General features: G+C 41.5%; 1 protein-coding gene across 1 annotated transcript; it reads right to left on the bottom strand.

The window, feature by feature from the left end:
* Positions 1-2,769: 2,769 nt before the first annotated feature.
* On the bottom strand, positions 2,770-31,184 carry LOC122557388 (probable G-protein coupled receptor 83). The gene is made up of 4 exons (XM_043705047.1): positions 30,312-31,184; positions 25,951-26,076; positions 12,237-12,370; positions 2,770-4,472 (listed from the first exon to the last, which is right to left on the bottom strand). The coding sequence occupies exons 1-4, from the start codon at positions 30,705-30,707 to the stop codon at positions 3,854-3,856; spliced, it is 1,275 nt and encodes a 424-aa protein (XP_043560982.1). The 5' UTR covers positions 30,708-31,184; the 3' UTR covers positions 2,770-3,853.
* Positions 31,185-61,775: the final 30,591 nt, after the last annotated feature.

The following is a 61,775-nucleotide window of genomic DNA, read 5'->3' as shown; positions in this document are numbered from 1 at the left end:
TGATGAGGGAAGTTAAGAAACATATAAAGTTAAAAGAGAAAAAGTATAACATAGCAAAGAGAAGTGGGAAAACGGAGGACTGGGAAGCTTTTAAAGAACAACAGAGGATTACTAAGAAGGAAATATGCAGAGAAAAAATGAGGTACGAAGGTAAACTGGCCAATAATATAAAGGAGGATAGTAAAAGCTTTTTTAGATATGTGAAAAGCAAAAAAATGGTGAAGACTAAAATTGGGCCCTTGAAGACAGAAACAGGGGAATATATTACGGGGAACAAAGAAATGGCAGAAGAATTGAATTGGTATTTCAGATCTGTGTTCATTGGGGAAGACACAACAATCTCCCTGAGGTAACAGTGGCTGAAGGACCTGAACTTAAGGGAATTTATATTTGCCAGGAATTGGTGTTGGAGAGACTGTTAGGTCTGAAGGTTGATAAGTCCCAGGGGGCCTGATGGTCTACATCCCAGGGTACTGAAGGAGGTGGCTTGAGAAATCGTGGATGCGTTGGTGATTATTTTCCAGAGTTCGATAGATTTGTGATCAGTTCCTGCGGATTGGAGGGTGGCTAATGTTATACCACTTTTTAAGAAAGGTGGGAGAGAGAAAGCAGGAAATTATAGACCAGTTAGTCTGACCTCAGTGGTGGGAAAGATGCTGGAGTCTATTATAAAGGATGAAATTACGACACATCTGGACAGTAGTAACAGGATTGGTCAGAGTCAACATGAATTTATGAAGGGGAAAATCATGCTTGACTAATCTTCTGGAATTTTTTGAGGATGTAACTCTGAAGATGGACGAGGGAGATCCAGTAAATGTGGTGTACCTGGACTTTCAGAAAGCTTTTGATAAAGTCCCACATAGGAGGTTAGTGAGCATGGTATTGGGGGCAAAGTACTAACTTGGATTGAAAGTTGGTTGGCTGATAGGAAACAAAGAATAGTGATAAACGGCTCCATTTCCGTTCAGGGATCAGTACTAGGACCGCAGCTTTTTACAATATATGTTAATGATATAGAAGATGGTATTAGCAATAACATTAGCAAATTTGCTGATGATATGAAGCTGGGTGGCAGGGTGAAATGTGATGAGCATGTTAGAAGATTACAGGGTGACCTGGACAAGTGAGGTGAGTGGTCAGATGCATGGCAGATGCAGTTTAATGTGGATAAATGTATGGTTATTCACTTTGGTGGCAAGAACAGGAAGGCAGATTGCTACCTAAATGGTATCAATTTAGGTAAAGGGGCAGTACAGAGGGATCTGGGTGTTCTTGTACACCAGTCAATGAAGGTAAGCATGCAGGTACAGCAGGTAGTGAAGAAGGCTAATAGCATGCCAGCCTTCATAACAAGAGGGATTGAGTATAGAAGCAAAGAGGTTCTTCTGCAGCTGTACAGGGCCCTGTACATTTCCTCTCTCTGTCTCTGTTTCTTGGTCAATAAATGCTCTATTGTCCTGTTGATTAAGCTGCGGACTCTGTTCTGCAGGATAACACTCAGTAAACAGTTTCTCTGAGCTTTCATAATTTATTTCAAGGTGCAAGTGTCTAAAGGAGATTAAAGATTCAAAATAAGTAATGTCTCACATATTTATTATAATATAGGTTACATTACAGAAAAGTCAAACAACAAAAGTGCAGGTTCAGTGCCATGCTTAACCACACCGGAAAGCTCAAACAACAATGAGTCAAACCTTTCTCAGTGCACTATTTTGAGCACTAATTTGTTATGAAGAATAAAACTAAGATTGGTTTTACCTTTCGGTCTAAAACACTGATTGGTTATTCACATTTGAGATAGATAAAAGTCCTTGCTGGAATCCCAACTCAGATTTACCTCTTAACATTTTATTCTGGCTTGTGAACTTTCACAACTAACTTTCACAGAAGGTACAGGTTCTCTGGGGAAGTCATAAAAACTAGAGGACATGTTGTGCCTGGACTTCCAGTATTCCTTTCCACAAAGACCTACATGAAGAACTATGCGTGGGATCATGGGTACCTTCATTTTTAATGTACTAAACCATGGATTTTTGTTCTGATCTTCACTGATTCAGATTTACATATATGGCACAGTTCAAAATCACAATGTAAGTTTTTAGATTAGATTACTTACAGTGTGGAAACAGACCCTTCGGCCCAACAAGTCCACGCCGACGCATAACCCACCCAGACCCACTCCCCTACACCTAATACTACGGGCAATTTAGCATGGCCAATTCACCTAACCTGCACATTATTGGACTGTGGGAGGAAACCAGAGCACCTGGAGGAAACCCACGCAGACACGGGGAGAATGTGCAAACTGCACACAGTCAGTCGCCTGAGGCAGGAATTGAACCCGGGTCTCTGGCGCTGTGAGGTAGCAGTGCTAACCACTGTGCCACCGTGCCGCCCAAGTTGGTCAAATTTGCAAGCACCACTAGTTTGGAAAGGCAGTCTATAGGTTCCTTATGGGAGGATGAGTTGAATGGTCTTTTATGCTCAAGATAAATAATTGCAATAATCATTTTTGAAATATCAACAATGCTGTTTTTTAAAACATATGTTTTGAAAACATTTCTAAGATAAAGGTGAAAATATCAATGAAAAGTAAAATTTTGATCCTTCCTTCCTCCTCATACTAAACTAAATGATGACCATTTGTAAACAAGACAGAGTTAAAAATCACACAACACCAGGTTATAGCCCAATAGGTTTATTTAGAAGCATGAGCTTTCAGAGGAGCAGTACTCCGAGAGCTAGTGTTTCCAAAACAACCTGTTCGACTATAACCCGATAATGTGTGATTTTTAACTTTGTCCACCCCAGTCCAACACCGGCTCCTCCAAATTACTATAAACTAAACAAGGAATACTTGTCTCCCTTAATGCTATAAATTACAAGATTTAAATCCAAGATCCAGATATTAATGCAAATTATTCTCGGATTAAACCAATACTGGGAAACAAGTTGTTAATAAGCATCTTTGATGCCTGATTTTACATGTGGCCACAGAGGCAGTTAGTAAAAAAAAATTTGATTGATTTGTGCACTTAACCATGCAATCTGATCTGAGTCCATAATACTCACGTATATATATTTGTTTTGACCAAGTAACACGGACACAACAGAACATGATTCAAAGCTTTAAGAATAATTTTGAACCATCTAAATATATGTTGTTCATAAGACTGCTTGGTGAGAACTGCAGTAACTCAATGCAACAATAAATAAACTGACAACATTCAATGTACAGTTTCAGCAAAACGCACCAGTCAGCTAATAAAGCATAGATTTTCACCAGATTACACCAATATTTTCCAAACTACATACAATAATTTAAGAATTCTTTAAAACTTTTCAACCATTTCTCAAAATCTCCTGGGAGACTGGATCATTCTTAAATGCCTATCAATCTTACTTGTACAGATCTCAATAAAAAGGAGTACAATGGTGTACTGATTAAATTGTTGGTTTGATAATCTAGAGACTTGGATAAGTAATGAGTTCCAATTTAGGAATGTGAATTCAGATCCTTGTAAAAACATGGGAATAGTCGAAGATGATGCTGGTATCAGTAAAAAGTGTGTGTGAAGTTGGATTGTTATAAAATCACACTGATTACAGTCATTCAGTGATGGTAGGTACCTGCTTTGTAACGGATCAGATCTCTGATATTACCATGTGGTTGTATCTAACCATTACAGTTCTGGCCATCAACACTTACTCAGGGAAAACAAGTGATGGCTACTAAATGCCAGCTTGGCCAGAGATGCTTATATTGGAAGAATGATGTTTTAAAGGTTGGAAGACCCTCCACATACTCTAATTATTGACATTAGCTTTTAAAATGCCCTGCCTTTCCAGATTAGTTTACAGTCACAATAGGTTCGACAATGGAAATATCGGTCCTTGCTGAGTTGGTGTTAAACCTCAAGTTTTGAGCTTGATTGTTTCTCTTTTGGCTTCTGTCTTCAATCCATGCCTGCCTGTAGGGAGGAGATACACAAGGAAGGGGTTGTGAGTGGGTGACCCTTTGCCTTTTGCACATGTCCAGCAAGGATTTAAGTTCACCTCGAAAATTTGCATTAAGCCAGCAATAGATGAAGGGATTGTAGCAAGTACTGCTCATGGCGAACCAATGGAAAGCAAAATATATGGCATTGTTGGTGTTGATGGCCTTGCTGGAGATGAGTACAACATAACAGTTCAGGGGAAACCAACAGACGGCAAATACTACCACCACGAGCATCAGCATCTTCAGGGTCATTATCTTCTTGCGTCTGTGAGCAAAATACTGCTCTACAGTGATGTCTCCAATAGCATTCCGCAGCCAGAGCTTCTTTGCCACAGTTGTGTAGGCTACAGTTATAATCAGAAGCGGCAAAACATACAGGAGAATGAAAGTCGACAAGTCCATGTACTTCCAGTACAGATCAGCTGGCTGCGGGAAATTGTGGAGACATAAACTTCGCACTTTTTCTTTCCTGGAACATAAAAAAGATGAGTGATTTCCTTCATGATAACGAAGTAGGCAGTAGCACAACGTGGGCGATATCATGTAATCTACAGTGATTGAATCCAATGATCGCAAATAAATTTCTGTCCACAATGAATGCTCACATTAATGTGACTTCAAATCTCTCATCATATGATCACACGAGGATGCTACTGAATGGAAATGAGAGCCTGGGCTGTCAACTATGCTTTTAGCTTTAGTTCTAAGTTTTGATTAATTAGCAACTCACTGATTACTCTACTCAATATTATTCAATTAATGTCAAAATGTGTGTCGTTGGATAAGCACAGCCGATCAGGTAGCGTGTAAGGAGCAGGAGAGGCGACGTTTTGAGCATAAGCTCTTCATCAGGCATTCCTGATGAAGAGCTTATGTTCCAAACGTCGAGTCGCCTGTGCCTCGGATGCTGCCTGACTGCCTGTGCTTTTCCAATGCCACACGCTTTGACTCTGATCTCCAGCATCTGCAGTCCTCACTTTTTCCATTGTTCAATTAGTGCCAACTAGTGCCATGTGTCAGCCTCGGCACAGTGACAACACTCTCACCTCTTGCTCAAAGAGTGTAGGTCCAGCACCCAGTGCAGAGACTTGAGGACATATCCTCAACTGATGGGGCCATACTTTTTTTTGGGTGGAATATTAGGTAGAGGCTGTCATCGTGATACAATTTGAAGAACAGCACTGCAGTTTTCCCAAACTTTTGCCAAACATTTACCCCTCAGCTGACATCTAAAATAGATAATCAGGTAATTAATTTCATCATTGTTTGTGATATTGTGCCAGTGTTTAACTTGCCCGCATGTTTTCTGCAATATTGAAATACCTCAAAAGGGAAAAAAAATGGCTGTGCAGTGCTTTGAGGTGCCTAAAAGTTGTGAAAGGCGCTATATAAAATATTTTCAGTATGGTTCATCAAGAGCTTTAATATGTTTTCAATTCTGTCCTCTCCTCTGTTATCAGAAGGTATGAATTATTTGCTGATGTTCAAGTTCTGGGGAACTAGATGCCATCATCAGTTAGTTTTGTTTATGTGTGAGCCTAGATCGCAATAACAATAAAGAGGTTATTTAGCCAACACCAGCTCTGTTCTCTGTTCTCCAAATCATTTGTCTGCACGTGTTTGCTTTCCAGGAATGTTACCAATATGGCTATTACATTGGCATCCATCTGGCAATGTGGAACATTATCCAGGTTTGTTCTATGCACAAAAAGCAGATCAAAGCCAATCTGGCCATTTACTGACCCATTGGTCGTCTCTCAAATGTCAAAGTTACAGAAGTTTTCACAGACAGTGCTATCAGGCCACACTTACAAAGCAATGCTCACTGATACTCAGTTTACATTCCACTCAGCTTTGGTCCAAACATGGACGCTAGAGTTGGGTTCAAGCATTGAGCTAAGAGTGACTGCCCTTGACAATAACGCAGCAATTGACTTAATTTTGACAAGCAGGGGCCCTAGATATTTTCTAATTAGTCTGTTCAGCAGAGATGTTATTGCACACCTCAGAAGCAAATGGGATTTGGACATGGGCCTCACCAACAAAGGAAAGAACATCAAATTCTCTCTTCTTTAACTGATTTCTGGAACCATTCTTGTAAACCTTTTCTGCACGCTGTCCAATTTGTTCACAAGTGCAGCACCCTGTACTGTACATGATACTCCAGCTGATGTCTGACTAGCAGTTTATACAAATTCAGCAGTACCCCATTGCTCCTGTCCCCTCTTCGGCAATAAAGGATTCTGTATGCTGTTATAACTGATCGCTGTACCTGCTCCAGCACAACTTTTAGCACAGTACCATTTATTGTGTTTTGTTCCTCTATGTTCTTTCTACCAGAAGGTAGCATTTCACACATCTGAAATAAAATCAGAAAATGCTGAAAAAGTATTCAGTAGATCTGGCAGTATCTGGCCTCTGCTTCTCACTTCATAGATATTGCCAAATCTACCCTGTGAATTGCAACATTTTTTTTGCTTTAATTTATTATGATGATAAACTTGGATCATCTGAGAAATATCAACAACCCACTGTGCTGGATGTTGTCCCAAATCTTAACAACTTGTTCTTGACACTCTCTTCCTATTTCCTACAGCTCTCAATTTTCTCCTCTGTGACTCCCAAAGATTGGTAATGCACTGAAGCTTAGCATGCTCTTTCTGCGTATATATGAGCTTATAAAAATTATACTTCAATTGCATCTGGTCTTACTTCTGTGGCAATTTTGTTTGACTGAACAGAAAATACATGGAGAAAGGAATTGGCATACTCTCCATATGCTTTCGGATGGATGCCTGCATCTATAACATAGTGATCAGCTTTCAAGTGCAGGCAAGCATTCTTTCTTTAGGCAACTATGGCTGACCCTTAATTCAGGAAATGTACACAATGATGTGTTTCATAGAATCCCTATAGTGTGGAAACAGGCCATTCGGCCCAACAAGTCCCTGACCCTCCAAAGAGTAACCCACTGAGACCCATTCCCCTACATGTATTCCTGACTAATGTACCTAGCCTACACATCCTGAACACTATGGGCAATTTAGCATGGCCAATACACCTAACCTGCACATTTTTGGATTGTGGGAGGAAACCGGAGTACCCAAAGAAAACCCACACAGACACAGGGAAAATGTGCAAACTCCACACAGTGGAGAATGGAATCGAACCTGGGCCCCTGGTGCTGTGAGGCAGCAGTGCTAACCACTGAGCCACCATATGAGGGGAAAAATATACCCTCATGATTCCAGATATTCCTTATGCATTTAAAGTTGTTACATTCACCCACTTACTTACACTGCAAAGATATGTTAAGTAGTGGTATAAGTTAGCTCTATATCATGCTTTCTAATACCATCAAATTTGTGCCTTCATTTAACATGACCAACATGATAGGTAATTAATGGATGGTGGAGGTAGTGTGACTGTCCTGGTCAACTCCTTCCATTGTGCCTGGACAACTCGACGGATGGGGCATCCTCTTTTGCTGCCTTCTTAACCTTATTTCCATTAATCATTCCTCCACCACCACCATTTGAAGACGTGGGAGCTCTTCCTACTGTTGAAACCTTTCCTCTCGAACAGTGTGCTCATGTCAATTCTTGTGACCTTTCACCTGCTGTGGTATACTTTCTGAATTACAAAATGCCCAGGATCCTCTTAAATCTGGCACTGTGACCTGAAGGATTACTAAAATACATCTTTGTTGGATGAATAAGGGACTTACTGCTGTCTTGGATCTTTACTTAAAATATTAAGAAGATTCTTATGTCTGTTTTTGGTTAACTGTCAATTCTATCGAGTTAACTAGTGTTTCTCTCCATGAGGCCTACTATGTTTTCTCATATTATTATAACAAACTTGTCTTTTTATCTACTTACCATGCCCTCATGGACCCCCTGTTGTTAGATGCCAGCTGAATTGTGTTACTCACTATACCCCAAAGAACAAAGAAAATTTACAGCCCAGGAACAGGACCTTTGGCCCTCCAAGCCTGAGCCGATCCAAATCCACTGTCTAAACCTGTCACCTAATTCCTAAGCATCTGTATCCCTCTGCTCCCCATCTACTCATGCATCTGTCCAGACGCACCTCAAATGAATCTACCGTGCTTGCCTCGACTACCTCTGCTGGCAACGCTTTCCAGGCATCTACCACCCTCTGTGTAAAGTACTTGCCGCATGTATTCCCCTTAAACTTTTCACCTTGAAAGCGTGACCTCTCATTATTGAATCCTTCACCCTAGGAAAAAGCTTATCTCTATCTACCCTGTCTATACCCTTCATGATTTTGTAGACCTCAATCAGGTACCCCTCAATCTCCTTTTTTCTAGTGAAAACAAACCTAACCTAATCAGCCTCTCTTCATAGCTAGCACCTTCCATACCAGGCAACATCCTCGTAAACCTTCTCTGCACCCTCTCCAAAGCATCCACATCCTTTTGGTAATGTGGCGACCAGAATTGCACACCGTATTCTAAATGTGACCAAACCAATGTCTTGTACAAATTTAACATGACCTGCCAGCTCTTATACTCAATACCCCATCCTATGAAGGCAAGCATACTATATGCTTTCTTGACCACTCTGTGGAGCAACCTTCAGGGTACAATGGACCTGCACTCCCAGATCTCTCTGCTCATCAACTTTTCCCAATGCTCTTCCATTTACTGTATAATTCGCTCTAGAATTAGACTTCCCAAAATGCATCACCTCACATTTGCCTGGATTGAACTCCATCTGCCACTTCTCCGCCCAACACTCCAGTCTATCTATATTCTCCTATACTCTTTGACAGTCTCCTATGCTTTCTGCTACACCACCAATCTTCGTGTCATCTGCAAACTTGCTGATCATACCAAAAGTGCCCTCTTCCAGATCATTTATGTATAACACAAACAACAGTGGCCCTGCACTGACCCCTGTGGAACACCACATAATATGTGCCCTCAGTGTGGCAGATATGGGGAAGCCGGTGTGCCACTTTGCAGACAGGGAGCAGAGGACCCTGCTGGATGAGGTGGTGCAGAGAAAGGGATGTCCTCTTGCTCCAGGACTGACAGAAAATGCAAAGCCAGCCCGGTCCGAGGGTACCAGCAGTCTCAGCCATCTGGAGATATGAAGTAAGGTTTCAGTGATCTTCACTGCACGGCCTGGGTTAAGTGCCAACATCTTCTCTTCATACTCACTCTCTCTGCTACTTCACTCACATCCCCCTCAGGCTGGTGATCTATCCTTCTCACGATTACAGAGAGTATCTTATTTCACTCGTTGTCAACCTCTGCAAACCCCATCCCTTCTAATCCTAAATGGCCTCTGCACTGCCTACTCACTCACTCAGCAGATAGCGTTCAGCACCAATAGCTGTTGCAGCTGGGTTCATCCCACTCAATCTTTTCTCTTAACCTTGGAAAAAAGAGCTCACAGTGGGGCAGAGAGAGTCAAGATTAAAGATCAGCAGCCCGTTATAAAAGTTTATAATATCCTGAGGGGCATAGATAACGTGAAGAGCAAGGCTCTTTTCCCTGAGGTGGGGGAGTTCAAAACTAGAATGCATATTTTTATGGTGAGAGGAGAAAAGAAACGAGGGACAACTTTTTCTTATAGACAGCAGTTAGTGTGTGAGATGAACTACCAGAGGAAGAGGTGGATGCAGGTCCAGTTACAACATTTGAAAGACATTTGGATAAGTACATGAATAGGAAAGGTTGAGAGGGATATGGGCCAAACACAGACAGGTGGGATTGCAGAACAACCTCGATTATCAGAACGAGATAGGCGGAGAGCATTTAGATCAGATAACACTCAGGGTTCCCGTAGTGGCGGTAATAGCAGGGACAGTGTTCCCGAGGTGACAGTAAAAGCAGGAACAGGGTTCCCGTGGTGATGGCAATAGCAGGGACAGTGTTCCTGTGGTGGCTGCTGTAGCAGGGATAGTGTTCCTGTGGTGATGGCAATAGCAGGGACAGTGTTCCCGTGGTGATGGCAATAGCAGGGACAGTGTTCCCATGGTGGCTGCAGTGGCAGGGACAGTGTTCCCGTGGTGATGGCAATAGCAGGGACAGTGTTCCCATGGTGGCTGCAGTAGCAGGGACAGTGTTCCCATGGTGGCTGCAGTAGCAGGGACAGTGTTCCCGTGGTGGCTGCAGTGGCAGGGACAGTGTTCCCGTGGTGGCTGCAGTGGCAGGGACAGTGTTCCCGTGGTGGCTGCAGTAGCAGGGACAGTGTTCCCGTGGTGGCTGCAGTGGCAGGGACAGTGTTCCCGAGGTGACAGTAATAGCAGCAACAGGGTTCCCGAGGTGACAGTAATAGCAGGAACAGGGTTCCAGTGGTGATGGCAATAGCAGGAACAATAGCAGCTCTCGCTGTGCTTTTATTTAAATTTAATAAAATTTTTATGAGACTTTGAGATGTTGTTCAGCTAATCCGAAATTTGGATAGTTGATGTTTGGATAACTGCAGTTGTTTTGTACTTAAGTTTGGGAACATGGTCAGCGTTGGACCGAAGGGTCTGATTCCATGCTCTATGACTCAATGTATAATTCCTCAGCTCATAGGTTGAGAGCACCTATCCTTGACCACCACAAGTGATTAACTGTGCCCAAGCTACCTGACTGATATCCAAGTCTGTGCTTGACGTCCTCTACCAGGCCCTCCTGCCTGAAGGCTGTCGCTCTAAACTTGAGTCAATTCTGCTGTATTGGAGAAAGAGTATTAGGAGCCTTGAAGCGCAGTGTCATTCTCACCGTGCTTGTCCAGGTGCACAATGGGCCTTTGAAGATGGTGGAAGGGGGTGCTGATGAATTCTGGGATTTCTGCTGTGTGGTGAGTTGTTTGGGAATTACACGTGACAAGCTGGGGCTGGAAGCGGACATGACAGACACGACAGGGGCGGTGTAGATAACTAATGTGGCGTGTTTGGAAGATGCGAAGAGAGAACTCAATGGGCCTCATGGGTGAAGCCCATGTAAAAAACTCTTGCAACTAAATCTTATTCAAACAAATGTAAGATACAACCCTGGCAATCAAAGCTTTGGCCTCTTGTCTGCATAGTTTCCTATCTCCTCAAGTAGAGCAACAGAAATGGACCTCTCTAACTTCAAACAATGTTGATCTTGCTTTGTGCACCTCCTCTGCAGCCATAACCTTGTATGCCTTGCTCTGTCTAAGCACCCTGTGATCTGTATGTCCTTGTTTACTATGATTTGCCTGTACTGCTCGCAAAACAAAGCTCTACACTGTATTTATGTACATGTGACTACAATAAATCAAATCAAATATTTACAGGTGGCTCAGGAAAATAAGGAGCTAAATTCAGCAGATATTGAAATTTAAATCCCTACACAAAACAAAGCTTATCTAAGTGGTATAGTGCTCATTCATTTATGTCACTTAGACCAACTTCCTTGGTCTGGTTATCACTATTCATTGTTTGAAAATAAACAAAAATGAAAACAAGGTTGATCATGGCCCAGATTTTGTGGACAGTGAATTGACCACAAAATGATCTTTGTGATGTAGCATTCTGGTTTCTCAACACCAGTTTAATTCTGGCACAAAGTCAAGGTGAATACCAGGTGTTGAGGAACAATGATATCTCTAAAGTTGAGTAGTCAAACACAATGAAGAATTCTCACAGACAGCAAATGAGAAAGTGAGATATTCTAATTAGCTTCATAGTTAAATACATTTTACGCAGAGTAAAATAAACAGATTGTATTATACAGATTAGAATTTGACGCATCATTAACAAATTTAGAAAAAATAATTACATTAAAGGGTTATGCAAGGTTTATCATGATGGAAAACTTTGTCATTACATAAATAAAAGATTAATTTTCTAGGTCTAGGAAAATTATTCAGTACCAATTATAATGTCATACATAATTAAAAACTCAGCAGAAATGTATTAGAGATGTGGCTTTTTAAGGCTTGCATTGTAATATTACAACTAAAATGGGATGTTCTTGTCAATTCAGTGATTTCTAAATCTGTAGTCTCCAGTCTCTTTAACAACACACCCAGTGGAGGAGAAGGCAATTGCTGGTAGTAGATTCTACGCATGTTTCAGTGCTGAAAGTTATAATCAGCTTCACAGGCTAATGATTGCAAAGTCCGACAGTTTCACTTCATCATATTAAAAAAAACTTGACCCAGAGTTATGTGTGTCTACGTGAAATGTAATAAACTAAAAGCAGTAAATATTTCCTGGCTGGTTTCACTCTCTGGCTCACCTGTATTCGACTCTGAACAGCTTCTGGTAGATCGCATGTGGAAGGGAGAAGCAGGTTGCCATGATCCAAATGACAATGATACAGATGACTCCTTTAACTGTCGACATCCTGGGTTTCAATGGGTGCATAATAACCTGTGCAAAACAATACAGGGGGGAGTCAGAACATTCCAACATTTATCCCAAATAACCTACGAGGACATATGCAACTTATCACCTGTGTGCACAGCTTCCAGTTTGAGTGAAAGTACTTTCTCTGCCTACAATCTTCTCTCTTATTGTTAAGGATGATGTGGAGGTGCTGGTGTTAGACTGGGGTGGACAAGGTCAGAAGTCATACGACACCAGGTTATAATCCAACAGGTTTATTTGAAATCACAAGCATTTGGACCGCTGCTCCTTCATCAGGTGAAAGAGTAACACTCTGAAAGCTCGTGATTTCAAATAAATCTGATGGACGGCAACCTGGTGTCATGTGACTTCTGGTATTGTTAAAGACATCATTCTGGGTCACAGTTCCAAAGGTGTCAACTACCAGTGGGATCCTTTACCCAACTGATATCCTTCTTTTGTCTGGGAAATGAACAGCATTTATGGGCGGTACAGTGGCACAGTGGCTAGCACTGCTGCCTAACAGTGCCAGAGACCCGGGTTCAATTCCCGCCTCAGCCAATTGTCTGTGTGGAGTTTGCATATTCTCCCTGTGTCTGCGTGGGTTTCCTCCGGCTGATCCGGTTTCCTTCCACAGTCCAAAGATGTGCAGGTTAGGTGAATTGGCCATGCTAAATTGCCGGTTATGTTAGGTGAAGGGGTAAATGGAGGGGAATAGGTCTGGGTGGGTTGCTCTTCGGAGGGTTGGTGTGGACTTGTTGGGCCGAAGGGCCTGTTTATACACTGTAAGTAATCAAAGCATCAGACAACTTGGCCAGATAGAACCTCATAGACAATAGGCATTAGTCAAGATTCACATGCATGAATATAGAAACAATGAGGGATGGCAGGCTCGGGATCCAGTTATAAAAGACTCCCAAATACTTGTGGAGTAGGAAGTAATCATGAAATCACTGCAAGAAAGCAAAATGTAAGAAGTTAATTCGATAGTTTTTACAGAGGAAATAAAACTTTGGAGGAGAAAATAATTGTAATTGTCCATAGCAACAATGAAGAGATCCAGTCAGACTTTTTTTATTGCAGAAGCAGAAGAAATTAAAAATTGTACTTTTCATGATATGTGTTTGTTCTCTTTTCCAATTTGTAGATGCTGCTGGATTTGTTCGGATTTACTGATAGACCACGTCATGGAATGTGGTCAAGCACTTCAATAAAGATCACAATTGTTTCAAACATAAAAGGGTGCTGCTTAGAGCCAATGATCTCGCTAAGCTGTACAAAGCTATTCAGTCCCCACTTAAAATAATATTTATACTGAGCCTGATCAGTGATGGTATGTGCAAAAAAAAAACACAGTAAACCAGCAGGTCTGGTAGCAGTTACAGACAGAAAAAAAAGTGTATTGAGCTGATTTCCTCCTCGTCCCATGCATTTGGAATTGGAGGGAGGGGTACAGTGATGTTGGGAGGGCAGGTGGTCAGAAAAGTAGGAAGAGAAAATCCCATTAAGATAGTTTGCTGGTGCCATCCTAACTCCCTGGGAATTACCCAAGGTGGCAGCAAAGTTAAACCAGAAAGATATGGAGGCTTTGGAGAAACAATTCACCAGGAGTTTGCCTGGTTTAGAGGATATTAACTATGAGGAGACATTGGACAAACTTGGCTTGAAATCACTTGAATGTCAGAAACTGAGGATGACCTGAAAAAAGTTTATAAAATTATGAGAGGGTTGGATAGAATGGTTATTCAGAGTTTTTTTCCTAGGGATAGAAATGTCGATTACAGTCGAACCTGTTCGGATAACTGATCGTTCGGATAATCGATCTGATCGTAAACACATGGTAATTTATAAGTGCCAGTTATCCAAACATTTCTCGGTTATCCGGCAATGCACAATGCAGTTTAACTGGTAACTGAGTGCTGAGTTGCCTATTGCCATTTTTACGGGACCTTGAGACCTTGGTCGAATAATCCGCAATTTGGATAATTGACGTTCAGAGAATTGAGGTTGTACTGTACTACGGGACATAGATTTCAGGTAGAAGAGGCGAAGTTTAAAAGGAGATCTGAGAGGCAGGGTTTTTGACACAGAGGGTGGTAAGTGCCTGGAATGCACTGCTAGCGGAGGTGGTGGAAGCAGATACAATAACAATGATGCATGAAAGTAAGGGAATACAGAGATACAGACCCACACAGAGGCAAAATGTTTTTAGCTGGGAAAGGTGTAATGTGTCAGTGCAGACTTGCTTGGCTGCAGGGCTGGTTCCTGTGTTGTACTGTTCCTTGCTCTTTGTTGAATAGCTTGTTTCAAACAGGCAGACAGACAATTTAGAGTCACCTTTTTCCTGAAGAGATTGACAGACTGTGGAGGTTGGAAGCTCCTCAAAGGTAGTTGTCTTTCAGTGGGTCATTAGATTCAGAGGATCTAAGCTCCAAATGATGGAGCTGCCATAATGAAAAGCCACAGCCAAAGGTCCAAGGCAATCCTGCGGAGAAGGCACCCTTTCCAAACTGATAGCCCCAAACCAGTTCGGGATGCTTCACTTTCAAATTTACATAAGGTGTCTGAGGGAATCTCCATGTTAACCATTTTGAGACTGCCACTGTACTGCAGCAGTGCCTACCTCTCTCGGTCAACATGTGCTGAGTGCCCTTCTGATTGCAATACTATGATAAGGAAAAATTTGCTCATGCAGAGAGTGGGGAGCCTGTGGAATTTTCCGTCACTAAATGCAGTTGAAGCCAAAGCACTAGATATTTCCAAAAAGGAAATAGATACAGTTCTTCAGACTAAAGAGATCAAAGGGTATGGTATAGCAGGAACAGAGTACTGAGCTGGGTGATCAGTTCTGATCACGTTGAATGGTGGAGCAGGCTTGAAGGGTCAACTGGCCACCACCTGCTCCTATTTCCTATGTTTCCCACATCCCGACCCTATCTGCCATTCTTAATAGTGTGGCAAGCATGGAGGTGGCCAATGGGGAGACAATGGTTGAGTTGTACTTTTGTGTTAATCTAGAGACCTAGGTCATGCTCTGGGGACCTGGGTTCAAATCCCATCATTTTGGAATTTGAATTCAATTACAGTCTGGAATTAAGTGTCTCATGCTGACGATGAATCTGTTGTCTGGTTCAGTCATGTCCTCTGGGGAAGAAGACTGCTGTAAACACCTGGTCTGGCCTACATGTGACTCAAAACCTACAGTCCTGTGGGCAATTAAGGATGGACAATAAATACTGGCCTAACTAGCAGCACTCATCCTGTGAATGAATAAAACAAGAAATCAGGAGGCTGTCGATCAGATGGTTGTTCCAGGGCATGAGCTGACGAGCCTGATATATTCACAAAGTCGGAGTTCTGATCTATTCCAGAAAATTCAGCCCTTTGATCAAATCAAAACCTTTCATCAGATCCATGGGTGGAATATCCACTTTTTTTAGATTAGATTACTTACAGTGTGGAAACAGGCCCTTCGGCCCAACAAGTCCACACCGCCCCGCCGAAGCGTAACCCACCCATACCCCTACCTTTACCCCTTACCTAACACTATGGGCAATTTAGCATGGCCAATTCACCTGACCTGCACATCTTTGGACTGTGGGAGGAAACCAGAGCACCCGGAGGAAACCCACGCAGACACGGGGAGAATGTGCAAACTCCACACAGTCAGTCGCCTGAGGCGGGAATTGAACCACTGTGCCACCGTGCCGCCCACTTGCTTGAGTTTAGAGGTCAATTGTGAGTAATGAGGGTAAACACGGTGAAATGATAAGAAAAATGGAACTTCGACATTGAGAAAAGAATTTCTGAATTTCCTCTAATCAAATATTGAAATGAAAAACAACCTTCACTTTTGCACATAACACTCTTGTCATTGATCCTGAAACAATTTAACCCTTGAAATATGGACTTTCATTCCTCAGAATTTTATTGTCCCTGTCTATTCTTTTATTCCGCAATAATATTTGTATCAAACTACCTGACTTTTGTCTGCCTTAATTGTAAATGTTGATATTTTGCTGTGTTAGAGGGGTATAATTTTAAATGCATTGGAGTGATTTGGAATCTTCTTTTTATCTCTGACAAAATGTGTTACAATAAATAGAGCCATCTCCTGTTAATGTTTAAAGCCTGGTGCGAATTGCTTTTATCCTGAGGGCAATCAGTCAGGCAATTTGGTCATCTTTGTAGTCTAAATTGTGTTTTATACCTTTAGTGACAGTTTGTGAAACAGTGGGGCATGATTATTGATGTACTCTTCCCAGTTAAATTGCAACAAATCACCTCTAACTTGCCTGTAACTGTCACATTGCTTTGGACTGCAGGAAGACACCCGAATCTCGGGCATGGGCACATAATGCATCTTATGGATTTTTAGTTCCTCTTCTTAGCATTCATTCACTTTGCACTTACTGCTGGAGGCTGCCGGCCTGTGTGTCTTTCATTGCCTTTTAACCTATAGGTAGAGGTGGCAGCTTGTCACAGTAGGAGGCACTGAATAATCAATGGAGTTGGCATGTTGTGCACAGAAATGTGCTATGTAAATGTCACAGTATGGGGCACGTGCCGGCAGTTTATATGGCAAACACGGTGCATGTGCTTCAGCCATAAGAGAAAGTTAAAGGGGACCAGTCCTTATTGAAGTCATAGAGTTCATAGACGTACATCATCTATGTAGGCTCTTCAGTTCAACTCGTCTATGCTGACCTGATATCCTGAATTAATCTAGTCTCATTTGCCAGCATTTGGCCTATATCCTTCTAAACCCTTCCTGTTCATATGCCCATCCAAAAGCAGTAATTGTTTCAGCCTTCACTACTTCCTCTGGAAGCTCATTCCATACATGCACCACCCTCTGCATGAAAATACGCCCCTTCGGTCCCATTTAAATCTTTCCCCTTTCACCTTCAACCAAACTGGCCAGTTTTGGATTTCCCTATACTGTGGAAAAGACCATGGTTATTCATTCTAATTATGTCTCTCATGATTTTGTAAAACTCTATCAGGTCATCTCTCATCAACCAATGCTCCAGGGAAAATAGCCTCGGTCTATTCAGCCTCTCCCTATTGCTCAAGTCCTCCAACCCTGGCAACATCCTTGTAAATCTTTCAGGTTTATAACAACATCCTTCCTTATAACAGGGAGATCTGAATTGAATGCAGAATTCCAAAAGAGGTCTCATACCTGTACAGCTGCAACATGACCTCCCAATTCCCATACTCAAATGCACTGACCAATAAAGGCAATCATACCAAACGCCTTCTTCACTATCCTATCTACATGTGACTCTATTTTCAAGGACCAATGAACCTGCACTCCAAGGTCTCTTTGTTCAACAACACCACCACCCCCACCCTGGACCTTACCATTGAAATATGGACTTTCAATCCTCACAATTTTATTGTCCCTCTCTATTCTTTTATTCCGCAATAATATTTGTATCAAACTATCTAATTTTTGTCTGCCTTAATTGTAAATGTTGATATTTTGCTGTGTTAGAGGGGTATAATTTAAGCTGCATTGGAGTGATTTGGAATCTTCTTTTTATCTCTGACAAAATGTGTTACAATAAATAGAGCCATCTTCTGATAATGCTTAAAGCCTGGTGCGAATTGCTTTTATCCTGAGTATAAGTGTATAAGTCCTGCCCTGATTTGCCCTATCAAAATGTAGCACCTCACAGTCTCTAAACTAAACTCCAGCTGCCATTCTTGGCCCATTGACCCATCTGGTCATGGTCCCGTCGCACTCTAAGGTAACCTTCTTCGTTGTCCACTACACCACCCTACAGTCAATCCATTTGCACTGTCACACTCAGTCAAGGGGGCTCATCAGATTCCAGGATGGGAGGTCAGGGGGCAATAATTTCCTGCAGTGTGACCAATAGCGAGACTGAATATGAAGATGGTGGATGGAACAGCAGCTGGTAGGGATACATGAGGACAAGAGGTGGTGAGTAGAAACCAGTGAGTGAAGAGAGGGGAAAAAGTGTTACAGTCAGTTCCTCTACAACTATTCTTGTGCAACCCTGCATTATAGAAAAATCGTGCTTTAGAAATAGTGCTTAAAATGTTGGCACTATAATTGCATTACAGCCAACACATGTTTTAAAAGGTCACACTGTAGAAACATCATTCCCAATCCATCAATCGCGTTACAGTGAATCCGCATGGATAAAACACATGTTATAACAGAACAAACTTTATTTTATTACAGATTTCCAGTTTCTGCAGTGTTTTGCTTTTATTTGGACAGAAAGACCAGCCTGCTCTGCCACTCAATAGGATCCTGGCTGATCCTATCAGGATGAAGTGGGAGGGAACCAATGAGTGGGCAGGCTACATGCAATAGAGAGAATTGGTAGGGTAGGTCAGAGGACCTCCTCGTGTGTCTGCTCCTGGGCCTGGCCAAACTGGCCCAAAACAGGTCCAGGCAGCAGGCCGTGGAGGGGGTTGTTATGGCCGATTGCCTGCCCCTCTTCCGCAGCTATGTCCGTGTCTGGGTGTCTATGGAGAAGGAGCACGTGGTGTCCACCAACACGCTTGAGCTATTCAGGGAGAGGTGAGTGCCGCAGTGAGTGAAGTGCTTTATTTCCCCCTCCAACTCTATCTTGATGTAATCCTTGCCCTCCCCTTCACTTTTTTGATCACGCAGCATTGCCCTTTGATGAGAAGGACACTGCTTGTCACTGGCTACTCAGGTGTTTCCTTTCTTCCTGGTGGTGGAATATAAGTAAAGATTTGTACACCTGTTGTCTTTTATTGTGTCTCATACCTGCACACACATATCATGGGTGCTAGGGAAATATAACAACTACAGCTAGAAAAAGGAATAGGGAGAATTGGAGATCATGATGATATGCGAGAGGCATGTGCAGTGGCTGAGCTAGTGAGTCATGGGCCTTTGAGTGTGAAGCAGCAGAAAGAAGATGATGACACTTACTCTCGCTAAGGACAGAAGACAATTTACCTTATCACTGCATTCCATAAGAAAAGAAAATACTGGAAATATTTAGCAGGTCACGAGACTTTAGAAGGATGAGATGGCATATGATTGAAATGTATAAAACATGAAGAGGACTACAGAGAGTAGATGCAAGAGTATGTTTCCCCTGGTTACAGAGTCGAGACTGCAGTCACACAGTGCCAGGATTAGGACTGAAACGAAGAAACATTTTTACATTCAGGGTGGTCAACCAGTGGAAATTGATGCCACAAAAGGCTATGGAGACTGATGAGTACATTCGAGGAAGAGATTGATAATATTTTTAGGTATTAAAGGCATTATGGAATTTGGAGAGAAACTGATAATATAGCGTTCAGACAGAGGATCAGTTATAATAGTATTGAGTGCTGCAGCAGGCCCAAAAGGTTTCTGTATCAAGCAACATCTGTGGAGACAGAATAGAAATAACCATCCAAGCAGTGACCCTCCATCAGCACAGCGATCCATCCTGAGGATTTCACCAATCCAGTTTTTATTGTGGCTGAGTATCAGAATGGACAAATACTAATTAGCTTCTACTGGAAATGTATGTGGGCGGGCATCAGCGAAGATGCAATCAGGCTCTGCTTCTGTGTAAAACAATTTTAATCACAGAGTTGATGCAGAAAAACTGCAAAACAGCTTACAAAATGGGGATAAGTTCAGCCTCGATAAAATGTAAGGATTTTATTTTGAAAGGCAATTTATGTTTGGAGAATCTCTGAACAGCTGGTAGTAGGTGCAAGTTTACAACCTCCTATACAGCAGGCAAAGAGAAAGCAGTGTTTGTAGGTCAAAAAAAAACTTACAATAAAACTCCATTTTTCCCAATGCCATCTCGGAGCTGCCAGTTTGCTGGGATGGTAAACCGCTCAGGTGGAGAGCTAAGAGGCAATTTTCCCCTCACTAGCAAATCAACCTATATACATGCCAATTCTCATCTCCCATTCCACTGCCAAAAGAATTACAAAATCCAACAGGTAAAACTGAGCAGGTACATGAAGGCTGTAGCTCATCAGATGCCTGCCTTGGCCAGCACTCCATTGTTTTTTCTGTGAATCATCCCCACACACTTCATGTCAACCAATCTCCTCGACCCTTCATCCACATAACCTCAGTCAACATTGAACCAATGATGGACCACGAGCTAAATTCCAGAGATAAAGTGAGGATAACTGTCCTTAACATCAAGGTCACATTTGACAAAGTGTGGCATCCTGAAGAAGGGCTAATGCCCGAAACGTCGATTCTCCTGTTCCCTAGATGCTGCCTGACCTGCTGCGCTTTTCCAGCAACACATTTCCATCTCTGATCTCCAGCATCTGCAGACCTCACTTTCTCCTCAAAGTGTGGCATCAAGCAACCCTGGCAAAACTGGAATCAATGGGAATTAAAGGAAAATCTTTCCACTATTTGGAGTCAAACCTGGTAAAACAGGAAGATAGTTGTGATTGGAGGTCAGTCTCTCAGCTCCAGTACAACAGTGTAAGAGTTCCTCAGGCTAATGTCTGAGGTCCAAACATCAGCTGCTTCAATGACATTCAATCCATTATAAGGTCAGAGGTGGAGGTTGTTCGCCGATGATTCCACAATATTTAGCACCATTCACAGTTCCTCAGATACTGAAACAGTCCCATGTCCAGCTGGGCAACATCAGGCTTGGGCAACAAGTGTCAAATAATGGTCATGCCACACAAATACCAAGCAATGACCATATCCAAAAAGATAGAAATTAATCACTGCCCTTTGACATGCAATGGTGTTATCAATACTGAAACCCTACTATCAGCATCTTGGGGGCTTACTATTGACCAGAAACTGAACTGAACTCACCATTTCAATATAGGTTACAAGAGAAGGTCAGAGGCTGGGAATGGTGGAAGGAGTAACTCAACTCCTGATTCACCAAAGCCTATCCACCATTTACAAGGCACAAGTCAAGGGTCTGATGGAATACTCTTCACTTGCTTGGATGAGTGCAGCTTCAACAACATTCAAACGCCTGACACCATCAAGGACAAAGCATTCTGTTTTATTGGCAGCTCAGACACAAGCATTCATTCCCACTATCATCAACACAACGCTCAGTATCAACAGAGCATACCATCTACTGGATGCACTGCAGAAAATCAACAAGGTAGTTTTCAGCACCTTCCTAACCCATGACCACTTCTATCTAGAAGAACAAGGACAACAGCTACTCGGGAACCCCACCTTCTGCAAGTTCCCCTCCAAACCACTCACCATCCCGAGTTAAAATATGCCTCTGTTCCTTAAATTGCTGTGTCAAATTTCTGAGAACCCCCTTCAAGCAGCATTGTGGATCGAACGACACCAAATAGACTACAGCAGCTCACCACTATCTTCTCAAGGGATGGATAACAAATGCTGGATCAGCCAGCAAAGGACAAATCTCTGAATTGTTAAAAAGATGCTCGATAGGATCAAACCACCAATCTCCCACATCATCAAGTCTGTTCGTGGTCCATCTCTGACAGGCCATGATTGACTGGTCATCATGAAGCACACTCATTACCACACTAACCACAAATGGGAAAGCAACACGAATTAGATTACAATTAGATTAGATTACTTACAGTGTGGAAACAGGCCCTTCGGTCCAACAAGTCCACACCGACCCTCTAAAGAGCAACCCACCCAGACCCATTCCCCTACAGTTACCCCTTCACCTAACACTACAGTCAACTTAGCATGGCCAATTCACCTAACCTGCACATTTTTGGATTGTGGGAGGAAACCGGAGCACCCGGAGGAAACCCACGCAAACACGGGGAGAATGTGCAAACTCCACACAGACTGAGGCGGGAATTGAACCCGGGTCTCTGGCGCTGTGAGGAAGCAGTGCTAACCACTGTACCACCGTGCCGCCCTTAAGTTGAAAATGGAGTTGAAAACCTCACTGACATCTCCCCTGAGAAAGTGAATCACATTGTTTTAAGCCACCCCATGCTTACTCACTAGCATGTTGATAAGGTGAATTAAATCTAGGTTACTGACTCCAAGTCTCCCTTCTCGATCTTGGTTAATCACAGCTCAGTTCTGAGAAAATATGATTTGCGATCTAAGCTATGTTAAGCTGTCAACTCTCAGCCATTTACATTCATAAGAACAAGTAGCAGAAGTATTTAGTATGATCATGGCTGATCTCATCCTGGCCTCAACTCTACACTCCTGCCTGTTCTCCATAACCTTTCAACCCATGACTAATTAAGCATCTGTCTAACACCTCCTTAAAATTACCCAATGTCCCAGCATCTACACTGCAACCAAATTCACCACACTTTGACGGATGTAGTTTCTCCTTGTCTCTGGTTTAAATCTGCTGTCCTTTATCCTAAAACTATTTGCCTCCCATTCAGAAAAGCTACAAGAAGAGCTTATGCAGAGAATGAAGATGTCACAGTTATGTCAATAAAATGCCTTAAGAAAGGGATACACTCACAGGAACCATTTATTGGCCAAATGTGCAGAAGTATTTCACCTACCCACCTTTCTGATCTTTGACCTTGATGAAAGCAAAAGCTCATGAAAAGATAAACTAAAAAGAGGAAAAGAATGCTGCACTGTACTAAGCTAAAAGCACGGCCATAAACATAATTGGATAATGTAAAAGATAATATGACATGAATTGTGTTCAGAGTTATACAATTCCCTCATTGCATTTGAATTATTGATAAAGACTGTCAAATGTTTCCACATCTCTCAGCTTTCTATGAAGTCCATGTCAATGCAAAATATGAATATTATTTCCACATCTGTGTTGCTTCCAAACACCATTATTTACTTCAGAACAAACAGAACAAAACAGACTTGCTCCACTACTGTTTTCTCTCCTCATTATTTTGACATTGCTCATTTGAACTCTACCATCTGGTTCCTCCCACATTTCAAATACATCACTTTATTTTCTTTCTCTATCACCATGCTGTGGTCAAGACATATACTGTATCCTACCCCAAATGTCTATTTCATGATCCCAAAACATTGTAGCTCCTTGTATATCATTGTTGGAGGTTAGGAACAATCTATAGGATTTAAAAACCAAGTATGGCTTCTCTTAAATTGTAATTATCTTAAATTTTTGTCCATTGCTTTCATTAAACTTGGTGATGTCCTGCATAATGGGTCTTAGTGCTGCTTAAAGGGCATAAATCAAAATACCTTCCTCCTTGTAAGTTCCAGTCCATATACTGCACTCTGATTTATGCATTTCTAACAATATTGCCTTTCATACATTTTTTACATTACAGAATTACGATCCAGTGGTTGCATTTTTCTAAACATCAAGAATTTATTATGAATTCTTTCCAATATATAAAGATTACTTTTGGCAACCACAGTTTTAGTGGGTTTCAGTCGAAGACTTCCTTCGCTCTTACACTGCTACAAGTTTGCTTTAAGTCAATAACCATAACATTTGAATTACTGTTCTCGTTTAGAAGGAATTGCACACTTCTAGCATTGTACCTGTGAAAGAGAAGTATTTCCCCCACTTCTGACTTTTGAAATAAAGTAAAATAATTGTTGCTGTCAACAGAGATCCAGGTTTGCAGAGGACACAGACACAATAAGTTCAACAGGTTACAATGTAATCTATGTTGTACAAGCAATGATTTGAGTTTTGGTCTTCAATTTTATCAAGTAACTGAAGTCAATTTTACCATGAAGGGATTCATCTAATATAATTATTTTCTGAACAGAACTACACCAGATTAGCACAGAATTATTTGTTTTTAGTTACATCGAAGAAATCTTTCCACTCGTGGAAAATACTAAAGGCAGAACAAATTGATCCAAATGTTTCATCCTTTGCCTGCAGCAAGATAGCTAGTAAAACTTCTGAAGAAACATCACAGACTTGAAATGGTAATTCCTTTTCTTCAGTGATGCTGCCTGACCTTTCAAGCATTTCCAGCATTTTCTATATTTATATGAGATAATCAATGTTAGTTTTGAACCTGCCTGGTGATTCATGCCAATTGGGATTGTGCTATAAAGATGGTGTTGTTTTATGTTTTTTTTTATAGCAAAGGAAAATGGGAAAAGGGTGTTTTAAAATCAAGGACTGTAGAGGAATTTATACCCTTTTGAAAACAAGTTCCTAGAACTTACTGTGAACTTTGTTTGCAGTGCTGCTTTGTTTGAGCATGGTAGCAGAGGAAATAAAATCGTATTGCATTTAAAGAGGAGGAATGTGTGATTGCAGTGTAAGCTTCAGCCAGCAACAGATTACTGATTGGCTTGTGCAAATGTGCAGCTATACAACAGGTCTGTGATTGGTTCTGGTCAGATAAACACCACCTTGAATGTTTATATTGAGGATGAGAAGCCTCTGCATGTTGGGAGAGCAGGTTCTGTACCCCTGCAATAAAAGTGCCTGAAGCAAACTAGTTATATTCTCCCACCGGCTGCAGCAAATGTTGCCTTTCACCAGTGACTAAGACTCTATTATCAATGTTCCAATCACTCTGTGAATCCTGAAAAGTGAGAAAAATCTGGAGAAAAGAGATCAAAGATCACAAAATCTTCCGAAACAAAAATAACATCTAATTTTACCCTGAAGAGTCATGCTGTTGAAATGCATTTCCCTAGTTTCCCCTCCCATTAAAGTCTTTTTTATGTATCTATTTGTTTGTGTGTGCAGGGGTTTAAAAGTGGGTTAGAGGTCACAGTAGTTGTGGGCGGCACAGTGCCAGAGATCCGGGTTCAATTCCCGCCTCAGGCGACTGACTGTGTGGAGTTTGCACGTTCTCCCTGTGTCTGCGTGGGTTTCCTCCAGGTGCTCCGGTTTCCTCCCACAGTCCAAAGATGTGCAGGTTCAGGTGAATTGGCCATGTTAAATTTCCCGTAGTGTTAGGTAAGGGGTAAATGTAGGGGTATGGGTGGGTTGCGCTTCAGCAGGTCGGTGTGGACTTGTTGAGCTGAAGGGCCTGTTTCCATACTGTAAGTAATCTAATCTAATATATTCATAGTTTTGTTTACCTGCAGCTTGAACTTGTTAATATAATCAATAGATTGTATCAAGTACGGGAACCTGCTCCCTGTTTTCTGTTAACCTGATTCCTTCAGATAGGTAATGTGGGGACTTAGCATACTTTGATTAAATCATTACCTTCTGCCTTAACACCAGGATCATGAGGCTTGAGAATCAATGCACTTTCCCAAATGAGTCGTAACAGTACTCATTGTTAAGAAAAGATTGTCATTGACTGTCACGACCCTCTAGTCAAATCACGTGGCAGAATTCACTGCAAAAAGCGGTTTTCAGAAAAATGATCATACTGGGTAAGAGGGAGAATGAGGCAGAATTACACCAAGATGACAGGAAGAGAAAACGGTGTATACACACTACAAATCTGAAACCTTCAACAAGGAAGAGAAAATAGTCAGGATAGGAGGTAAGTAATCATGATGCCTACTTTGAATCAAAGATAAGATGCTGTTATTAGAAAAGGAACTTTCAGTACTTTAAATTTCCCAATTTATAAACTCATATCCCCTTTGAATCCTTTACCATCATAAGCAGGTTCCCTGGATGTCTATTCAATAATAGAAATATGCAGTGCATTAATCTTGCCCTTTGGTATTTATTCCGTACCTGATGTCGGTCTAAAGCAATAGCAGTGAGGGTCAGTACTGACACATGCACAGAACAGTATTGCGCAAACCGACTGATGTGACACATCAACTTCCCGAACACCCAGTTGCTATTTACGAATCGAACCTGCAAGAGAAAGAGCAATTATCATACTCAATCTCTATTCAATCTTTTACAGGTAAGTTACCTATCATTACCAAGAAGAAATAAAATATAACGCAGTTGAACAATTGAACAAGTTATCTTAAACACAAGTTCACCTGCCTTTCACTTGAAGACACTGACAAGTGGGATGGTTCCAATCTACTGAAATCAGAAAGCTACTGGTACTATACTTAGTTTAATATATGAATGTCAGCAGTGCATTCAAACAAATCTGAGCTATATTTTGTCTTCATTCAATATCCACCTGCACTTGTAAAGGAGGTGCTGAGTAATCCATGGAAATAAATAACAAAATGCTGAAGAAACTCAGCAGATTTGACAGATCTATGGACAGAAAAACAAAGTTGATGTTTCAAGCCCAGTAACTCTCGTCAGATCTGAAATCAGCTAAGAAATGGCGGCATTTATGCTGATGACAGGTGGTGTGGTTAGGGAGGAAGGAAAGAGTCAGATGAATCAATAGAGGCAGGGCTCAGAGAATGAGAAAGAAAATATAGGAAGCAGGCAATGGGATTAGTGACTGTAACCTGGAGACGCAATAAATGCTGAATAAGTGAGAATGGGAAATGTGAATTGATTGGTTGGCTGCACTGACAAGATATAGGACCAGGGGTATGGTGGGTGGTGAGGGTGGTAAGGAGGGGAATAGGAGTGGGGGGAACATAGAGAGGGCACTCTAAATTTGTTAAACTTAATGTTGAGCCCTGAGGGCTGTACAGTACTGAGACATAAGGTCAGGTTTTGTTCCTCCATCTTGGTTGAGCTTCACTGGACCACTGCTGCTGGCCTGCGACAGAAATGTTAACATAGGAGCAGGGTGGTGTGTTAAAGTGGTAGCCGACTGGAAGTTCAGTGTTATCTTTACAGAGATGGAGATGTGCATGAATCCAGCCTGATATCCCTTTATCTGTGCTCAGAACATAATGGCAAATATCCGCAATACAAATAGCAGTAAGAGCCAAGGATTAAAACTCAGATCTTTGTGATCTGTATGACTCACAACCATACTCAATTGTACAGTTATTATCGATGCTATTGAAGAAGTCTTCGTTTTTTTTTTCAAGAGAAAAGGAAAGCTAAGCAGAGTTAATAGATCTGTAAACCTATGCCAGGGCTTCCCAGTTTAGGGGTCAGGAACACAAGTGGAGTCACACGCTGGTGGTGCAAACAGCCAGGTTGTAATAGCTGGTTCCCCTTTGCTCTAGTTAGCACCCTTCGCTCTCTCCCACAGCTCAACAATGAGTCACAACAGTTTACGCTTTGAAGTGGAGTCACACCCAGTGGGAAAAATGAAGGAAACACTTCCTTACAGGACCAATAGATTGTAGACCTCAGGACAAGGAAAGGGTTACAACAATCAACATTAAGTAATGTACAGCAGGCTAATTAATCCAAAACAATACTGGATGTGTACCACAACATTCATACTTCTGTGTGGGCAGACATATCAAATCAGTCGATTGAAATAATGAAAATAAAAAATCAGGTAGACACACTTAATATACAACACAATTTTAAACAGAAACCAAAGTTACCCATCTGAAGTCAACAAGTAACATTCTCAATCTCATGCATAGTTGACAAAATTGCTGTTAAATCTTTTTTTTATCATGAAACGGAGCATCTCTTAAAAAATAGTCCTTACAAGTAACATTGCTCATGACTGATCCACCTTCTCAAGGGCAACTAAGGATGGACAATAAATGCTGCCTAGCCAGCGATGCCCATGTCCCAGGAATGAAAAAAAAATTAGAGATCTGCATCCCAGGAATGAAAAAAAAGTTAGAGATCTGCATCCAATTAAACAGCCAAAACTAGTCCCATCCATATTGCGATGACTGAGGAGGTAGACGAGGGTAAAGTGGTAGATGTGGTGTACATGGATTTTAGTAAGGCGTTTGATAAGGTTCCCCATGGTAGGCTACTGCATAAAATATGGAGGTATGGCATTGAGGGTGAGTTGGAGGTTTGGATTAGGAATTGGCTGGCTGGAAGAAGACAGAGGGTAGTAGCTGATGGTAAAGGTTCATCTTGGAGTGCAGTTACAAGCGGTGTTCCGCAAGGATCTGTTTTGGGACCATTGCTGTTTGTCATTTTTATAAATGACCTGGAGGAGGGGCTAGAAGGTTGGGTGAGCAAGTTTGCGGATGATACAAAAGTCGGTGGAGTTGTTGACAGTGAGGAAGGAATTGGCAGGTTACAGCGGGATATAGATAAGCTGCACAACTGGGCAGAAAGGTGGCAAATGGAGTTCAATGCAGCTAAGTGTGAGGTGAATCACTTTGGTAAGAGTAATAAAAAGATCGGGTACTGGGCTAATGGTCGGATACTTGGTAGTGTGGATGAGCAGAGGGATCTTGGTGTCCATGTACACAAAACTTTGAAAGGCTGAGGCACTTGGGGCTGTTTTCATTGGAGAAAAGAAGGTTTAGGGGTGACTTGATAGAGGTGTACAAGATGATTAGGGGTTTAGATAGGGTTGACCATGAGAATCTTTTTCCACGTATGGAGTCAGCTATTACGAGGGGGCATAGCTTTAAATTAAGGGGTGGTAGGTATAGGATAGATTTTAGGGTTGGATTCTTTACTCAGCGAGTCGTGAGTTCATGGAATGCCCTGCCAGTAGCAGTGGTGGACTCTCCCTATTTATGGGCATTTAAACAGGCATTGGATAGGCATATGGAGGATAGTGGGCTAGTGTAGGTTAGGTGGGCTTGAATCGGTGCAACATCGAGGGCCAAAGGGCCTGTACTGTTCTATGTCTATGTCTATCTTTTCTATGACCAATGGGGACGTGGTTTTGAAATACACTTTTGAGCTTATTGTCAATGCCAGAGCCATTAGTTAATTTAATTGAAAATGGAAGCTTTCTTCAGTCTAAAGTTACGCAATGTTAAAGGCTGTCAGATGCAAGACATGCCTATTTGAGAATGCTGAGGAATATCAAAGAGACTGGAGAGTTGTCAGCAGTGATGCAATCCTTAAAATCATCAAATTCTCGTCTGCAGGAAGATGCATGCCTGTCAGGGCTAAATCCCTGAGTCACTGGTAACCCAAACTCTCAGATTTTAATGTGCATATTCTCATGGATAATAAAGTCACTTTTTACTGCCACGCTTTACAGAAGGTATAACACAGATGAGATTAACTCATAGAAACCTGATTGGAGTTCTCGGTATGGATGAAATGAAACTGAGGCAGTACCATAATGTCCATTAAGAGCATAACATTATAAAACCATTACATACCAAAAACATTTGCGAATATTTTGTTTCCAAAATCCTGGGTACCTTCTCGATGTAGACTTTAAATCAGAGATGTCTGAATTACACTGATGTACACTGATAAAGATACTTGCACCCAACAAGGTGAAATCAATAGTGCAGGTGGAGATTCAATTCTAAGATAATTGGTTTCTGAGAATCAGTTCGGTAGCTTTATCTCTAAGCCAAGCTCCCTTCGAGCTGAGTTTCTCCTACAAACTTGAGCATCACTGAACAACCCCCAAGACAGCAAGACTGTTAAATGTCTCCGGATTCAGAATATTTATCTTCAAATTTCATAATTGTTGGTACCAGAGCTATGGCATTAACATCTCACAAAATGTCCACAAGAATTCGCAAAAATGTTTCAAATGCACAGAGTGACTCATTATCAATGAAAACAAATCTGAATTGTATTTTGTACAACCAATACCCCATTGCCAAGGCATTTTAAGTGAGCAATACGTATTGTCCATCCCTAGCTGCCCTTGAGAAGGTGGATCAGTTATGAGCAATGTTACTTGTAAAGACTACTTTTAAGGGATGCTCTATTTCATGATAAAAAAAATTCAACACCAATTTTCTATATTTTAAATCAAGATTAATTGGCATGTTAAAAAATACTATAATTAAACATGGGGCAGCTTGAAAGACCTATGCCTGACCTATATCTCAGCTGGTTCCTACACCTCCCCCCTTCTCCCCACCCCCCCCCCCTCTCAGCACAATAAGAGGGGGGTTCCAGGCACTTTTTAGTCTTAGAACATAGAACAGTACAGCACAGAACAGGCCCTTCAGCCCACGATGTTGTGCTGACCATTGATCCTTATGTATGCACCCTTACATTTCTGTGACCATATGCATGTCCAGCAGTCTGTTGCTAATAATCCTAGCGCCTCCAGGTCTGGTGCAATGACATCAGGCAGGTCTTACCAAAGTGAAGGGGGTGTTAAGGAGTGTGATCATGATATCGGCCACAGCCAGATTGACCACGAACAGGCTGGTAGCAGAGTGCATCCTCTTGTTTTTGACCACCACCTGGCAAACCAGGACATTCCCGAAGAGCGAGATGACGATGATGACAGAATAAGCGACGATGAGCAGCGCTTTGACGGTCGGGTTCTGGGACTCGGCTTCATACTTGGACTGGTTGCTGAAGATTCCCCAGTCCTCGATGGTCAGGTTGCCCCAGTTGAACAAGGAGGAGCCGTTGGAGAGATCGTACAGCGCCGACAGAAAGCCGCTGGCATTGACTTCCTCCTGGCTCTTTCGGAAGGAGTTGGTGACATAGGGCAAAGGCAGCCAGAGATAGCGGCTCATGGCGCTCATTTAACAGCAGGATCGGCAACTTGGGGACATCCAGCTCCGGCGGATCACATCAAGAGCTTTGCAGTGCACGCCACTCCAATGCAAATCAACAATTCGCTCAATGATGCCGCACCAGGTTCCTGTAAAAGTGCCGACACATCTCCCTTCTCTGAGATTTGATCTTTCCCCAGCTCTGAATGCTGAGCTTCCTTTATACCGAACAGGAAAGAGGCGGGTTTACTGCAGCACTTCATCTGGATGCCTCCTTTGCAGCCAGACCCCCACCCACAGTATTGTACCCACTTCACCCGAAATCACAAACTGCTCCAATACTCAAAACTTTCATCACCCACCTTGCACTAGCCGGGAAGTTGCATTCACAAGTCTTCAACTTGTTTTGTACTGCAGTTCCAAAAGAGAAATGTATTTCCGTTCAAGCAGTCATAGCACGCACACTGCTCCCCACACCCCTCCCCATCCCACCCAAAGTCACATTTTATTAGACAATTCAGGAATGAATGAACATACTTTGCAGCAATTGTATTAAAAAGAGAGAAAAGTAAGGATACTCATTTCTGTCTTCGGCTTCAATAGGGACCCACCAGTCGTTAGTTTGTAATGTATCTACCCTCAACCCAGAATGTCCCTTTCACCATTTGCCCACCACCATGATTGCTGCGGTGATACTGAGATAAATGATCAACATCTATAGCGCCCAAATACTGCGGATGCTGGAAACCTGAAATTACAGGAAATAAAATTGGGACAAACCCAGCACGCCTGGCAATATCTGTGGAGAGAGAAAACAGAGGCAACATTTCTTAAGCCAGTTTGACCAGCTCCACCGATTCAGCCAGACTTGCCAACCTTCTCCTGCACTTTTTTTAAAATTATATGTTAGCTACAGAATCCAGTTGTGCTTCGCAACTCAGAATACACAGAAACATGTCCCAGGCACCAACAAGTCATTTCCAGCACAATAATGTGAAGCTCCCCTATAAAATTAAAGCAAATACTAGAGAGCTGAAATGATAAAAATGCAAAAAAAAACGTTTTGAAGATGTTTAGCAGGTGTGGCAGGATCTGCAAAGTGAGAAATAAAGTTTTCATTTCAAGCTCCCTTTATTTCTGCAGCTCTGTGATTTGGAAAGAGCCACCAGGTAGAGACATCTTTGCACTTTGCTATATTAGCTGAGGAGTCACCAGGAGGGCAGACTGCAACTATGTTCGTTACTTACTCAGGTTAGAAGAAAATAAATAAGGGATAAACTTTAAAAATAAACAACAATGTCGGATGCTGGAAAACAGAAACAAATACTAAAATTGTTGGAAAAACTTAGCCAGTCTGACAGCATCTGTGGAGAGAAAGCAGAGTTAATATTTTGGGTCCAGTGGAACCTTCTTCAGAAGTAAACTTTTATTGAAGACGAAAACCCACACAGATGGATTTTGATGTAATATATTGTCACAAAATAACAACAATAATCCTTCCAGGTTCTCACGATTCACTGAGCAATTGCCTTTTTTGTTTAGCTAGTCATGTGATGTGGAGGTGCCTGTTGGACTGGGTTGGACAAGGTCAAAAATCACATGACAGGAGGTTATAGTCCAGCAGTTTTTGAAATATCGCTCCTTCTTCTAGTTCTAGCGAGAGAGCAGACACCTGGCACAGAATTTATAAGCAAAAGATTAAAAGGCTTAACAACTGACATCAATGTATTGAACAAACCTAAGACAATGGAAATGACCAAGTTGGATCCCTACTTTGTGCAGCATGAAGTTGTTTTACTGTAGCCATATGACCATACAGTACGGTCAAGAGCTAAGAGAAAAAATGAGGACTGCAGATGCTGGAGAGTCAGAGTTGAAAACTGCAGTGCTGCAAAAATGCAGCAGGTCATGCAGCATCCAAGGAGCAGGAGAGTTGATGTTTCAAGAAAGGTTTATGCCCAAAATATCGACTCCCCTGCTCCTCGGATGCCACCTGACCTGCTGTGCTAAGTCTCTACAAGGATAATGGGGAAAGTGGCCAACTTCACGGGAACAAAAGCCTAATGTGCAGAAACAAAGAACAATACAGTACAGAAACAGGTCCTTCGTTCCTCCAAGCCTGTGCTGCCACATTTTGCCCTTTCATAATAAAACTGTCTTCACTTACACCATCTGCATCCCTCTATTCCCTTCCTATTCATGGATTTGTCCAGGTGTTTCTTGAATGCTGCTATTATGTCTGCCTCCACCACCGCCTGTGGCAACACAATCCAGGCACTCACCACCCTTTGTGTAAAACACTTGCTTTGCACATCTCTTTTAAACTTCGTCCCTCAGACCTCAAACCTATAATTGACCCCTTGACCCATGGTAAAATCTCATACCTCCCACTCTATTCATGCCATTCCCAATCTTATAGACTTCTATCAGGTCACCCCTCAACTTCCTGCATTCCAGTGAAAACAAACCCAGTCTATCCAACCTTTCTTCATAGCTAAATTGTCCCATACTAGGCAGCATCTTGGTAAACCTTTTCTCTCCAAAGCATCCACATCCTTCTGGTAGTGTGGTGACCAGGACTGTAGTTGAAACTTTATTGCTGGAACAGTACAGCAGGTCAGGCAGCATCCAGGGAACAGGAGATTCGACGTTTCGGGCACAGGCCCTTCTTCAGGAATGAGCAGAGAGTGTTCAGCAGGAGAAGATAAAAGGTAGGGAGGAGGGACATGGAGGACCTCCGACCGTCGGGTTGTTGTGGTTTGGCGGTGGATGAGTCCAATGACCTGCATATCCTCGGTGGAGTGGGAGGGGGAGTTGATATGCTGTGCTACAGGTTGGTTGGGTTGGTTCGTCCGGGTGGCCCAGAGGTGCTCTCTGGCTCGCTCCGCAAGTAGGCGGCCTGTCTCCCCAATATAGAGGAGGCCACACCGGCTGCAGCGGATGCAGTAGATGATGTGGGTGGAGGTGCAGGTGAATCTGTGACCAGGACTGTATGCAATATTCCAAGTGTGGCCTAGCTAACGTTCTATAAAGCTGCAGCATAACTTGTCTTTCCTTATACTCAATGCCACTTCCAAAGAAAGCAAGCATGCCACAGGCCTTTTTTACAACCTTATCCACCTGTGCTGCCACCTTCAGTGATCTGTGGACCTGCACTCCCTGATCCCTCTGCATATCAATTCTCCTAAGGGTTCTGCCGTTCACTGTATAATTTCCACCTGAACTTGACCTTCCAAAATGCATCACCTTACATTTTTTGGGATTAAACTCCACCTGTCATTTTTATGCCCACGCCTCCAACTGATATATATCCTACAGTATCCTCTGACAATCATCCTCACTGTCCACAACTCCACCAATCTTAGTGTTGCCCACAAACTTACGAATTAGACCAGCTACATTTTCCTCCAAATCATTTATGAACAGCAGAAATCCCAACACTGATCCTTGTGAAACACCATTAGTCACAGCCCTCCATTCCGAAAAGCATCTTTCCACCATTACCTTCTGATACTATATGGCTTCACCTTTTGTATCAGTATGCCATGAGGGATCTTGTCAAAGACTTTACTGAAGTCCATGTAGACAACATCTATTGCTTTTCCCTCATCAACCATTTTCATCACATCCTCAAAAAACTCGATCAAGTTAGTAAGGCACGACCTCCCCCACACAAAACTATGCTGTTCATCACTAATAAGTCCATTTGCTTTGAAATGCATTCAGATCTTGTCCCCGAGAATCTTTTCAGATTATTTTTCAAAGTAATTTTCCTACCACTGACGTGACACTCACAGGCCTGTAATTCCAGGATTATCTCTATTACTCTTATTAAAGAATGGGACAACATTAACTATTCTCCAGTCCTCTGGGACCTCACTTCTGGTCAAGGAGGATACAAGGATGCCTATCAATGCTCCAGCAATTTATTTTCTTGCCTCCCTCCATATTCTGGGATAGATCCCATCAGGACTCAGGGACAGATCCCATCAGGACTCAGGGACTTATCTACCTGAATACCTCTTAAGATGTACAACACCTCTTTCCTTTTAATATCAACTTGGCTTAGAAACTCAACATTCCCTCCCCTGAGATCATCCTCCATCAATACCTTCTCTTAGAACCTTACCTTTCTCTTCTGGCTCCACACATAGATTTTCTCTTTTGTCCTTGTGGGCCAACCCTTTCCCTGGCTACTCTCTTGCTTTTTATATATACACCTGGAACAACCTTGGTTATCCGAACATCAATTGTCTGAATTTCGGATTATCTGAACAAGATTGCAAGGTCCCGTAAAAATGTTATCCGTTATCCGAGCAATCAGTTATCCGAATGCTCAGTTATCCAAACAAAATACTCCCCATCCATTTTGTTTGGATAATCGCAGTATATGTACAAATGCAAGGCAGAACCAAGCACTGCTGTCAAATCACAAAACAGGTGTTCAAAGACTGCTTGACCTTCGTGATGATCAAAATGACAAAATTAAACACAAACGGGAGGATAATGAAACAGACTGTCCTGTCTATACAACTCTTGGATAGGTTATCTTAAATTCACAAGTGTGACTTTAGGCAAGAGCTAAACTTTCCAGAACCTTTAAGAGAAAACATATAAAAATCAGTGCTTTGAAGACATCGATAGTGTAATCTTGGACCAACCATCACAGAGGCAGGACCCTGACCTCAAAGAAGAACTATAGACCCAGCTGGATGACTGAAGGCTGACCAGCTAGCCCTCATCAGTGTCGGCAATGCCTATATCTCAGCTGTGAGTCTGAGGCAGCTAGGTTTGTAACCTGGAACACTGTTATGCTTGAGTTAACTGGACTGAAAGATAAGTAAAGAACTAGACTGCAGTAACAGCGAAGGCTGTAATCATTGTGCTTACTGGCATTGATTTGCAGACAGTAACAGACAACATGAACTCAGATGTAGGTTTGGCATTTGCATCGTGGAGCTGGAACGAAAAGATTTACCAAAGGTTGGAAGGTTTCAATAGGATAGATTCTCGGAAATTATTCCCTATAGTGGGCAAATCAAGAACAAGGGGATGAGATTTTTAAATTGAAACTAGGTTATTCCAGAGCAGGATTGAGTAACTGGTTTGTGTACAAGGGTCCACTGAAGCCAGGAGCCAAAAGGTTATGGAAGCTAGAGAAATTAGATCTTGCAAGACTCAGATACAAAGAGTTTCTTTACATTATTTTGACAAGGAAAATGAAACATGGCTGATAATGGACAGCCATGGTCCAATTGAGTAGAAGAGCAGATTTAATTGACTGAATAACCCAGTCCAATTCCTAAGGAGCAAAGAAGGCAGGGTTATCCCTCCCTCCTGACACCTAATGATTTCTGTTTGGGAATATTCTAGGTTGATTTCAAGCAATGACAGAATTTGATGGACCATAACCATTTTCCATAGCCCCAAACACTGAATAGTTACCAGTGCTTACTATGCTCAAATGTGAAGAATGATCATTCAAGATCCAAAAGAGCTTTTTGGAAACTCACTGCCAGCAAAAGTCAATGTGTTCAGGAAAAGAAAGCACAAAACTCTGAAAAGATTTCAATGAGCTCAATCATCTCACTTTGAATAAGCAGATTTCCCAGAACATATTCTTGTTTATTAATGCTTCGCGGGTTAAATGATGCAAGAGATTGAAATTAAGTGAATCATTATCATAACTGAACAGATTTAGGATGTACTGTTGTAGAAAGCATTACTAAAATAACAGAAAGCTGTTCAACAATGAGCAGTTGGGCTGAAATTCATCTGCCTGGAGGGAAGTTATAACAAATAATGACAAAATTATAACTAAATGCAATTAAAATTGTGTTAAAATGTGATCATACAGGCTGAATTTATAATGCTGTCTTGTGTTAGGTGCATGATGTCTCGGGTTGCACTCCATCTGGTATTTGATATTTTGTGTAGATATTTCTTAGTATACATATGGTTGGCCCATATGTACATTGACTGTTACACTGAGATATAATCAGATGAAAGCAAGGTTTTGTAGAAGGTCATCTGAATTTACAATCCAATATCTTACTCAAACCATTAAATTCTCCTATGAAGGATTCTGCAAAATTATTGTGACTGCTTTGCATGGCATTCAGATTAGTGTGGAGCATGTTAATATCCTAGGGCATTTTGGATCAAGAAAGAAGTGGTGTTGGGTCTCTTGAAGTGCATTAAGGTGGATAAGTTCCCAGGACCTGATGGTATCTACCCCAGGTTACTGAGAGAGGCCAGAGAGGAGATTGATGGGGTGTTGGCCAAGATTTTTTTATTCTCATTAGCCACTGGAGAAGTTCTGAGGACTGGTGAGTAGATAATGTTATTCCGCTGCTCCAGAGGCAAAATCTAGACAATCCAGGAAACTATAGACTGGTGAGTCTCACATCAGTGGTTGGGAAGCTTTTGGAGAGGATTCTTAGGGACAGGATTTACATGCAATCAGCAAAACATGGCCTAATTAGGGACAGTCAGTGGGCTTTGTGCACGGCATGTCATGTCTTACTAATTTGATTGAATTTTTCGAGAAGCTGATGGATGAGGGTAGAGCAGTAGATGTTGTCTACATGGATTTGAGTAAGGTTTTCAACAAGGTAGGCTCATCCAGAAGATTAAGGTGCAAAGGATCCATAATGACTTGACCAAATGGATTCAGAATTGGCTTGCTTATCAAAGGTGGAGGGTAATGGTGGAAAGTTGTTTTTCTGGCTGGAGGTCCGTGACTAGTGGTGTTCTGCAGGGCTCTGTACTGGGACCTCTGCAATTTGTGATATGTATAAGTGACCTGGATGAAAATGTGAGTGGGTGATTTAGGAAGTTTGCAGATGATACAAAGATTGGTGGATAGTGTAAAAGGTTGTCAAAGGATACTGTGGGATATGGATTAGTTGCAGATATGGAAAGAGAAATGCCAGATGGAGTTTAATCTGGGTAAATATGTGGTGCTGCCCTTTGGGAAATCAAATGCGAAGGGAAAGTATACAGTTAATGGCAGGACCTTGAACAGCATTGATATATAGAAGGATCTTAGGGTTCAAGTCCATAGCTCCCTGAATGTGGACACAAGAACAGAGAAGGTGATGAAAGAGGTGTAGGGCATGGTTGCCTTTATTGATCTTGGAACTGAGTACAAGAGTCAGAATGTAATGTTGCAGCTTTATAAGACTTTCGTCCAACAGGTTTATTTGGACTCACTAGCTTTCGAAGCACTGCTTCTTCATCAGGTGGTAGTGGGGCAGCATCATAAGACACAGATTAAACCTTGCTAAGTTTCTTCCTTGGCATAAACACAAAGAATACTGTCGAAACTCAGCAGGTCCGGTAGCACGTAGAGAGAAAAACAGATCCAACGTGTTGAGTCTGGTCTGGCTTTTTTCAGAATTTCTTCAGTCTCATCTTAATCAAGCTTTTTTTCTCAGGCTTGTAATCGACACATCTGACCCGTTGCAATTTAGCGTAGTTTTCTTACTTGTCTTCTGAGTCTACAGTTTGACATTATAAGAGGATCTTATAATATTACAACCAAAAAATAGCATTGTCCTCAGAACTGATGATCAGCAAAATACCCAGAAAAGACTTACAGAGACATACTGGTCTTTGCAAACCATAAGCAATTACTTCTGCAGTTATCACTACTGTAATTTACTAATGTCAGTGGTAATGTCACTCTCTCTAAGCCTGAATCGTTGTGCTCAAATTCCAGTCAAACCTTGATGGCCATGGTTAGTGTGTTCATGGTAATGAATAATCTTCATAATCCTTCTGATATGCCTATAGCAGATGATAAGAGTGGGTGAGTGTCCTGGTTAGTCATGCCTGATATAAAGTGATGTCCTTCAAGCTCTTGTGACAGGCTGATGAGCTGTTAGAATCACAGAATCCCTACAGTGTGGAACTAGGCTAATTGGCCCATCATGTCCAAACCAACTCTCTGAACAGCATCACACCCAGACCCACCACCCCTACCCTATCACTCTACATTTCCCTTGGCTAATCCATCTAGAATCATAGAATCCCTATAGTGTGAAAACAGCCCCTCAGCCCAACAAGTCTACACTGACCCTCCGAAGAGTAACCCACCTAGATCCAATACTCCTATCCTATATTTACCCCTGACTAATGCACCTCACCGACACATCCCTGAACACTATGGACAATGTAGCACAACCAATTCACCTAACCTGGATATCTTTGGAATGTGGGAGGAAACCAGAGCACCCAGAGGAAACCCACACAAACACAGGGGGAATGTGCAAACTCCACACGACAGTCACCTGAGGCTGGAATCGAATCTGGGTCCCTGGCACTGTGAGGCAGCGTGCCAACCACTGAGCCACCGTGCTGACATATCCCTAGACCCTATGGGCAATTTAGCATGACCATTCCAACTAACCTGCACATTTCTGGACAATGGGAGGAAACCTACACAAACATGGGGAGAGTGTGCAACTCTGCACAGACTGTCACCCAAGACTGGAACTGAACCCGGGTCACTGGTGCCATGAGGAAGCGGTGCTAACCACTGAGCTACTGTGCCTGCAATGCATTAATTTCCTGCCTCTAAATACTTTAAACTTCTTCTGTAATATTTAACTGAACTTTTTTTTGGTGAATTTCATGCTAATCAGGACAAAGAAAAAGAGTGCCACTTTTGGACTATTGGTATCAGCAAGAGATAATCCTGACTCATGCGAATTGTGTATTAGATAAAAACAGAACTGTGTGGTTCTGAGTATAAAACTGAGCAATCTGGAGCTCTTTTCTTGAGAAAAGAGAAGGTTGAGCAGTGACAACATCAAAGTTTATAAAATCATTAGGGATTTTATAGAATGGGTGTAAAGAAGATGATCCTACTTGTGAGGGAATCCACAGCCAAGGACCACAAATGAATGACAGCCATGAAAAAATGAATTCTGAATAAATATCTTTACTTTGAGAATGGTTAGAAACTGAAACTTTGCTGCTGCATGGAGTGGTTGAGCTGTATACTCTAATTGCATTTAAGAGGAAGCTAAATATATAAAGGAAAAAGAAAGAGTAGAGGGTGTCCTGACAGGATTCTATTGAGTTGGGTAAAGAGGAAGCTCTTTTGGAATATAAAGACACGCATGGACCAGTAGTCTAATTTCCTTTCTCTGTGCTGTCAATTCTTCCTAATTTCTTGTCATACCATGTAATCAGTCCTGACTTCAGATGAGCTCTCCTACTCAGCCGGATGACATTTTTCTACTTTTCATTGTAGCTGTCTCTGAAAGAGATTGCAAATAGAGTGAAGCTCAGACCTGTAATCCCATTTTGAACATTGAAAAGAAAAAAAATTAAAAGATAATCAGAAATATGTTGTACAATAAATTTCAGGCCCAAAAACTAATATAGCAAGATTATTTGACAAGGTAATATTTCCTGAAGAATCCAGTGAAACAAGTAATTGTACAGGAAATTAATTCCAATTCATTTAGCATTTCAATCCACCTCTGTTGAACTGCAGTAAACAGAGAGCTAGGACTGATTCATACAATTTCGCGTTAGAAATCAAAGACCAGATGTGACAGTGAACATTTTCCAGATTTGACAACTAAGGGGAAGAAGTACCTTTTGTTCTTTGTTGAGGTTCTCTCACCTTCTCTCCTGAAATGATGCCTCATGCTGGGCTGTAGTTCCACAGGCACCAGTTGCCCTCTGATACAACTCTCACTTGGGCATTCTTCTAGTGTGAGCCACATCAGCAAAGGTTGGCAGGACCACAAGAGACTCCCGGCCGATTGCAATTCTGTCTGCGACAAAATACTTTGAGCACACATTTTCTAGTTGTAGTCAGTCATCACGGGAGAAAGGATTTGATGGTCCCATTATAGTGAAGAATGTTATTGAGGGGCAATGGAGCTGGATTATTTTATCCCACACGGGAGCGGGAGAAGACAGGGGTGGGAGTGGGCATTCATAGAACATATAACATTGAGCAATATAGCATAGGACAGGCCCTTTGGACCTCGATGTTGTGCTGACCTTTTATCCTACTCTAAGATCAGACTAACCTTCCATGTGTCTATTCAAGAGTTGCTTAAATATTCCTCATGTATCTGACTCTACTACCATTGCTGGCAGTGCATTCCACCCATGCATTCTCTGTATAAAGAATCTACCTCTGACATTTCCCATAAACCTTTCACCAATCAACTTAAAATTATATCCCTTTGTGATAGCCCTGTGAAAAAGTCTCTGGCTATGCATTCTATCTATGCTTCTCATCATCTTGTCCACCTCTTTCAAATCACCTCTCTTCCTTCTTCATTCCAATGAGAAAAGCCCTAGCTTCCTCAGCCTTTCTTCATAAGATATGCCCTTCAGTCCAGGCAGCATCCTGGTATATCTCCACTGCACCCTTTCTAAAGCTTCCACATCTTTCCTATAATGAGTTAACCAGAACTGAGCACAATATTCCAAGTGTGGTCTAACCAGGACTCTATACAGCTGCAGTATAAACTTGCAGCTCTTAAACTCAATCCCCCTGCTAATGAAAGCCAATACACCATTTGCCTTCTTGACAACCCTACTAACTTGGGTGGTAACTTTGAGTGATCTATGGACATGGATCCCAAGATCCCTCTGTTCCTCCATACTGCCAAGAATCCTGCCTTTAACCCTGTTTTCTGCATTCAAATTTAACCATCCAAAGTGAATCACTTCACATTTTTTCATGTTGAATTCCATCTACCACTTAACAGCCGAGTTCTGCATTCTGTCAATGTCCCGTTGCAACCTACAACAGCTCTCCACATATCTAGCACTCCATCAACCTTCGTGTCATCAGCAAACTTACTAATCCAGCCTTCCACTTCCCCATCCAAGTCATTTACAAAAATCACAAAGAGTAGAGGTCTCAGAACCAATCCCTGCAGAAAACCACTGGTCACCAAGCTCCAGGTTGAATACTTTCCATCTACAACCACCCTCTGTCTTCTATGGGCCAGCCAATTCTGTATCCAGATAGCCAGATTTCCCTGTATCCCATTCGTCCTTACTTTTTGAATGAGCCTATCATAGGGAACCTTATCAAACACCTTGCTAATAACCATATACATCACATCCACTGCTCTTCCTTCACCAATGTGTTTTGTCACATCCTCAAAGAAATCAGTAAGGTTTGTGAGGCATGATCTGCCCCTCACAAAACCATGCTGATTATCACTAATCAAACTATGGTTTTCCAAGTAATAATAAATCCTGTCTCTCAGAATCCTCTCCAATGATTTACCCACCACAGACGTGAAACTGATCTGTTATTCCCAGGATTAGCCCTATTCCCTTTCTTGAACAAGGGAATAACATTAGCCACCCTCCAATCATTTGGCACTACTCCAGTGGATAGAGAGGACGCAAAGATTAGTGCCACAGGCGCAACAATTTCTTCCCTTGCTTCCTGTAGTAACCTTGGGTATGTCCCATCTGGCCCAGGGGATATATCTATCCTCATGAATTTCAAAACTTTCAGCACATTCTCCTTCTTAACATCGGCCTGTTCGAGCAGATCAGCCTGCTTCATGCTATCCTCACAAACGACAAGGTCCCTCTCACTAGTGAATACCGAAGCTAAGTATTCATTAAGGACTTCCCCTACTTCCTCTGACTCTATGCACAAATTCCCTCCACTATCCCTGATTGACCCTATCCTCACTCTGACCATCTTTTTGTTCCTCATATAAGTGTAGAATGCCTTAGGGTTTTCCTTAATCCTACCTGCAAAAATGCTCCCTTCATGCTCCCTTCTAGCTCTCCAAGTCCATTCTTCAGTTCCTTCCTGGCTACCTTGTAACCCTGAAGAGTCCTGTTTGATCCCAGCCTCCTCAGCCTTAAATAAGCTTCTTTCTGCCTCTTGCCTAGATGTTCCACCTCCCTTGTCATCCAAGTTCTTTCAACCTACTATCCCTTCCTTGCCTCAGTGGGTCAAACCCGTCCAGCACTATCTGCAAGTGCTTCTTAAACAACCTCTACATTTCTGTCGTGCACTTACCTGAGAACATCTGTTCCTAACTTAGGTGCCCCAGTTCCTGCCTAATAGCATTGCAATTCCCCCTCCCCCAATTAAATACTTTCTCACACCGTCTGCTCCTATCCCTCTCCATGAGTATAGTAAAGGTCAGGGAGTTGTGATCACTATCACCGAAATGCTCTCCCAGAGATCTGACATCTGGCATGGTTCGTTGCCAAGCACCAAATCTAATGTGGCCTCCCCTCTCATTGGCCTATCTACATATTGAGTTTAGATCAGAGTCATGCTGGAAAAGCACAGCAAATCAGGCAGCATCTGAGGAGCAGGAAAATCAACATTTCGGGCAAAAGCCTTTCATCAGGAATGAAGCTGATGAAGGAATGATGCTGCCTGACCTGCTGTGCTTTTCCAGCACCACTCTGATCTAAACTTTGGTTTCCAGCATCTGCAGTCCTCACTTCTGCCTATCCACATATTGAGTCAGGAACCCATCCTAGACACACCTGACTAAAACTGCTCCATCCAAACTATTTGAACTAAGGAGGTTCCAATCAATATTAGGGAAATTAAAGTCACCCATGACAACATCCCTGTTACTTCTGCACCTTTCCAAAATCTGCCTCACAATTTGCTCCTCCATTTCTCTGTTGCTACTGGGTGGGTCTGTATTCAGCAACGTTGGCACATATGCCAACGTGCCAGAGGCAGAATCAGAGATGTCAGGGCTATCTGGTTGCACACAATGGGGGCAGTAAAATAATGAAGAGCAATTAAGGTCTATTGTCAGATGCCATCTGGAATTTTCCAATTGGCTACTAGACACACCAAGGCATCAGGATTAGATCAATTGTCTTAAAGTGGTTTCTCAATATAGATCAGGCTCAAGATAGGCTTTCAGGCCCTTCCCAGTTGCTTGGTCTCAGCAGTAGATCACCCTGTAGGACGGGTCCTATCAATGTTGTGAGATATTTTAAAGAAAAATTACAAAGCTGCAGAGAGGCACCTCCAATTTTGCACACCAAAAAGCAAGGATGTTGTTCAGGTCAAGATAGTAAAAGCCCATGAGATCCAAAGCAGGGGAGCATCTTGAGTACAAAATTGGCAGAGAGGCAGGAAGCAGGGTGTGATGATAGAGGAATGTTTCTGTGACTGGAAGTCTGTTTCTCATAGGGTTTTGCAGAGCTCAGTGCTGGGGCCCTTGTTGTTTGCTGTGTACATTAATGATTTGAATTTAAATGTATTGGGTATGATCAAGAAGTCTGTGGGTGACATGAAAATTGGTAATGTAGTAAATACACTAAATAAATATATTGAGGAAAAGAGCTGTAAACTGCATGGTCACATGGACAGAATAGTGGCAAATGGAATTTACACAGAAAAGTGGGGAATAATACATTTGGCAAAGGATTCAGCCATGAATGGTAGGATCCTGGATAGTACTAGAGGTCAGAGGTACCATAGTGAGCATATCCACAAATCCTTGAAGATCGCAGGGTAGATAGGAATGTAGTTAGAGACATATAGAATACTTGCCCTTACTAGCCAAGGTGTTGACTAAAAGATCAAGGAGGTCATGCTACAACTGCATAAAATGCTGGTCAGGATACAACAGGGGTACTGCATGTAATTCTAGTCACCACATTATCGGAAGGTTGTGATTACATTAGAGAGGGTGCAGAGGATATTTATCAGGATGCTCCTGGGCTGGAGGCTCTAAGCTATGTAGGAAGATTAAATAAATTGGGGCTGTTTTCCTTGGAGCAGCACAGTTTGAGAGGGGACCTGATAGAGATGTGGACAAAGATGGGGTGGATAGGAAGGCACTTCTTTTCATTAGTAGAGGAGTTAATAACCAGGATCATAGATTTAATGTAAGATGTAGAAGGCTCGAGGAGAGCTGAGGACAAATATTTTCATCCAGAGAGTAGAAAGAGTCTGGAACTCAGTGCCTGAAAAAGTAGTTGAATGAGAAACTCTTGGAACATTTAAACAGTTTTAACATCTTGACTTGCTCTGCTGTAGCCTCACAGGGCTGCGGGCTTAAGGGCTGGAAAATGGGATTAATGTAGTCAAATATTTATTAACCAACACAAGCATGATAGCCTTAATGATCCTGTTTTTGTGCTGTAGTTGTCTCTGAGGATTTGAAAAACAGCTTGACAAGAAGCTAATGTTATATGATAGAGGAATAGGATTCATTACACTTTCAAATATGGGCAGCAGTGTTTTGATGACCTGAAGTCCGCTGAGAGTAGAATGTAGGAGTGCAGGCAAGCGTGCATTGGAATAGTTGTGTCGAGAGGAAATGGATGAGGATATTAACAGCAGATGAGCTGAGACTGGGTGAAAGAAATCAATGTTACTGAGGTGGAAATAGGCAGTCTCAGTGCTAGTTTGGAGCTCATCTCAGGATCAAATGTGACATAAGATTGTGAACAGTGTTACAACCAGGGGAGGAGAGATGAAGTTACTACTTTAACTCTCTCACTTCACATTTGACAGTAATAGGATTTTGCTTTTAAGTTTAGAGAGGATGGGCTTTTGTTGTGAAGCTGTGAAGAATTTACACAGACAGGTTTCCATCATTAAAACAAAACACAATGTAAAATTCTTCGAAGTACTTTTTTCCGAAGCTTTGTTAAATAGTAATGTCATACTATTCATGGGGTCATACACATTTACTGGGGCCCCCACTCTCGCACAAGCACAGAATTAAAGATATGCCTGCAAGACATTTAATAGTCCATGTAGGTTAAGATAAGGGAGTGTTTGGTTAATTGACCCTTAACTGACCTCACTGGGATGAGTTGAACATCACATGTAAACATGTACAATTAGGCTGAGAAGTAGACCATTCAGCCCCTTGGGTCTGCTCTGGTATTCAATATGATCATGGCTGATCTAAATGTGTTTCAAAGTCCGTATTCCCATCTACACCCAATAATCTTTGATTCCCTTGCCTAACAATCCACCTTTCTCTTAAAAATACTCAATATTTCCTTTTGAGAGTTTCAGAGTTGCACAACTATCTGAAAATAATTTCTCCCCATTGCTATCCCAAAAGATCGAAATCTAATTTTAAACAGCATCCCCTATTTCTTTATTGACCCACAAGAGGAAGCTTCCTTCCCACAACCACCCTGTCAAGATCATCCAGAATTTTAATAATTTCAAAACAAGTCACCCCACAATCTATTAATCTCCAGTGAAAATAAATGCAACCTTTCCAAACTACCCCCGTAAGGCAACCCATCTATTTCAGGTATAACAGTGTGGCCATTTGGTTCAGCTGTTCTCCTGAATACAGTTGTATTGAGGAGATTTCAACATTTTAAAAGATGTTGGTTTTCTCTCAGAGTTGGTCAATCTTGCAGAATTGGGCACACCAGATAGAGAGAGAGAAAAAACACACACACACAGCTTCTCAGCCTGTCTTCAGCACTGTATTGCTTTAATCTCTTTTACTTGGTAAGATTCTTGAAGTACTCTCCTCATTTGTATATTGCAGATGCATTGGTAATTGCTTCAAAACAAGTAATTGCATTTTGATAAAAGCAAAATACTACAGTGCAGGAAATCTGAAGCATTTTGATTTCTCATTTCAGAAACATCAAATGCACCAGGAGTTTGATCGCCTACTCTGAGGATACTTGGTGAACTGCAAGATTGAATTATTTGCAGGCTGTTTGATCAGACAACCTTTTAAAAAAAATGCAATTGTCTGTTGACTGTTGTCAATATTTGGAATTGCATTTTTGGAGAAAACTTTAAGAAACGGCCTCATAATGGACTTAATCTCAGACTGCTGCAATGGAGAGTGATGAAGTCTGTAGCTGGGGTTTGGAGTTTGCAGTGGGGACCTAAATCAGTGATTTCAGCATTTTTCAATAGTGAATTGGAGGAATTTATGCTTATTCAGCTTCTGCTTTTCCAGCTCTGGAGGACATCCTACTAAGCTCTCCACCTTCAAGCGGTGCCCATCAAATTAATTAAATATACAAGCATTCCCATTGAAGAAACTCATCGCTCAGCAACTATTTAATGCACTTTGTGAACTTTTCCCACCCTTGCCCACTCCTGTTGACCTGGATGTAGAGGTGACAAAGTCTATGGCAAAATTCCTACCCTTTATATCAACAACAAGCAGTTCCAAATCAGAATAAAACAAATTGCTTCTTAAGTATCTCAGCTGAAACCAACTAATTTAATATAGATCAGGAAGTGAAACATTGCTCCGGTTGCTGTGTGCAGTGACTTTGTCAATATTTTTTGTAACATTACTTTTACTTGAAGATTCTAGCAAAGTTGTAAAGGCTTCCCAAAAGTACAAAATGTTAATAGAAATGCAATCGTCATTCTCTTGGAGTGATTTACTGCAGATCCTGGAATCTATACTGAAAATGTGAGAAACTAAGCTCACACACTTCAATAATTTCAGTCCGAGACAAAATCTGAATCAGTAGTGTCCTTTATTTTACTCTTGCAAGAGGGTGTGATGTCCACTGTCTACAAGGCAAGGGACACACACACACTGAATTCAATTAATACATGATATTTATATAATTTGGTCTCTTTTTTTTTATTTCATTGCTCCTCCCCTGTTTACATCTTCCACTTCTCTAAGACCGGCACCCATTACTCCTGTTTATCTCTTGCCTTATCCAGCCTGGTCTGTGACAAAATGCTTATTTCTGGCCTCACAAGGCCGTTTGACCTCATCCCACTGTGGGTCATTGTTAGGCATATCCTTTCTTCACCATTATCTACTCCCTCCATCTGTGCCTTCCTCTACCATACTGATCTTTATGACCCTTTTAATTGGGGTTTGTTCCTGTGTTTCTGTAAAAGTGGTTGAAGCGGGTACATTAACAACATTTAAAAGGCATTTGAACAAATACATGGATAGGAGAGGTTTGGAAGCATATGGGCCAAGTGCAAGGAAATGGGATTAGTGTGGTGGACATTTTGTTTGGCATAGACCAGTTTGGGCCGAAGAACCTGTCTCCGAACTGTAAGACTCTATGACTCTATAACAGCAAATGTCCTTTAATTTTGGAATACGGATCCCAGATCCAACATGTACTTTCACTAAACACTAGTCTTACGTATATGCTAATTTGGAGTGCTGCTTGCAACACTGGAACAATTGTCATCCCTCTGGTTGGCACATACAACTATTCATGGGCATGGTAGTTTAGCTCAGTTGGCTAAACAGTAGCTACATGGATCAGATTACAGGCAACAGTAGTGGGTTTAAAGGTCATCTTGCTGCACCTAGACCTGGGGCTTGCTTCCTCACTCTACCCTGTATAAAACATATGTTACTTAATCATGGTTCAGCAAACTATCACCAAGGACCTACCTTTGGGCAGAGGACTCAAGAAGAATTTTAACCATTCACATCCACCTATACAGCAGCTTTGCATGTCCAGAATGTGAAATGGTATCTTCCCTGATTTTACTTTTAGCTTGCAATTGAAAGCTTTGAAATTTCACCAGAAAAGCTTAATTTATCAATAATCACAACAAGATGGTAGACTGTCATGTTGCTTTGTAAAAAGAGGAAGAGAACAAAAATATTTCTGGGGAAAAACGGTCTCAGAGAGACAACTACCATACAAAATCTCCCTTTGCAAAATCTGAGAACATGGAAAATTCAAGACAGGATCTTTCACTTTAAGTGAGAATATTACAACTAGTAGGTAGCCCTACTTGGTTTCCTTTTGAGTCATATACACAGCTGTTTAATACAGTTGAATTATTGTTGAGAAGCAAATTCTGCTTATGCGTCCAAAAAGATGTTTTAAAGAGTAACTTTGCTTTCTCATGAAAGACTACAATGCCTTTTGCAGATATTTGTTTATGTCAAGAGGGCACACTGTGTGATTGCTTTGATAATTTCAGAATGCAGACTCTTTGATTTAAACTGCAGAAGTGCAGCCTACTTGCAGTTTTCTTGATAAATAGATGTTAGGAGAACAACAAAATTGTAACTGAGCAGAAATTAAGGCACTATGCACAATGAATCTTAAGCATTAAAACTGTATTGTCATGTTTGAAGCATACCTGGAACTGAGCTACAACCAAATAGTTTTATTCAGTAAGCTTGTTATTACTACTTATTGGAGTTCTGAGTTCCAGTTGCGTTTTGTTGATGTGAAAAGGCTGCTTTGCATGTCTAGAATGTGAAATGGCATCTTCCCTGATTTTACTTTGAGCTTGCAATTGAAAGCTTTGAAATTTTGAATACCCTATTCATAAACAGTAGGTAGTTTTGATTTTGTGCGTTACTGTAAACTTGGGCAATATCAATGAGCTACTCAGTATGCATTTTTCCCAAAATGAAAATCAGGAGAGAAACAAACAAAGACAAATAGAGCCATGGACAGTGTTGTCGAACAGACCTAAAGTTTCAGGTACATAATTCTTTGAAGTTTGCATGACATATAGATAAGGTGGTTAAGAATGAAATTAGCATGTTTGCCTTCATTGCTCAGCTCTTTGACTATAGGATTAGGAAGTTATGTTGAGATTGTATAGGACGTTGGTGAGGCCTCTTCTGGAGCACTGTGTCCAGTTCTGATTATCCTGAAGTAAGAAGGATATTGTAAAGCTGGAGAGGGTTCAGAAGAGATTTTCCAGGAGGTTGTGGGAACGGAGGGTTTGATATACAAGGAGAGGCTGGATAGGCTGGGACTTTTTCACTGGAGTATAGGAGGTTGAGAGGTGACCTTATAGAAGTTTAGAAAATCATGACGGTATAGATAAGGTGAATGACAGAGGTCTTTAACCTAGGGCCTAATTTCAAGACTAGGGGACATATTTTTAAGGTGAGAGGAGAAGGATTTTAAAGACATGTGAGGCAACTTTTTTTTACGCAGAGTGTGGTTCATGTGTGGAATGAAATTCCAGAGGAAGTGGTGGCTGTGGCTATAATGACAATATTTAAAACACATTTGGATAAATACATGAATAAGAAATGTTTGGAGGGATATGGGCCAAATCCAGGCAGATGGGGCTAGTTTAGTTTGGGATTAATGTCAGCATGGACAGGTTGGACTGAAGGGTGTGCTTCCATGCTATATTACTCTATGACTCTATGTATAAAAATGAGTTTGATATTGTCCATTTTATTCAATTGTTTGAGCCAATATTACTCCCCAGAGAATGTATTGGACAAAAAATTTAAATGGAATTTGGACCTGAAAGATAAATTCTGGAAGAACCCTGCAGCAAATGGCCCTTGGATGATTTTGCAACTAGGGAGTGATTTCTAGTGATGTTCCACAAGATTCAGTAGTAGTTTCTTCACTGTTAATGATATATATTCATGAATTAGACTAAAATATTGGAAGTATAATTGAGAAATTGGTAAATTTGCATACGTCACATAATTGACCACATAGTTGATAGTGAAGGGAATAGCTGTTGACTCCAGAATGATGTCAATGGTTTGGTTGAGTGGACAGGAAAGTAGTAGATGGATTTCAATCTGAAGAAGTGTGGGGGAATTCATTTGAGGAAGATAAACAAAGTTTGACAGAGGTATAGATAATAAGTGGAATGATATTAAGAGGGGTAGAGAAAGAGAAAGAGAGCTCAGATTGCAAGTCCTCAAAGTGACAGGAATATAGAAACAGGAATAGTCCATTAAGCCTCTCAAGCCTGTTCCGCTATTCAGTGAGACCATGGCTGATCTGTGGCCTAAGTCCATATACCTGCCTTAGGCCCATTCCCTTTATTATCTTTGCTTAACAAAGGTCTATCTGTCTTAGGTTTAAAATGAACAACTGATCAAGCATCCACTGCAATTTGTGTAAGACAGCTCCAAACGTCTACTGCCCTTTGTGTGTACAAGTGCTTCCTAACATTTCTCCCAGACAGCCTGGCCCCACTTTTAGACTGTTTCCTAGTTCTAGAATCTCCAATCAGTGGGAATAATATATCTTTATCTACCCTGTTATTTTCCTGTTAACATCTTGAAGATTTCAATCAGATCAATGCTTAATCTTTTAAGTTTGAGAGAAAACAGGCTTAATGTGTATAGTGTTTTCTCATAATCAGTGAAGAATAGGCACCATTTTTGTAAACCTATGTTTTACACCCTTCGAGGCCAGTGTATCCTTTCTGAGGTATGGTGGCCACATCAGCTCACAGTACTCCAAGTGGGGACTAACCCAGGCTTTGTGTAACTGTACCATAACTTCTGCATCCTTATAGTCCAGACTTCTGAATAGAAAGGCCAGTATTGTATTAGCCTATTAGCAAGGCATTTTAAAGATCTATGCAGCTGAATCCCCACTTCTCTTTGCACATCCAATGAATTTAAATTTACACCACAGAGAAAATATTCTTTCTCGGTTCAAAATGGATAATCTCACACTTGCTTGCATTGAAATCTTCCTGTGCAGTTTTGCCTATTCACCTAGTCTATTAATATCTCTTGATAATTTTAAACTTTCATCTATACTATTGTCAATGCCACCTGACGTTGTGTCAAGAGCAAATTTGGACATATGACTTTCTGTGCTATTATCCAAGTTGTTAATAAATAATGTGAATAATTGAGGCCCTGGTATAGACACATAATTTTTAAATTTCTTGCCAATTTGAGTATCTACCTATTATCCCTACTTTCACTTGCAACTCAACTAATTTCCCAGCCATGTTAGTAATTCACCCTCAATTCTGTGGGCTTCTACCTTAGTTTACATTCTCTTATATGGGACTTTATCAATCTCTCTGCCCACTACCTTAATCACCTCTTCAAAAACCTCAATAAAGCTTGTCAGGCATGATCTGCCGGTCATGAATCCATGCTTCATAGAATCCCTACAGTGTGGAAACAGGCTCTTTGGCACAACAAGTCCACACCCACCCAGACCCATTCCCCTACTCTCCTATATTTACCCCTGACGAATGCACCAAACCTACACATCCCTGAACACTGTGGGCAATTTAGCATGGCCAATTCACCTAACTTGCACATCTTTGAACTATGGGAGGAAACCAGATCACCTGGAGGAAACCCACGCAGTCAAGGGGAGAATGCGCAAACTCCACACAGACAGTTGCCCAAAGCTGGAATCAAACCCGGGTCCCTGGCACTGTGAGGCAGCAGTGCTAACCACTGAGCCACCGTGCCACTTGAGTTTCCCCGATTTACTGAAACTTTTTGAAATGTCCGGTTATAGAGTCATAGAGATGTACAGTACTGAAATAGACACTTCAATCAAACTCATCCACGCCAACCAGATATTCTAATCTAATTCAGCCCCATTTTCCAGCACTCGGCCAATATTCCTCTGAACCCTTCCTATTCATATACCCATCCAGATGCCTGGTAAATGCCATAATTGCACCAGCTTCACCATTTCCTCTGGAAACCCATTCTATACACGTACCACCCTCTGTGTGAAAAGTTGTCCCTTTGGTCCCTTTTATATCTTTCGTCTCTCACGCTAAACCTTCACCATATCCTTCTATGTTCACATCCCTCTAGTTCTGGACTCCCCCACCCCAGGAAAAGATCTTGTCTGTTTATCCTTTTCATGCCCCTCATGACTTTATAAACCTCTATAAGATCACCCCTCAGCCCCTAATACTCAGCCCTAACCTATTCAACTTCTCCCTGTCACTCAAATCCTCCAATCTGGGCAACATCCTTGTAAATCTTTTCTGAACCCTTTGAAGTTTCACAACATGCTTCTGATCCAAAGGAGAGCAGAATTGCATGCAATATTCCAAAAGTGACCTAACCAATGCCCTGTACAGCTGCAACATGGCCTCCCATCTCCTCTACTCAATGCTCTGACCAACAAAGGAAAGCATACCAAACGCCTTCCTCACTATCCTATCTACCTGTGACTCTACTTTCAGGAAACTATGAACATGCACTCCAAGGTCTCTTTGTTCAGCAACACTCTCCAGGACCTTACAATTAAGTGTATACGTCCTGCTCTGATTTGGTTTTCCAAAATGCAGCACCTCACATTTACTTAAATTAAACTCCATCTGCCATTCCTCAGCCAATTGGCCCATCTGATTATGATCTTGTTGTAGTCTGAGGTAAACTCTTTGCTCTCCACTACACCTCTGCAAACTTACTAACTATACCTTCTATGTTCACATCCAAATAATTTATATAAATGGTGAAAAGTAGTGGACCAGTTATCCCATCCTTGACTATAGACGCCAACAATTTTCCTACCACAGATGTTAGGGCTGGTGAATAAGATGGTAAAGGAAGAATATGTGATGATTTTCCTTTTTGGATGAGGTATAAAATACAAAATAAGGGATCTAATGTTAAAGCTATATAAAACATTTGTTCAGCCATGGCTGGAATTTTGTTTCCAACTCCAACTATGTCAGTCCTATATTGAAAGGACATAATTGCATTGATCAGAATACAGAAATTTACAAGAATATTGCCAGGACTTGAAGCAAGATGGGATAAGGGGAATGGGATAGGATGGAATTGGAAGGGGTGACAGGGTGGGGGGAGTGCTGGGAGGGAAAAGGAGAGTGGTGGTGCAGGTGACCATGTTAGGTGTAGCGGCGAGCTGGGTGCAAGGCTTTCTACTGGGATCCAGACCATGTCCAATGTATAAAAATAAGGAATAGAATAGAAACGCCCTTTCAGCCCTCATCCTTTAACACATTCCCTATGTCCCACCAATGTCAGACTACCTACATATCTCCCATAATCTATCATGCCCAAATGGTGAGGTATATCCACAAAACAATCAATATAACCCGCCTGCTCCGATGTCAAACAAAACTCAATGATCAATGATGTGTTCATGCAGGCTATGATTCCTCTTCATACGAACATATAAGTAGGCCATTCAGCCCCTCACACCTGTCTCCAGTAACCTATGACCACTTTGCATATCAAGAATATATCTACCTGTGACTTAAATATATTCAAGGACTTTGCTTCCACCTCTTACTTAGACATATGCGCACATGCGTGTGTGCACACGCACACAAACACACGAAACAAATGGGTGTTATGTATATAGGGAAACTTCGAAGATCTGCTGAGATGGTTTTCGTTCTGATCGGAACATTATATCTCAGTCTTCCTTTTCCAGGTTTCACTGGTTTGCAAGAGGCTCAGGGTAGCCTGGTCATACTTGTAAAAAGAGCTCTGACATGTTAATTCAAAATCATAGCCTACAGCAAGTGCTGAAGGAAAGATAAATTAGTTTCCTTGAGGCTTAACATGGCAGAGAGCATCAGAATGCCTGACTGGTGGAGGAAAGGTTTCTCCCTGTCTTGTTCATCGACCCAAGCTGTTCAGCTACCTGAGAACTAATCATGTAGATGATGGCAGGCAGAAGGCCTTTGTCATTAGTAATTAATCTCTAATCCAATGGCTGCTGAATCTCTATCAGTACATGCTGCTTAACACCAGCTCATCTGAAAACTAAACAGCAACCGCTGCATGAGCAGCTACTGTATGAACAGTGTTCATCACATACGGCAGGTTACCTGCTTTTAAAACCTTCAATAACCCTCGGTTCGTAAAACATTTCTCTTCCCATTTTTATCTACAAGTAAAAACATAGGAAAATTATGTCTTTGGGAAATTGAGGGTGAGTCATTGAGAGCAGGGTTCCTCGCTGCCCTTGTAGCTGCAGTGTTTGTCTTCAAGTCCAGTTCAATCTCCAATTAATGGTTAACCCCCCCAGGACACTGATTCAGCAATCATAATACTATTCAATGTCAAGGGGCAATAATTAGATTCCCTCTTGTTGATTGTTACTTGTTGTTCCCTCTTGCTGGGAAATGTTTACATTCAGAGGGGGAGTAGGTGTCTAGAACCTTGGTAGCAGAGGCAGAAACCCTCAAGTCTTTTAAAAGGTTCCAGGATTTGCAGCGTAAGTGGCTTAATGAACAAGGTAAGAGAACAAATGCAGGAATGTGAGATTCAGCTCGGATACTCATAGCTAGTTTCCCTTGAACAGATATAACTAGGCAAGTGGTTCTATGCTGCAGACTTTCTATGATTCTATACAATTCACACAATTTACTCAGCTCCCACTAACACTTTATACAAGCACATTATTTTCTCTTTGCTCACGTTCACAGATTCATTGTGACTCATGTTGTCAAGTTTACATATTCTCAATCTAAATACATCTAGATGCAGTACACACACCTTTGGGATCCGTGAGGCAACAGTCAAAAGCAGCAACCCCAACTAATTTGATGTTTCCCAGCCTGGAGCATTAAGCCAATATATAATGTAATTGGCAATATTTCACCTTTGCTGAGATGATCAGACAGCAATGAATGAAATGCTTATAAAACAGCATGGCTGAACATAATATCATACTGGTCCAAACCCTTTTGTTATGATGTGGGACATTTCACAATGTGAAGACTAAAGAGGGGGTTTCCTGAATCTATCCATGAAATAATTCATTGTAGATCACTTGATTGATCAACATTTATACTCGAGGCATTGCACACTCTTGATTCTGATATATATCTTCGTGTTGCTTCATCATTTGTGAAGTCTGTGTGTTTGCAGGTTTTAATTTAACAATGGAAAATCAAATGTTAAGTTAAAATATCGCATAACAAAGTGAAGATCAAAAGGTTGTAATACAGTTACATCACAAAACTGAGGGCAGTTGATGGAGGTACTTATAAATGAATGATCTCTGTGCTAAAGAAAAGGAAAATAAATTATTAATTTTCATACAAAATAAGGGAAATGCTTACAATGGAGATTTAACTTTTTTTTGTTATTCTTTCCTGGGACATGGACATTTCTGTCAACATTTGTTGCCCATTTCTAATTATTCTTGAATTGACAGGCTGCTAAGTCATTTCAGAGAGTAGCTCAGAGTCAATCGTATTGCTGTGGATCTAAAGTCACATGGTTCCCGATTCTGTGGTACAATAGGTTAGCGTGCTCAGTTGTTATCTGGAAGATTGTTGGTTCGAAACCACCCAGAATGAATGATTTCCTTACTGATGGGTGGTCCAGTGGCGAGCAATGCTGCCTCACAGTGCGAGGGACTTGGGGTTCGATCCCAGCCTTGGGCAACTGTCTTTGTGGAGTTTGCATGTTTTCCCTGTGTTTGCTGGGTTTCTTCCCATAGTTGAAAGACATGCAGTTTAGGTGGATTGGTCATAGTGTCCAGGGATGTACAGACTAACTGGATTAGCCATGGGAAACGCAGGGTGGGTGTAGGTGGGATACTCTTTGGAGGGTCAGTATGAACTTGATGGGCCAAATGGTCTGTTTCCACACTGTAGGGATTGTCTGATGATGTAGACCAGACTGAGTAAGGACAGTGGATTTTCTTCCCTAAAGGACATTAGTGAACCAGAAAGATTTTTTTATGACGCCCAATCATAGTTTCATGGCTACCATTACTGCAACTTGCTTTCAATTCCAGGAATTTTAATCAATTTTAAATCTAGTGCCATAGTGGAGCTTGAACCTAATTCCCCAGGGCATTAACCTAGGTTTTTGAATTATTATTCCAGTGACAATACCACTCCAATACCACATTTCCTTTAACTGCTATAACGTTCTTTGGGGTGGGAGAGAGGAGAAGAAATTTTCAAGTTGGGTTAACAGAGATTGCTGGAAAAGCTCAGCAGGTCTGGCAGCATCTGTGGCAAGAAATCAGGGTTAATGTTTCAGGTTGAGTGACACTTTCTCAGAACTGTTTTTGTTTTTGTTTGTAAATTTCATTATCTTTTCAAGATTTTGAGTACAATTTTTCTTTCATAAGGGGGAAGTGCAGTGGATGTGAAATAAGCCTTAGAATAGCTATTTATCAGTGCATACTCAATGGGCCAAAGCATGTCTTCTGTTTTTGTATGATTCAATGATCCTTTAATTTCATTTTCAATTATACTTTTTATACCATATTTGTGTGTGTATGGGTGTGGAGGCAGATGCACAGAATCTACCTTCTGAGACTGACCCATTTGGGTTCTGATTTGGATCAGTGTTTTTTACCTGTAGGGATAAAATCACCATGCAACAAATGCAATGTTTCCCCTGTGAGAGAAAATAGGAAGCTGTTACATGTGGCAGTTCTCCTTTGAAGTGTTATGCTGAAAACAATTGCCTCAAAGTTAGGATTGTGACATAAAATACTTTATTTAGATCCTAAGGCTGTAGCACTTCTTTAGTTCATTCAGTTAAATAATGTATTCAGGTGAGTGAGAGAAAAATCCGTCAATGTAACAGCCTAACTTGAAAACTTGTTATGATAACTCTGTGGGTGAATCAAGTAAGAATGATCAGAATGTAAGAGAATAAGAAATGGAAGTTGGAGACATTTTAACCTTTCAATATAATCAAGTTTGATCTTCACTACCCCATATAATTTCCATATTCCTTAATTGTCTTAATATACAAAACTTTATCAATTTTCATCTTAAGTATACTCAATGACTGAGCATCTCTGGCGTTGAAAATTCCAGAAATTCATAACTTTTTCAGAAATAAGTCTTTCCTTATACCAGTTCTAAGACATATACACAGTTTCACAGAGGGTGATTAATTTTTGGAACTGTCTTTGACAGAAAGAATGTATTCAGGGCTGAACTAAAGAGATTGATGATCTATAATTGAGTCGAATGTTATGACCACCAAGCGGAAATACAGAGTTAAGACCACAACCTGATCAGCCATGATGGTACTGAATGATGGAGCAGGCTCAATGGACCTAACCATCATCTCCCAGACCATCTATAACCTCATCACCTCAGGGGATCTCCCATCCACCGCCTCCAACCTCATAGTCCCACAACCCCGCACCGCCCGTTTCTACCTCCTACCCAAAATCCACAAACCTGACTGCCCCGGCCGACCCATTGTCTCAGCCTGCTCCTGCCCGACCGAACTCATCTCTGCATACCTCAACATGGTCCTGTCCCCCTTAGTCCAAGAACTCGCCACCTACGTTCGGGACACCACCCACGCCCTCCACCTCCTCCATGATTTTCGCTTCCCTGGTCCCCAACACCTTATCTTCACAATGGACATCCAGTCCCTGTACACCTCCATCCCCCATCACGAAGGACTCAAAGCACTCCGCTTCTTCCTTTCCCGCCGTACCACCCAGTACCCTTCCACCGACACCCTCCTTCGACTGACCGAACTGGTCCCCACCCTGAACAACTTCTCTTTCCAATCCTCCCACTTCCTCCAAACCAAAGGAGTAGCCATGGGCACCCGCATAGGCCGCAGCTATGCCTGCCTCTTTGTAGGGTATGTGGAACAATCCATCTTCCGCAAAAACACTGGCCGCACCCCCCCACCTTTTCCGTGAGAGAAACTTAAGAGACTCTTAGATAGGCACATGGAACAAAGTAAATGGAAGCATGTAGGTTAGTCTGATCTTAGAGAAGATAAATGGCACAACGTCGAGGGATGAAGGTCCGAACTGCATGCATTCCTGTAGCACTGTGAGCTCAAAAACTGCATGAAGTCATGTAAAACTCCGTTATCTCACTTTTAGATGAGAATCAATCTAAACATCATGGCATAGAGAGAGAACACAGGGAGGCAACACCGTCACCATATTGTCGAGCTCTTGTTAGCAGTTAACCTGAGAATGCAACTTTAAAAAAAAAGGTTTTGTGATTTTCATATGAAAGAAATTAAACTATCATGGTATTCTAACATATGAAAGGCTAACAATCAAATTTTCAATATATAATTTCAGTTACATCACACTGCAAATTTGTCCTATAAATTCTGTGTTAGGATTGAGCCCTCCACTATCACCTGATGAAGGAGCGATGCTGCGAAAGCTCGAGTGCTTCCAATGAAACCTGTTGGACTATCACCTGGTGTTGTGTGATTTTTAACTTTGTACACCCCATTCCCACACCAGCATCTTCAAATCAGGACTGTTCTTTGTTCTGTGCTCTATGAAAGTGCTCAAGTAGACTTGGACATTGAGGAAGATTTGAGACTTGGAGCAGGTCAGACTGGTCTTAGTGAAGGGCAAGGCCGGCTTAGGATGTGAATGGCCTGCCCCTGTTTCTGATGTTCTCCCATTCTGTTATTGGAAAGTTAGTTGGTGTTATTTTCCTTGAAGGTCTTTTACGGAATGTTGCAACTCCAGCCTATCACCCTCACCTTGACCTCCTTCCAATGCCCCTCTCCCAAGTCCCTCCTCCCCACCTTTTATCTTAGCCTGCTGGACACACTTTCCTCATTCCTGAAGAAGGGCTTATGCCCGAAATGTCGATTCTCCTGCTCCTTGGATGCTGCCTGACCTGCTGTGCTTTTCCAGCAACACATTTTCAGCTCAATGGACCTAATAGCATATTTCTGCTTTCTATTCTAATGACTTTATGACCTAAATGACTAATCTACTTATTTTGAGGCTATGACTCCTTGTTCTAGACTCCCAGTGAGTACACGCTACCAACATCTACTCTGTTAATCCCTTTTGGAATTAATAATTTCAATAACATTGTCCACCTTTTTAAATGTAAATACAAGCACAGTCAATTTAGTCTCCACAATCTCTCCTCACAGGACCTCCGAGTAGGACTCAAGCTAATCGTTGCAACTGTCTCCTCGGTTTAAAATGAGACATGTAATGGTGAGAGTCATGTGATTTCATAATGGTGATGTTTGAGAACAAGTCAACGATTTAGTTGCCATGGTGTCCAGTATTTCAGATGAAATCAAATTGCAACCCAGGTGCCAGCTTGCACAGGTGGACAAAGAAAGGAACAGCTGCTTTGCTTTTGGTAAGGCAGTCAGATCCAAAGGCTCTGGACACAGACCAAGAGACCGACAGAGAGGGGAAAGAGACAAAATAAAGAGAAGAACAGCAGGGGCTAAAGGTGTTCTCTGTAAGCCCCCAGACAGAATGCAGGCGGGAGCTCACTGTCTGGCTCATGTGTAAAACCATTTGAAACTTAAGGACATTGAAGATACATCTTGATGCGGCTGAAATAAGGGAACACTGGAGTGGACCTTTCTGCTAAAAGTTTGTTTGGAGGTTCTCAGAAGCCTGAGGAAAATGACTTTGAATGAACAGTGGAGATTATGACTGAACTAAATGGGGAGAACAGGCCTGATAGAAACTGGGAGTAATTTTTGACTGGTTCCTACAATGGTTACACTTCTGCAGTGAGTCTTTGGTTGTTGTTGAAGCCAGCAAGACAGGAGGATTGCTTCCTTGATCTGCTGCTTGAAGGCTGACTCCAGGCAGCTGAATATTCCCCCAGCACAATCTGTCGACCAACTCAGCCCATGATAAGCCATTAATCAGCTCAATTGGCAAGTCTGCCCTGGGGGAAGTAGTCAGGGATGAGCTGGAACCAAAGAATCAACATGTCAGCTGTCAGCACTCTTTTTAACTTACTCCGCCTCCATGCTTGACACCAGTGGGACCAAAAATTCCAATTCATCATTTGCTGCCTAATTGCTTGTTATAAATACAAGTTAACTTTTTGTGGTTCGAGCTGCAATTCACTTGGGTGTCTGAATTTCAATTTATGGGCTTTGTTTGCTTCTGTTTTCCGAAGGAGTGCAATAATTTAATTTCAGTGATAACATTTTGTTACCTTACGTTATGTCATTAACTTGCAAGGTACATACATTTCAGTTGAGGTTTCTTGCCACTTATTAAAAAAACAGATCCTACCTGTTTCTTTCCATCAGATTGTTAACAAAACTAGCAGCCACAGTTCAACTCAAATGCTCATTATTTCACTCTCTTTCTATAACTGCAAAGTCTGATTCACTCCTGTAGTTTCAGCACAGGGAATGATCTGACCTTGACGATTGTAGGCTTGTACTTTCTGTTTCCCAACAATCTCAGAGGACTGATGGCTTTACAATATTGTTCAACAAGGATAGCTAATCTGAAATACTGAGTTATTACTCCTGTCTGGGAGGTGTGCTGCAAGTCAGCATCACTTGTGAAGTAAATTGGAAGAGTAGACCTGTGTGAGAAAGGCAGCAGCAGTTGGAATTAAAAAAAAATGAGCTGACTGCCCCTTTAAATTGTTTCTACCCATCAAACCTGAAGTGTGACATCACAGGAAATCAAGTAGATAGTTGTGATTATTTCTTCCATGTCTCTTAGTTGGCTAAGTGGTTTAAAGTAGAAGGTGTTATAACAGCTATGAAATTTGCCTTTAAAATATATAATGGACAATTTAATTAATTATATAAAATAGAGGAGCTGGATAGGTAATGTGTTCCAGCTGTAGTATGTGGGAGCAGGTATGATCCACAGTGAATATATCTGCAGCAAGTATTGGCTGTTTGAGAAACTTAAGCCCAGAGTTAATGGACTGGAATCTGATGCAAAGGGATTTGGGTGTTCTTGTGCATGAAGCACAAAATGTTGCTGTGTAGGTGCCACAAGTAATTAACAATGTAATTTGAATTTTGTATTTATTGCTAGGCAGGTTGGAGTTTGTAAAAAGGGGAGATCTTGTTACAACTGCATAGGGTGTTGGTGAGATCTTACCTGAAATACTGGGTACAGTTTTGTTAAGGAAGGATATATTGGCACTAGAAACAGATCAAAAGCGATTAACTAGGCTGATTTATGGGATGCAGGGGCTGACTTATCAAGAAGGACAGGACAAATTAGTCCTTTTTAATAATGGGAGCTTAGAAAAATTCTGGGTTGTCTTTATCTTGAGGTAGTTTGAATGGGTAGGGGTAGAAAAGGTGGTTCCACTAGTGGGAAAATCCCAGTTTAGGGGCAAAGTTAGAGTAAAGGGACATTCATATTAAACTGAGATGAGAAGATGATTCTTCTCCCAAAGGGGTGGTGAATGCCTGGAATTCTCCACCTCAGTGAGCTGTGGAGGCTATATCATGGAAAGAGGTCATTGATTTTGTTTTTTTTTAAAAATATATCGACATTGAGTGCTGTGAGGAGCTGGCATGAAGCAGGATTTGAGGTCTAGGGCAGATCTGCCATGGTCTTATGGAATACCAGATCAGATTTGAGGTGACACATGTTCTATTTCTTATGTTCTTATGGTATGTTAGGGGAAGTTAACACAAGGTGAATAGTAGCAATGTTTTTTTTGCATGTATGAATTGTGTAATTTGTCAA

The sequence above is a fragment of the Chiloscyllium plagiosum genome, chromosome 15, assembly GCF_004010195.1.
Source record: "Chiloscyllium plagiosum isolate BGI_BamShark_2017 chromosome 15, ASM401019v2, whole genome shotgun sequence".
NCBI classification, from domain to species: domain Eukaryota; kingdom Metazoa; phylum Chordata; class Chondrichthyes; order Orectolobiformes; family Hemiscylliidae; genus Chiloscyllium; species Chiloscyllium plagiosum.
The sequence above is the reverse complement of the archived record's forward strand: the minus strand, read 5'-3'. Positions and strand labels throughout refer to the sequence as shown.

Bases quoted from the DNA above. Each gene is read 5' to 3' on its own strand.
- LOC122557388 (XM_043705047.1), bottom strand. From the start codon at position 30,707: ATGAGCGCCATGAGCCGCTATCTCTGGCTGCCTTTGCCCTATGTCACC. The intron at 26,077-30,311 runs GTAAGACCTGCC...TTTCTCTTGCAG, and splicing joins TTAACACCCCCTTCACTTTG to GTTCGATTCGTAAATAGCAA. The intron at 4,473-12,236 runs GTGAGCCAGAGA...TTTATGTTCCAG, and splicing joins CTGTTCAGAGTCGAATACAG to GAAAGAAAAAGTGCGAAGTT.